Source organism: Oncorhynchus gorbuscha, linkage group LG16 (genome assembly GCF_021184085.1).
Source record: "Oncorhynchus gorbuscha isolate QuinsamMale2020 ecotype Even-year linkage group LG16, OgorEven_v1.0, whole genome shotgun sequence".
In the NCBI taxonomy this organism is placed as follows: Eukaryota; Metazoa; Chordata; class Actinopteri; order Salmoniformes; family Salmonidae; genus Oncorhynchus; species Oncorhynchus gorbuscha.
The window spans coordinates 1,515,311-1,587,399 of record NC_060188.1 but is presented as its reverse complement, the minus strand read 5'-3'; the positions used below and the strand labels follow the sequence as shown (position 1 = coordinate 1,587,399).

Genomic DNA, 72,089 nt, shown 5'->3' with positions numbered 1-72,089 from the left:
AACTTTTGGAAGTGTAATTTTTACTGTTATTTTTTTATTGTTTATTTCACTTTTGTTTATTATCTATTTCACTGCTTTGGCAATGGAAACATATGTTTCCCGTGCCAATAGAGCCCTTACATTGAACTTGAATTGAGAGAGAGACAAGAGAGAGTGAGTGAGAGAAAGAGAGACAGAGAAAGAGAGACAGACAGACACAGAGAGAGAGGCCATAACGAGAGGCATTGTCTGTTAGACCTTCCAACCTTCACATCTTCCTGTTATTCAATGATTTTTTGACTTCTCATTCTCATTAGTAAAAAACAACCCCATCCCCGCGCTTGATTACTGTTGTTACTGATTGTCCTGTTTGTGGCAATCTTGAAATATTATGTTTAATGATGTTTTTATTGATATTGTTAATGAATCATTTCCAAAGTACTCTTTGGCAATATGTACATTGATATGTCATGCCAATAAAGCAATAGAAAATTGAGAGAGAAAGAGAGAGAAAGCAGTGTGATGACAGAATCTACTTGGCTTGGTTCCAAATGATATTGCACATTTACAGTTTACAATTAATGAGTGTACAGTATGACATCGTTTATCTCAACTAACCATCTCTTCTCTCAATTACAGAAAGTAATGGCACAAACCCATACAATACACTCAGTACACCACATGCGCAATGAAGTGAGTTTAAAAAATAAACTGACACTGCAGGCAATGTTTTCAGTATCAGTTTGCTCATACTAACAGCTTTAACGAAATACACATAGGCTGTTTAGAGAGACATTTACTTGACTGACACTTTCGCATGTGTCCCAGAATTTCCAAATGAGACGCTATCTGTTGTATCTTTTGTTTAAAATCTAGTAAAAATAACACTGACATCATCCCTGATCCCAACCACCCAAAACAATGGAAGAATGAAATGAATAAAGAAGAGATACAACCCAAGAGGCCAGAACAGTCCCTGTACTGACCATATACTGCTACTAGCAGAGAGATACAACCCAAGAGGCCAGAACAGTCCCTGTACTGACTAGATACTGCTACTAGCAGAGAGATACAACCCAAGAGGCCAGAACAGTCCCTGTACTGACCATATACTGCTACTAGCAGAGAGATACAACCCAAGAGGCCAGAACAGTCCCTGTACTGACCAGATACTGCTACTAGCAGAGAGATACAACCAAGAGGCCAGAACAGTCCCTGTACTGACCAGATACTGCTACTAGCAGAGAGATACAACCCAAGAGGCCAGAACAGTCCCTGTACTGACCAGATACTGCTACTAGCAGAGAGATACAACCCAAGAGGCCAGAACAGTCCCTGTACTGACCAGATACTGCTACTAGCAGAGAGATACAACCCAAGAGGCCAGAACAGTCCCTGTACTGACCAGATACTGCTACTAGCAGAGAGATACAACCCAAGAGGCCAGAACAGTCCCTGTACTGACCAGATACTGCTACTAGCAGAGAGATACAACCCAAGAGGCCAGAACAGTCCCTGTACTGACCAGATACTGCTACTAGCAGAGAGATACAACCCAAGAGGCCAGAACAGTCCCTGTACTGACCAGATACTGCTACTAGCAGAGAGATACAACCCAAGAGGCCAGAACAGTCCCTGTACTGACCAGATACTGCTACTAGCAGAGAAATACAACCCAAGAGGCCAGAACAGTCCCTGTACTGACCAGATACTGCTACTAGCAGAGAGATACAACCCAAGAGGCCAGAACAGTCCCTGTACTGACCAGATACTGCTACTAGCAGAGAGATACAACCCAAGAGGCCAGAACAGTCCCTGTACTGACCAGATACTGCTACTAGCAGAGAGATACAACCCAAGAGGCCAGAACAGTCCCTGTACTGACCAGATACTGCTACTAGCAGAGAGATACAACCCAAGAGGCCAGAACAGTCCCTGTACTGACCAGATACTGCTACTAGCAGAGAGATACAACCCAAGAGGCCAGAACAGTCCCTGTACTGACCATATACTACCCAAGAGGCCAGAACAGTCCCTGTACTGACCAGATACTGCCTAGCAGAGAAATACAACCCAAGAAGGCCAGTCCCTGTACTGACCAGATACTGCTACTAGCAGAGAAATACAACCCAAGAGGCCAGAACAGTCCCTGTACTGACCAGATACTGCTACTAGCAGAGAGATACAACCCAAGAGGCCAGAACAGTCCCTGTACTGACCAGATACTGCTACTAGCAGAGAGATACAACCCAAGAGGCCAGAACAGTCCCTGTACTGACCAGATACTGCTACTAGCAGAGAGATACAACCCAAGAGGCCAGAACAGTCCCTGTACTGACCAGATACTGCTACTAGCAGAGAGATACAACCCAAGAGGCCAGAACAGTCCTGTACTGACCAGATACTGCTACTAGCAGAGAGATACAACCCAAGAGGCCAGAACAGTCCCTGTACTGACCAGATACTGCTACTAGCAGAGAAATACAACCCAAGAGGCCAGAACAGTCCCTGTACTGACCAGATACTGCTACTAGCAGAGAGATACAACCCAAGAGGCCAGAACAGTCCCTGTACTGACCAGATACTGCTACTAGCAGAGAGATACAACCCAAGAGGCCAGAACAGTCCATGTACTGACCAGATACTGCTACTAGCAGAGAGATACAACCCAAGAGGCCAGAACAGTCCCTGTACTGACCAGATACTGCTACTAGCAGAGAAATACAACCCAAGAGGCCAGAACAGTCCCTGTACTGACCAGATACTGCTACTAGCAGAGAGATACAACCCAAGAGGCCAGAACAGTCCCTGTACTGACCAGATACTGCAGAGAGATACAACCCAAGAGGCCAGAACAGTCCCACTGACCAGATACTGCTATACAGAGAAATACAACCCAAGAGGCCAGAACAGTCCCTGTACTGACCAGATACTGCTACTAGCAGAGAGATACAACCCAAGAGGCCAGAACAGTCCCTGTACTGACCAGATACTGCTACTAGCAGAGAGATACAACCCAAGAGGCCAGAACAGTCCCTGTACTGACCAGATACTGCTACTAGCAGAGAGATACAACCCAAGAGGCCAGAACAGTCCCTGTACTGACCAGATACTGCTACTAGCAGAGAGATACAACCCAAGAGGCCAGAACAGTCCCTGTACTGACCAGATACTGCTACTAGCAGAGAGATACAACCCAAGAGGCCAGAACAGTCCCTGTACTGACCAGATACTGCTACTAGCAGAGAGATACAACCCAAGAGGCCAGAACAGTCCCTGTACTGACCAGATACTGCTACTAGCAGAGAGATACAACCCAAGAGGCCAGAACAGTCCCTGTACTGACCAGATACTGCTACTAGCAGAGAAATACAACCCAAGAGGCCAGAACAGTCCCTGTACTGACCAGATACTGCTACTAGCAGAGAGATACAACCCAAGAGGCCAGAACAGTCCCTGTACTGACCAGATACTGCTACTAGCAGAGAGATACAACCCAAGAGGCCAGAACAGTCCCTGTACTGACCAGATACTGCTACTAGCAGAGAAATACAACCCAAGAGGCCAGAACAGTCCCTGTACTGACCAGATACTGCTACTAGCCCAAGAGCCAGAGATACAACTACAAGAGGCCAGAACAGTCCCTGTACTGACCAGATACTGCTACTAGCAGAGAGATACAACCCAAGAGGCCAGAACAGTCCCTGTACTGACCAGATACTGCTACTAGCAGAGAGATACAACCCAAGAGGCCAGAACAGTCCCTGTACTGACCAGATACTGCTACTAGCAGAGAGATACAACCCAAGAGGCCAGAACAGTCCCTGTACTGACCAGATACTGCTACTAGCAGAGAGATACAACCCAAGAGGCCAGAACAGTCCCTGTACTGACCAGATACTGCTACTAGCAGAGAGATACAACCCAAGAGGCCAGAACAGTCCCTGTACTGACCAGATACTGCTACTAGCAGAGAGATACAACCCAAGAGGCCAGAACAGTCCCTGTACTGACCAGATACTGCTACTAGCAGAGAAATACAACCCAAGAGGCCAGAACAGTCCCTGTACTGACCAGATACTGCTACTAGCAGAGAGATACAACCCAAGAGGCCAGAACAGTCCCTGTACTGACCAGATACTGCTACTAGCAGAGAGATACAACCCAAGAGGCCAGAACAGTCCCTGTACTGACCAGATACTGCTACTAGCAGAGAGATACAGAGGCCAGAACAAGAGGCCAGAACAGTCCCTGTACTGACCAGATACTGCTACTAGCAGAGAGATACAACCCAAGAGGCCAGAACAGTCCCTGTACTGACCATATACTACCCAAGAGGCCAGAACAGTCCCTGTACTGACCAGATACTGCTACTAGCAGAGAGATACAACCCAAGAGGCCAGAACAGTCCCTGTACTGACCAGATACTGCTACTAGCAGAGAGATACAACCCAAGAGGCCAGAACAGTCCCTGTACTGACCAGATACTGCTACTAGCAGAGAGATACAACCCAAGAGGCCAGAACAGTCCCTGTACTGACCAGATACTGCTACTAGCAGAGAGATACAACCCAAGAGGCCAGAACAGTCCCTGTACTGACCAGATACTGCTACTAGCAGAGAGATACAACCCAAGAGGCCAGAACAGTCCCTGTACTGACCAGATACTGCTACTAGCAGAGAGATACAACCCAAGAGGCCAGAACAGTCCCTGTACTGACCAGATACTGCTACTAGCAGAGAGATACAACCCAAGAGGCCAGAACAGTCCCTGTACTGACCAGATACTGCTACTAGCAGAGAGATACAACCCAAGAGGCCAGAACAGTCCCTGTACTGACCAGATACTGCTACTAGCAGAGAGATACAACCCAAGAGGCCAGAACAGTCCCTGTACTGACCAGATACTGCTACTAGCAGAGAGATACAACCCAAGAGGCCAGAACAGTCCCTGTACTGACCAGATACTGCTACTAGCAGAGAGATACAACCCAAGAGGCCAGAACAGTCCCTGTACTGACCAGATACTGCTACTAGCAGAGAGATACAACCCAAGAGGCCAGAACAGTCCCTGTACTGACCAGATACTGCTACTAGCAGAGAGATACAACCAAGAGGCCAGAACAGTCCCTGTACTGACCAGATACTGCTACTAGCAGAGAGATACAACCCAAGAGGCCAGAACAGTCCCTGTACTGACCAGATACTGCTACTAGCAGAGAGATACAACCCAAGAGGCCAGAACAGTCCCTGTACTGACCAGATACTGCTACTAGCAGAGAGATACAACCCAAGAGGCCAGAACAGTCCCTGTACTGACCAGATACTGCTACTAGCAGAGAGATACAACCCAAGAGGCCAGAACAGTCCCTGTACTGACCAGATACTGCTACTAGCAGAGAGATACAACCCAAGAGGCCAGAACAGTCCCTGTACTGACCAGATACTGCTACTAGCAGAGAGATACAACCCAAGAGGCCAGAACAGTCCCTGTACTGACCAGATACTGCTACTAGCAGAGAGATACAACCAAGAGGCCAGAACAGTCCCTGTACTGACCAGATACTGCTACTAGCAGAGAGATACAACCCAAGAGGCCAGAACAGTCCCTGTACTGACCAGATACTGCTACTAGCAGAGAGATACAACCCAAGAGGCCAGAACAGTCCCTGTACTGACCAGATACTGCTACTAGCAGAGAGATACAACCCAAGAGGCCAGAACAGTCCCTGTACTGACCAGATACTGCTACTAGCAGAGAGATACAACCCAAGAGGCCAGAACAGTCCCTGTACTGACCAGATACTGCTACTAGCAGAGAGATACAACCCAAGAGGCCAGAACAGTCCCTGTACTGACCAGATACTGCTACTAGCAGAGAGATACAACCCAAGAGGCCAGAACAGTCCCTGTACTGACCAGATACTGCTACTAGCAGAGATACAACCAAGAGGCCAGAACAGTCCCTGTACTGACCAGATACTGCTACTAGCAGAGAGATACAACCCAAGAGGCCAGAACAGTCCCTGTACTGACCAGATACTAGCAGAGAGATACAACCAAGAGGCCAGAACAGTCCTACTACTGCAGAGAGATACAACCCAAGAGGCCAGAACAGTCCCTGTACTGACCAGATACTGCTACTAGCAGAGAGATACAACAGAACCAAGAGGCCAGAACAGTCCCTGTACTGACCAGATACTGCTACTAGCAGAGATACAACCCAAGAGGCCAGAACAGTCCCTGTACTGACCAGATACTGCTACTAGCAGAGAGATACAACCCAAGAGGCCAGAACAGTCCCTGTACTGACCAGATACTGTCCCTACTAGCAGATACTGCTATACAACCCAAGAGGCCAGAACAGTCCCTGTACTGACCAGATACTGCTACTAGCAGAGAGATACAACCCAAGAGGCCAGAACAGTCCCTGTACTGACCAGATACTGCTACTAGCAGAGAGATACAACCCAAGAGGCCAGAACAGTCCCTGTACTGACCAGATACTGCTACTAGCAGAGAGATACAACCCAAGAGGCCAGAACAGTCCCTGTACTGACCATATACTACCCAAGAGGCCAGAACAGTCCCTGTACTGACCAGATACTGCTACTAGCAGAGAGATACAACCCAAGAGGCCAGAACAGTCCCTGTACTGACCAGATACTGCTACTAGCAGAGAGATACAACCCAAGAGGCCAGAACAGTCCCTGTACTGACCAGATACTGCTACTAGCAGAGAAATACAACCCAAGAGGCCAGAACAGTCCCTGTACTGACCAGATACTGCTACTAGCAGAGAGATACAACCCAAGAGGCCAGAACAGTCCCTGTACTGACCAGATACTGCTACTAGCAGAGAAATACAACCCAAGAGGCCAGAACAGTCCCTGTACTGACCAGATACTGCTACTAGCAGAGAGATACAACCCAAGAGGCCAGAACAGTCCCTGTACTGACCAGATACTGCTACTAGCAGAGAGATACAACCCAAGAGGCCAGAACAGTCCCTGTACTGACCAGATACTGCTACTAGCAGAAGATACAACCCAAGAGGCCAGAACAGTCCCTGTACTGACCAGATACTGCTACTAGCAGAGAGATACAACCCAAGAGGCCAGAACAGTCCCTGTACTGACCAGATACTGCTACTAGCAGAGAGATACAACCCAAGAGGCCAGAACAGTCCCTGTACTGACCAGATACTGCTACTAGCAGAGAGATACAACCCAAGAGGCCAGAACAGTCCCTGTACTGACCAGATACTGCTACTAGCAGAGAGATACAACCCAAGAGGCCAGAACAGTCCCTGTACTGACCAGATACTGCTACAGTCCCTGTACTACTGCTACTAGCAGAGAGATACAACCCAAGAGGCCAGAACAGTCCCTGTACTGACCAGATACTGCTACTAGCAGAGAGATACAACCCAAGAGGCCAGAACAGTCCCTGTACTGACCAGATACTGCTACTAGCAGAGAGATACAACCCAAGAGGCCAGAACAGTCCCTGTACTGACCAGATACTGCTACTAGCAGAGAGATACAACCCAAGAGGCCAGAACAGTCCCTGTACTGACCAGATACTGCTACTAGCAGAGAGATACAACCCAAGAGGCCAGAACAGTCCCTGTACTGACCAGATACTGCTACTAGCAGAGAGATACAACCCAAGAGGCCAGAACAGTCCCTGTACTGACCAGATACTGCTACTAGCAGAGAGATACAACCCAAGAGGCCAGAACAGTCCCTGTACTGACCAGATACTGCTACTAGCAGAGAGATACAACCCAAGAGGCCAGAACAGTCCCTGTACTGACCAGATACTGCTACTAGCAGAGAGATACAACCCAAGAGGCCAGAACAGTCCCTGTACTGACCAGATACTGCTACTAGCAGAGAGATACAACCCAAGAGGCCAGAACAGTCCCTGTACTGACCAGATACTGCTACTAGCAGAGAGATACAACCCAAGAGGCCAGAACAGTCCCTGTACTGACCAGATACTGCTACTAGCAAGAGGCCAGATACACTGACCAGATACCTAAGAGGCCAGAACAGTCCCTGTACTGACCAGATACTGCTACTAGCAGAGAGATACAACCCAAGAGGCCAGAACAGTCCCTGTACTGACCAGATACTGCTACTAGCAGAGAGATACAACTGCTACCAAGAGGCCAGAACAGTCCCTGTACTGACCAGATACTGCTACTAGCAGAGAGATACAACCCAAGAGGCCAGAACAGTCCCTGTACTGACCAGATACTGCTACTAGCAGAGAGATACAACCCAAGAGGCCAGAACAGTCCCTGTACTGACCAGATACTGCTACTAGCAGAGAGATACAACCCAAGAGGCCAGAACAGTCCCTGTACTGACCAGATACTGCTACTAGCAGAGAGATACAACCTACAAGAGGCCAGAACAGTCCCTGTACTGACCAGATACTGCTACTAGCAGAGAGATACAACCCAAGAGGCCAGAACAGTCCCTGTACTGACCAGATACTGCTACTAGCAGAGAGATACAACCCAAGAGGCCAGAACAGTCCCTGTACTGACCAGATACTGCTACTAGCAGAGAGATACAACCCAAGAGGCCAGAACAGTCCCTGTACTGACCAGATACTGCTACTAGCAGAACAGTCCCTGTACTGACCAGATACTACTAGCAGAGAAATACAACCAAGAGGCCAGAACAGTCCCTGTACTGACCAGATACTGCTACTAGCAGAGAAATACAACCCAGAGGCCAGAACAGTCCCTGTACTGACCAGATACTGCTACTAGCAGAGAGAGATACACCCAAGAGGCCAGAACAGTCCCTGTACTGACCAGATACTGCTACTAGCAGAGAGATACAACCCAAGAGGCCAGAACAGTCCCTGTACTGACCAGATACTGCTACTAGCAGAGAAATACAACCCAAGAGGCCAGAACAGTCCCTGTACTGACCAGATACTGCTACTAGCAGAGAAATACAACCCAAGAGGCCAGAACAGTCCCTGTACTGACCAGATACTGCTACTAGCAGAGAAGATACAACCCAAGAGGCCAGAACAGTCCCTGTACTGACCAGATACTGCTACTAGCAGAGAGATACAACCCAAGAGGCCAGAACAGTCCCTGTACTGACCAGATACTGCTACTAGCAGAGAGATACAACCCAAGAGGCCAGAACAGTCCCTGTACTGACCAGATACTGCTACTAGCAGAGAGCAAGAGGCCAGAACAGTCCCTGTACTGACCATATACTACCCAAGAGGCCAGAACAGTCCCTGTACTGACCAGATACTGCTACTAGCAGAGAAATACAACCCAAGAGGCCAGAACAGTCCCTGTACTGACCAGATACTGCTACTAGCAGAGAGATACAACCCAAGAGGCCAGAACAGTCCCTGTACTGACCAGATACTGCTACTAGCAGAGAGATACAACCCAAGAGGCCAGAACAGTCCCTGTACTGACCAGATACTGCTACTAGCAGAGAGATACAACCCAAGAGGCCAGAACAGTCCCTGTACTGACCAGATACTGCTACTAGCAGAGAGATACAACCCAAGAGGCCAGAACAGTCCCTGTACTGACCAGATACTGCTACTAGCAGAGAAATACAACCCAAGAGGCCAGAACAGTCCCTGTACTGACCAGATACTGCTACTAGCAGAGAAACATCGGAATCAATTCTACCTTGTAGATACCCTATTTCTTTCAAAAGCCAAGCAGGACAAGACATAACTGAACTCTGTGACCTCGGCACCAGAGATGGGCTCATAGGTGAGTCACCATGGGAACGTGTGGGTGTGCTCAGCACTCAGGATTGGGTTATGCTCATTAGGGCATGTAACAAAAAAAATGTTTTACATTATGCAACGGAGCAAAAATAAATTGAGCTTCTTATTGGACAATTCCAGGCAATCTGTCCCTGTTTCAGTCTGTTTTTCTTCCATTTGGTTCCTAATGAACACAACCCTGGAGTATCTATGTCTCCATGCAGAGCAGACTGGCTCCACAGGCTAAACTGGCTCTCTGATCCGCATCATTGATAGCACAGCACTCCTGATGAAATATTAGTGTCTCTTGGCATTGGCCTTATGAAATAGCAGGTGGCATTTGCAGGATTTAAAAGATTACAGTGTTCTACTACCTGATGAGGCCCATGAAAAAGATTTTAAAAAGCCCTTTACAGTTAAGTATGACATACTGTGCCTCGTCCTCTCAGATCACTGACATCTTGGAAGAATGGGAAGCTATATTCCAAATTTGCTCATCAAATCAAATCAAATTGTATTGATCACATATACATGGTGAGCAGATGTTATTGCTGGTGTAGCGAAATGCTTGTGGGACTAGAAGTGAGGCAGTCATCTCAAACAAAACACATTGCAGGTCCTCTTACATTCTCCCAAGAAACACTTACGGAAGAAGGAGGCAGCCAGACTTCCTGAGGAATCTAAATGATCCATAAGGAGAGTGAAATGATTTCATGATGGAAAACAGTAGATTTTATGTTGACTGGATCCTCTTAAGTCTTCTCTAAATCCAGGCAGTTGCTATTCATTGGACATATGAATTACTACGCTGAAAATAAACATCACTATTTGACTTCGAGCCTTGACTTGTATAGCATTTGCATGGATCAAGGTTAATGGCAGGGCACGTCCACTTGAATGAGTCATAGCATTAAGAAATCATAAATAATCTGTAACGTACTTCCTGGTCAGAGGACTCAATAAGCTTATGGAGACTGTATTACAACCTACATTATGATTAGATGCAGGTCTCACTCTGTTGAGGTAGATAAAGCTATAGACTGGCATTGGTCAGATGGGCAGTGTGCCAGGGAGAGAGAGAGAGAGCCTGGGGAACACACTCAGGGAATTAGGCCTAAATCCCAAAATATGATGTTATTCTGTCAGTCAGCCTGTCTGTCTGTCTGCCTGTCACTCACTCACTCAAGGTTCCAGTCTCTTGCTCTCTCTCGATCTCAATCTCTCTCTCTCTCTCTCTCTGATACAAACATTTAAATCTTCACCAGATTTCACTCTATTGTTATGCAATGACCCCAGTTTGACTTCACTAGAGTGTAAACAGACACTGATAACTCTGATAACTGAAAAGAACTGAGCACTACAGTAGCCTCCTGTACTTGCATGACAGCGTCTCGGATTTACATACAGAATAATACGAAATCCTCTGAGACCAGGCTGTGCAGTGAACATGATCGCTAGTCTCCAATCACCCAAATCAAAACACATGTACACAATCAAGACAGATTATTCCTATATTGACCTACCCGCAACTTGATGGTATATGGCCTGTGATTAACTATCCATTGTCTAATGCGATAGTGTAGCGCTGCTTGCGTGATGAAACGCAACGACCTTGTTCATAGCCTACCTGTCTGGAGGATCGCGCGCGCCACCTGACCTGACATACTTGAGACATTGATGCGACCATAGCAGCCTAGACTGTACCTGCAGCTCCGCAATCCACACAGTTCCCGTTCCCCGGTCTCTCCAACAGCTTTATCATAAGCTGTTTATTATTTTCTTGATCTGTAGCCATGTTGAGAATGTATTTTCCAATTAAATTAATTGATCGACTCCAAAACCTCGAAAGTGAAGGCTGACTGACGGCTGTTCTAGCGGAGTTAAATAAGAGCCACTGTAGTTGTCACTCACTGGACACCGGGGGCAGTGATGTGATGGAAACACGATCACATCTAAGACAAAAGAAACAGTGTCCACGTCGCAATAATTATTATGAAAACATATATATCCAACGAAATGTACAGCTGAATATTCCATGTGAATTCCACCCTACTCTTACTCCCAGTTCCTGCTCTCTATACACCAGTGTTCTCTATCTCCCTTTCTCTCTCTCTTTCTCGCTCTCTCGCTCTCTCTCAAAAGTGAGACCTCAAGCGGACATTCAGTTCCTGAAAACATTTTCCAATACAAATAATTTCCCTTCCGTTTTGCTTCATCTTAATCGATAACTTTATTGATTCTCTGTAGCTCAGGCTGGTTGAAATGTCATGTTAGCAAAAACGGGCATTTACCTGTTCTGGAATGTTTAGTCCGCTGAAAAGTATAATGGAATTTGTGCAACCAACTGACTAAAATGTATATTCGGTAGAAAAAGACGAATCAGTAGGTGCCCATTCGCATCACTTGGAGCGTGGAGTGGAGCATCAGTCACATACTGCACGTGTAGTACATTATTTATGGTTCCGTTCCCTCCACCATTCCTTCAGATGAAGAATATTGAACACTAGAGGGCGGTAGAGCTGCATCTTGTGTTCAGTTCTCATCGATGGCGCTGTGGTGGAGAAGGTTGAAAGCTTCAAGTTCCTTGGTGTCCAAATCACCAATAAACTAGAATGGTCTAAACACACCAAGACAGTCGTGAAGAGGGCACGACAACACCTATTCCCCCTCAGGAAACTGAAAAGATTTGGCATGGGACCTCAGACCCTCAAAAGGTTCTACAGCTGCAACATCGAGAGCATCCTGACTGGTTGCATCACTGCCTGGTACGGCAACTGCTCGGCCTCCAACCGCAAGGCACTACAGAGGGTAGTGTGTACGGTCCAGTACATCACTGGGGCAAAGCTTCCTGTCATCCTGGACCTCTATACCAGTTGGTGTCAGAGGAGGGCTCTAAAAATTGTCAAAGACCCCAGCCACCCCAGTCATAGACTGTTCTCTCTGCTACTGCAGGCGGTACCAGAGTGCCAAGTCTAGGTCCAAAAGGCTTCTCAACAGCTTTTACCCCCAAGCCATAAGCCTCCTGAACAGGTAATCAAATGGCTACCTAGACTATTTGCATTGTGTCCCGCCATCCCACTTGTTGTTGATTCTTCACAAAAAAATACAGTTTTATATCTTTATGTTTGAAGCCTGAAATGTGGCAAAAGGTCGCAAAGTTCAAGGGGGCCGAATACTTTCGCAAGGCACTGTATATGTACATATTACCTCAATTAGCCCGACTAACCGGCGCCCCCACACATTGAGTCTGTACCGGTACCACCAGTATATAGCCTCGCTACTGTTATTTTCACTGTCATTTTACTGTTTTTTTTATTTCTTTACTTGTCTATTGTTAACCTAATACCTTTTTTATTTATTTAAAAAAGTACTGTTGGTTGGTGCTTGTAATTAAACATTTCACATTTCACTGTAAGGTCTACTACACCTGTTGTATACTCTGCCAGTAGGCTGAAACTTGGCCGCAAGTGGATCTTCCAGCAAGACAATAACCCCAAGCACACATCAAAATCCACAAAGGAAATAGTTAACTGACCATAAAATCTACATTTTGCAATAGACATCTCAGTCTCCGGACTTGAACCTCATTGAAAACCTGTGGTCTGAATTGAAGAGTGCAGACAAAGTACAGACAAATGATATCAAGGATCTGTTAACGATTCTGAATGGAGGAATGGTCTAAGATCCCTCCCGATTTGTTCCTCAATCTCATAAAACATTCTAGAAAAAGGCTCAACGTTGTTATCCTAGCATGGGGAGGGTGCTGGAGTATTGAAAACAGGGGATCCAATCATTGCTATCATTTTGAGATTTGTTTTCTTACTTGTTTAACAAAATCTCTTTCTCTGAGCAAATTTGTTAATATAAAATGTTTTTGTTTTTTAAAATGTTGAGCATACAATATAGCTCAGTATTTGTATTTGTTTTTATACAGTATTTTTTGCTCATCTTTATCAAAGGCTCCAATAATTTTGGGCACCACACAAAAAATGTACTACAAAAGGCCCAAAACCAAAACATTCAATCCAAAACCAAAGGCCCACATGTACCTCAAACTCCAGCAGCCTCACAGCTCTGAGAACTGGCACACTGATTGATCACCTGCACATGTGCATAATCAAGGATTCCTGGCAGAGCACAGCACCTGACCAGTTGGTGCTGCCACCTGGCGATTGATTGTGGAAGTGGTAGTGTAGTGCCATGCAACTTATAACTAAATTACCTAACCTATTCCATCACAGCATGTGTGTCTAGCTAGCCAATAAACTTAGGATGGCATATAGACTTACAGAATCCACTGCAATTATTATTACATTTTTATTAAAGTACTTGAGTGTTTGTAAACTAATAATATTGCTATTTTCGACAGAAGGAAGGGTCGACACTATCTGGCCAAGTTGCAAAGTCAAAGCGACTAACCACATGTGTGAATAAAAATATGAATTACAAGCAGTTTATGAAAACAATATCAGGGGCAACATTAACCAGCAGCCATCGAGTAAACCTTGCACCAGGGACATTAGGGATGTAATCATTATGCCGATTCTGTTGCAAAACGTTTCGTCTGTTGCAAAACATTTCTCCAAAAGGAAAACACAAACGAGTTCATTGGACAAATCCAGGTAGGCTCCTCTCCGCTTTGTTACATTTGCTCTGTTTTCTTTTGTTCAGTTCTTATTTAAGAATAAACCCAGTTCCATCAGCTCTGTACTGCTCTGTGTTTTAATTTTACACCAGCAGATGGCAGTATCTTCCCCACTTGGTATCTCTCCTAATTCAATATGAGCCCTGTACCAGTAGGTGAGATGAGACTGGCAGTCTAATTCTGGAAGCTTTTTGGACCTAGACTTGGCGGACTGAGCACGCACCCCTGAGAGGCCCCAGTGTTGAGGATCAGAGTGGTGGATGTGTTGTTACCTACCCTTATCATCTGGGGGCGGCCAGTCAGGAAGTCCAGGATCCAGTTGCAGAGGGAGGTGTTTAGTCCCAGGGTCCTTAGCTTAGTGATGAGCTTTGAGGGCACTATGGTGTTGAACGCTGAGTTGTAGTTAATGAATAGCGTTCTCACATAGGTGTTCCTTTTGTCCAGGTGGGAAAGGGCAGTGTGGAGTGCAATAGATAATTGCATCATCTGTGGACCTGCTGGGGCGGTATGCAAAATGGAGGGTGTCCAGGGTTTCTGGGATAATGGTGTTGATGACCAGCCATGACCAGCCTTTCAAAGCACTGTAGTCATTTAGGCAGGTTACCTTAGTGTTCTTGGGCACGGGGACTATGGTGGTCTGCTTGAAACATGTTGGTATGACAGACTCAATCAGGGAAAGGTTGAAAATGTCAGTGAAGACACTTGCCAGTTGGTCAGCGCATGCTCGGAGTACACGTTCTGGTAATCCATCTGGCCCAGCGGCCTTGTGAATGTTGACCTGTTTAAAGGTCTTACTTAGATCGGCTACAGAGAGCTTGATCACACAGTCGTCCGGAACTGCTGATGCTCTTATGCATGTTTCAGTGTTTCTTGCCTCTATGCAAACATTTAGCTCATCTGGTAGGATCGTGTCACTGGGCAGCTTGCGACTGTGCTTCCCTTTGTAGTCTGTAATAGTTTGCAAGCCCTGCCACATCCGAAGAGCGTTGGAGCCGGTGTAGTACGATTCAATCTCAGTCCTGTATTGACGCTTTGCCTGTTTGATGGTTCGTCGGAGGGCATAGCACGATTTCTTAAAAGCTTCCAGAGTCCTGCTCCTTGAAAGCGTCAGCTTTAGACTTTAGCTCAGTGTGGATGTTACCTGTAAACCATGGCTTCTGGTTGGGGTATGTTTGTAACAGTACAACTTTAGACCGTCCCCTCGCCCAGGGTCCCTGAGCGTGAACCAGGGACCCTCTGCACACATCAACAACTGACACCCACAAAGCATCGTTACCCATCACTCCACAAAAGCCGAGGCCCTTGCAGAGCAAGGGGAACTACTACTTCAAGGTCTCAGAGCAAGTGACGTCACCGATTGAAACACTATTTAGCGCGCACCACCGCTAACTATGCTAGCCGTTTCACATCCATTACATGTACGTACAGTCACTATGGGGACGATGTCATCGATGCAGTTATTGATGAAGCCAATGACTGATGTGGTGTACTCCTCAATGCCATCGGAAGAATCCCAGAACATATTCCAGTCTGTGCAATTAAACAGTCCTGTAGCTGACCACTTTTTTATTGACCGAGTCACTGGTGGTTCCTGCTTTAGTTTTTGCTTGTAAGCAGGAATCAGGAGGATATAATTATGGTCAGATTTGCCAAATGGAGGGCAGTGAGAGCTTTGTAGATGTCTCTGTGTGTGGAGTAAAGATGGTCTATAGTTTTTTCCCTCTGGTTTTTAACCCTCTATGGTATGGTGTTTCTGGTTGCACATTTAACATACTGGTAACACTCTATGGTATGGTGTTTCCCTCAGGTTGCACATTTAACATACTGGTAACACTCTATGGTATGGTGTTTCCCTCAGGTTGCACATTTAACATACTGGTAACACTCTATGGTATGGTGTTTCCCTCAGGTTGCACATTTAACATACTGGTAACACTCTATGGTATGGTGTTTCCCTCAGGTTGCACATTTAACATACTGGTAACACTCTATGGTATGGTGTTTCCCTCAGGTTGTTTCCCTCACATTTAACATACTGGTAACACTCTATGGTATGGTGTTTCCCTCAGGCACCAAACCACCTGGTATGGTTTTGGACCTCACACCGCCCCTATAATTAAAAAATATATATATATATTTCTGGGAACAGAAAAATGTATTGAGATCAGATGCTTCATCGATGAGAATATTAGCAGAATGTGGGCCCAGTTTCACCTACTTCCCTCCTGTCCCATGCACGACTCGACTTCCTCTCACTACCATAGTTGTAAGGGCATGTTTGAGCTTTATAGCCCTGTGACGTGTCTGGGTTACTGTAATAACCCAGACAACAATAACCCAGATACTACTTGTCAGTGAGCACTGCACTAAGGTATGAAGGTGTAACATGCACAAAATAGCTACTAGCTTTCCGGATCCACGTCAAAATGTCATTTTGCCTATTGATTTAATATTCAACAGAAAAACATTACTGCAGCTGAGTTAACATGAGTTAACATGTTAAAATCTGTATGGATGTTACTTCTTCCTTCTCTTCTTTTCTGTGCCCCGCCCTAAAACATTTTAACTCCCAGTCATTAATTTGCTTGGTTTCAGTACCCACGGCAATCATGAGCAGCTCCGTAAGTAGAAATCAATCATTCAAATTACAATATGAATCATCTTAATATTACTATTAATACCATGTTAATATTACATTAAGTTGTTAAAGATTCATTTTTCTATTTACAGAGGCAGGTACCACCTACAAAAAGGTTAGTGTCAATTGTGATCACTTATGATAGTGTAAGATAAATATAGACTAATATATACATCTATACATATATGCTATGATTTTTGCATTTGTGAGATAATTGTAGATATTATTAAAATAGTTAGTTCAGCAAATGTGTTTCCTTATCTTGAAAGCAGTCTATGGACAAGGGCAGACTGCAATCTACACTTTTATTTGATTAACTAGCCAGTTACAACTAATGCTAATAAGCATTTTAGGACCAAAAAATAAAAGACCTCCCTTTACCCCTTTCAGTATGTTTTAAATGTCATGTCCAGATCATCTCTTAAATTGATTGTCACTCAATGACTTGGTTTTACATTATTTTGCAATGATTATGGCATGATTTAATGGGATACTAGGCATTTTGGCAATGAGGCCCTTTATCTACTTCCCCAGAGTCAGATGAACTTGGAGATATAGTGTTTATGTCTCTGTGTCCATCTAGTATGAAGGAAGTTAGAGGTTGTTTCGCCAACTGGAAGTCTATGGGTATCGACTAGCATGGTAGTCGATAACCATGAGAGGTTGACTTGAAAGTAGTGCCAACTGTCATTTGTTAGCAGTGGCTAGTTAATTGAAACCAAATTGTGGATTACAGTTAGTTCTTATTCACATATTGCATTCAAGCTAAGAAAACAAACTATCTAAAAATGTAATTACGCTGAACAATCCCTTTAAGGTGTTCAGAAGTAGTTAACATTCAGATTTATTTCAGAGTAAAAAGCACATTTTTAGGTTATTTTATGCTGTAGAATTTAGTATTTCATTTGTGTTAAACTGTTTTACAAATTTTACAACAAACTTTATTGTAATAAAGGTAAATTGTTAATTACCTAGTGTCGTAGTTGATCAGAGTTGTTAAATTGCTTAACTAGTGAAATTGCACAGCTATAACAAACTATGCCAATATGTGTGCTGAAGAGAACAAAGAAGACAGTGTGAAATAAAGAAACACAACTTGCCTTCTCATTATGAGGGGAAATGGGATAACAGCTCAAACGGAGTAGGGCTGCTTGAATTGGGTTTGAACAGCATTTAAAATACAATCATTACTTACTGTATGTGATCTTTATTAAACTTTACAATACCACTTTTAGGGACCTAACAGCTACATATCTGAAACGGAAGAAAAAAAATGAAGAAAGCTTAAAGTCATCAGGAACAGCATTTATTGGACAGGTTATAAAGTTTTGGAATAGCTCCCTGTGGGTGGGAGTTGACAGAATAGAAGATTACGTGGAAAAGGTACACATCGCCTAATTAAATACACTAATCAAACGCCTAAAATACATTCTCACACATTTAGCACATTTTTGGTTTACTATACATTTCATCAGGTTACAAATGAATTGTTTCCAGAAAAAACATTATTAATTGATCTTGTTATGTTATACATTGTTCATTAATTATGTTATTAATTATTAATGTCTGTTAAAAGTTGCTTCACAGCATCTTTTTCTTAGGTCACATTAATGATGTCCGTCTTCTTCCAACTGACTTCTTTGAGTCTCAAGAGGTGATGGACTATTTAGAAAAACGTTTTCCTAAGACATTCGACAATTACATGTCTCCACCCTGTCAGACTCCATTTTCCATTATTCTGACTTTGGTAAGTGTGTAAATGGAATGTACAGTTGAAGTCGGAAGTTTACATACACTTAGGTTGGAGTCATTAAAACTCGTTTTTCAACCACTCCATACATTTGTTGTTAACAAACTATAGTTTTGGCAAGTCGGTTAGGACATCTACTGTGTGCATGACACAAGTAATTGTTCCAAACATTGTTTACAGACAGATTATTTAACTTATAATTCACTGTATCACAAATCCAGTGGGACAGAAGTTTACATGCACTAAGTTGACTGTGCCTTTAAACAGCTTGGAAAATTCCAGAAAATTATGTCATGGCTTTAGAAGTGTACCTGTGGATGTATTTCAAGGCCTACCTTCAAGCTCAGTGCCTCTTTGCTTGACATCATGGGAAAATCAAAAGAAATCAGCCAAGACCTCCGAAAAAAATGTTGAGACCTCCACAAGTCTGGTTCATCCTTGGGAGCAATTTCCAAATGCCTGAAGGTACCACGTTCATTTGTACAAACAATAGTATGCAAGTATAAACACCATGGGACCACGCAGCCATCATACTGCTCAGGAAGGAGATGCGTTCTGACTCCTAGAGATGAAATTTATTTGGTGCGAAAAGTGGAAATCAATCCCAGAACAGCAGCAAAGGACCTTGTGAAGATTCTGGAGGAATCAGGTAGAAAAGTATCTATATCCACAGTAAAACCAGTCCAATATTGACATAACCTGAAAGGCCGCTCACCACTGCTCCAAAACCGGCATAAAAAAAGCCTGACTATGGTTTGCAACTGCACATGGGGACAAAGATCATACTTTTTGGAGAAATGTCCTCTGGTCTGATGAAATAAAAATAGAACTGTTTGGCCATAATGACCATCGTTATGTTTGAAGGAAAAAGGGGGAGGCTTGCAAGAAGAACACCATCCCAACCGTGAAGCACAGGGGTGGCAGCATCATGTTGTGTGGGGGATTTGCTGCAGGAGGGACTGGGATTGGCATCATGAGGAAAGAAAATTATGTGGATATATTGAAGCAACATCTCAAGACATCGGTCAGGAAGTTAAAGCTTGGTCGCAAATGGATCTTCCAAATGGACAATGACCACAATCTTGCTTCCGAAGTTGTGGTCAAATGGCTGAAAGACAACAAAGTCAAGGTATTGGAGTAGCCGTCACAAAGCCCTGACCTTAATCTCATAGAAAATTTGTGGGCAGAACTGAAAAAAGGTGTGCGAGCAAGGAGGCCTACAAACCTGACTCAGTTACATCAGCTCTGTCAGGAGGAATGGGCCAAAATTCACCCAACATATTGTGGGAAAGCTTGTGAAGGCTACCCAAAACGTTTGACCCAAGTTAAACAATTTAAAGGCAATGCTACCAAATACTAATTGAGTGTATGTGAACTTCTGACCCACTGGGAATGTGATGAAAGAAATCAAGCTGAAAGAAATAATCCTCTTTACTATTACTCTGACATTTCACATTCTTAAAATGGTGTCTGATCCTAACTGACCTAAAACAGAGAATTTTTACTAGGATTAAATGTTGGGAATTGTGAACTGAGTTTAAATGTATTTGGCTAAGGTGTGTGTAAACCTCCGACTTCAACTGTATTTAACCTGAAGCTTTTGTCCTTGACCAATTTCCACATAATTGTTTTTAGCAATAAACAATGACAATAAAACACATTATATAAAACATGTATTGTCCATGTAGCTTATAATTTGTAGAATATTGCATGTTTCACTTTGTTTGTCTTCAGGCTGTCAGGATTTGTGGTCATGAGAACGAAGATAAAATACAAGAAAATCTTCTAAGTTTCATGGAAGCATTGAAATTGCCCCCCAAAATAAAAGGCGAGAGTAACTACACCAACTACTACACTCTGGAGGCTACTGTCATAGCTGTGTGCTACAACGAAACCCCTGGAGCCCTCAGACCAGTGAAGTACTATGGAGCATCCCTGTCCTGCAGAGGGGAGAGAGCAAGGAGAATTATGATCAATCAGTCATGTCTAAACGTGTGGCATAACTATGTGTCTTATGCAGTGTTGTCATTCAGACATGAACAGGGAAACGGTATCAGCTTCCCTGGCACCGTAAAATGTAGAGCATTCTACAGGAATCACAAGAACAATTGTTATGAAGCCCGAAGGCCGTGCAAGAACTGTGGGGATCTTTTCTCTCTCTCAAACCCTGAGACGGACAGAAATGACTTTCCCTACGGAAAATGTGCCGAAACGGAGTGCCTGAGTAAACTAATTTTAAAAGATAAGGATGTCAGGAGAAAAATGATTTTGGGAATCTACTACACAAGGGAAAACCTGAGAGGTCTTAGAAAAATGGCAGAAATAGCTTTGGGACAGAGTCTTATGGCATAAGTCTACTTAGCACCTCTGAACAGTGTGCATTTGGCCGTCATTTTCAAACCAACTGCAAACTGTGACTGTGTAAACTTCTATTATGTGATCAGGATGTCTGCAGCAATATGAGTTTTGTACACTACACAAGAGAAAATGTCTTAGAAAAATGACAGAAAATGCTTTTGAACATTTAGGTTTTGTTTCACACAGGATTTATACATGGTGTTTTTGCTGTGTTTGACTTGGAAGTTTCCTCTGAAACTACAAGAACAATGGTGTTCTTTAATCACTCAACTGTGATTAAGGCAACTGTGCCATAGTCATAATGCACAAGTAAATGGTTTCTGTCACTGAGAGTTGTGAATTACAGCTCGGATAAACAATACAATTATTACCACTAATAAATAACAGACATAAAAAGAAGCCACCTTGAGAATACAGTTGTTTTACTTTTTGGTTTGGTCTTTGTGTTTGGTTGTTTAATTTTAATTTTTTTTATTTTGGGGGATGTTTAATTGTAATAAGCTATCAACTTTGTCCCTTGTTAAATAGTCTGCCATGTGCTTTGTGTCACAGTGGAAAATGAATGAAATGAAAATGAACACATTTCTGATGTGACAGGAAACTGCAGAAAGGATGTGACACTGAACTTGTTTGAATGTATTCAGTGAAACCCCAGCTAAAAGAGTGGACTACAACAACAGACAGCACCATGAATATCTAACCTTGTTTGAATGTATTCAGTGAAACCCCAGCTAAAAGAGTGGACTACAACAACAGACAGCACCATGAATATCTAACCTTGTTTGAATGTATTCAGTGAAACCCCATCTGAAAGAGTGGACTACAACAACAGACAGCACCATGAATATCTAACCTTGTTTGAATGTATTCAGTGAAACCCCAGCTAAAAGAGTGGACTACAACAACAGACAGCACCATGAATATCTAACCTTGTTTGAATGTATTCAGTGAAACCCCAGCTGAAAGAGTGGACTACAACAACAGACAGCACCATGAATATCTAACCTTGTTTGAATGTATTCAGTGAAACCCCAGCTGAAAGAGTGGACTACAACAACAGACAGCACCATGAATATCTAACCTTGTTTGAATGTATTCAGTGAAACCCCAGCTAAAAGAGTGGACTACAACAACAGACAGCACCATGAATATCTAACCTTGTTTGAATGTATTCAGTGAAACCCCAGCTGAAAGAGTGGACTACAACAACAGACAGCACCATGAATATCTAACCTTGTTTGAATGTATTCAGTGAAACCCCAGCTGAAAGAGTGGACTACAACAACAGACAGCACCATGAATATCTAACCTTGTTTGAATGTATTCAGTGAAACCCCAGCTGAAAGAGTGGACTACAACAACAGACAGCACCATGAATATCTAACCTTGTTTGAATGTATTCAGTGAAACCCCAGCTGAAAGAGTGGACTACAACAACAGACAGCACAATGAATATCTAACCTGGTTTGAATGTATTCAGTGAAACCCCAGCTAAAAGAGTGGACTACAACAACAGACAGCACCATGAATATCTAACCTTGTTTGAATGTATTCAGTGAAACCCCAGCTAAAAGAGTGGACTACAACAACAGACAGCACCATGAATATCTAACCTTGTTTGAATGTATTCAGTGAAACCCCAGCTAAAAGAGTGGACTACAACAACAGACAGCACCATGAATATCTAACCTTGTTTGAATGTATTCAGTGAAACCCCAGCTGAAAGAGTGGACTACAACAACAGACAGCACCATGAATATGTAACATTGTGTTTCTTTATGACACAAACTTATCTTGTAAATATTTTGAATCCATCAATAAATGAGAATTGTTAAAAGTTGGTTGGATGTTTTAGTTTCTTTCCAGTTTTCTGCTATAACTTGGACCAGATCTCTCTGGCAAAATACATTTGATCTCAAAGTGAAATAAAACCGGTTTTGGGGCGAACTCAAACTCCCACCACCAGTAACAACTACTTGGGTGATGCATTACAGCCATGCTGTAACAGAGAGGACTCACTACTCACTCATTTATTTATTGTAAGTTTAAGTGGTCATCTTTACAAGTGAAGAATGGAGGGCCAAGATAAAATGTCAGTGTGAGTTGATCCCTAACAGCAAAAAATAATAATTGTAGAGTACTCCTACTGTTTCCACAACAAAACAGGAAATGTGGAACGTTTTGATCTGATGTTAGTTAACCTTAAACCGGTTTGGAAAGGCCAACCTAACACAATCAAGAACACCTCTTCTGTCACTGGTCCAGTTTGTACGTTTCCAGATTTTGAACAGGATAAATGCATGTTAATATTTCAAATGTTGTTCAAAGCAAAATAATAAAACAATAACTAAATCCCATGATGTCTTTGTATCAGTGATGACACCATGCACATCAGGGAATAATATTATACCCTTCACCTTTTGGAAGAGAGAGAATGCTGTTTAGTCAGTAACACATTAGTAATAGTTACAACATAATGCATCAGTCGGGAGGAACTCAGGGCATCAGCGGAGCACCAGGTGTTTTGTCATCTGACTACCTTTCCCAGAGAAGTACACACATGCATGACTCAACCTGTTGAGAGGAAAATTACCAAGATGTGTCAGACAGAAACTCAAGGGCAGTTTTGTATTACACATTTTCAGCATATTGGACGATGACTGTATTCATGTTTACCTAATAGTTATTGAGCACTGTGGAACAAATAAATAGACAATATTAACATCAAGTAGAGTTGTTTTTGGTTATAAGAGGACATTTCAGATATATTATATTGACTCAAACAAGAGAAGATTGAACCAGTTAGACTCGTCTTAAATGTTATGTTATTGTGTCCATTAGGCCACCAGTTAATGTATTTCAAACATAGTTAGTCTAGTCAGATAAATGTTTTGTGTTATATCTGGATTGTCTGAGATGCCTCAACCATAAAGGGGAAGGTTTAGGCTAAGGCTTTGTAGTCGGCACTCTACAGCACAGTGATAACAACCGGCAACACCCTCATGTTCTCTGCAGTCTGCTGGAGAAACGAAACCTCAGAGCAACAAGCCTCACGTCCTACAGTTAAACACTAGCAGTAAAACAGTGGTAAAATAATAAAAAGCACAGAGATGAGTGATAAAAGGCTGTGTTTGTGTTTGTAATGTAAATGTACTCCCACCTAAAGGTCCATATGAGGGAATTCATCTTTATTGACTCATCATATGAATTTACCAATATCCTGTAATGTACTGTAATCTCTTTCTAAGACCAAACAGGAAGTAGGAAAATAGCCATTGTGGATTTTCAAAAACAAGCTTTTCCATCCATTTATTCTAGGGAAAACCAGGACATAGAGATGCAATTAATTGAAACAAATGCAGTACTATAACATGCTTGATTATTGTTATACTGTACAATGCCAAACACATTTGATACCATTCCTTTTACTCCATTCCATCCATTACACTCCATTCCATCCATTACACTCCATTCCATCCATTACACTCCATTCCATCCATTACACTCCATTCCATCCATTATACTCCATTCCATCCATTACACTCCATTCCATCCATTATACTCCATTCCATCCATTACACTCCATTCCATCCATTACACTCCATTCCATCCATTACACTCCATTCCATCCATTACACTCCATTCCATCCATTACACTCCATTCCATCCATTATACTCCATTCCATCCATTACACTCCATTCCATCCATTACACTCCATTCCATCCATTATACTCCATTCCATCCATTACACTCCATTCCATCCATTACACTCCATTCCATCCATTACACTCCATTCCATCCATTACACTCCATTCCATCCATTACACTCCATTCCATCCATTATACTCCATTCCATCCATTACACTCCATTCCATCCATTACACTCCATTCCAGACATTACACTCCATTCCATCCATTATACTCCATTCCAGACATTATACTCCATTCCAGACATTACACTCCATTCCATCCATTACACTCCATTCCAGACATTACACTCCATTCCATCCATTATACTCCATTCCAGACATTACACTCCATTCCATCCATTACACTCCATTCCAGACATTACACTCCATTCCATCCATTACACTCCATTCCAGACATTACACTCCATTCCAGACATTACACTCCATTCCATCCATTACACTCCATTCCATCCATTACACTCCATTCCATCCATTACACTCCATTCCAGACATTACACTCCATTCCATCCATTACACTCCAGTCCATCCATTACACTCCATTCCAGACATTATTATAAGCCGTCCTCCCCTCAGCAGCCTCCACTGCTTTAGATGTGTTAATGTCAGAGTAGATAGATGTGTTTGCAACTTAGCCTGTTATCTTCCTCCCAGAATATAGGGCTGTAAAATAGATGAAGATCCCCAACATTGGTTAAATGATCTGTTTATCATGACTAGTTCAGTTATCACACATTACTATCAGTAGTAGTTAGCTCTACAGTACCATGAGGACATCTAGTAGGTATTGTGGTGTGGCTCATTTCAAAAGGTGCCCTGAACACAGCAATACAACAGAACAATGCCACAGTACAAAAGGATCACTCTAACAAAGATAAAACAACCTAAATAAAACACTACAAGTTTCAACTTTCAACATTACAACCACAAAAAATCTCTTAATTTAAATCAAAATAACTGCAACTTACTGTATATTCAACACACCTAATAATAGACTGTTAAACTGCCCTGACAACACCAGGGAATCAAGGTGCAATGAGTTCTGCAGGCTATTCCAAGAAAGGGGGGCATCAAAACTGATAGAGGATCTACCTAGATTGGTATGAACTAGTAGAACTTGGAGAGTTAACCATCCCTGTGAAACGGGTTTGGTGTCTCATATTTAAACATCTTACCCGGGAAGTGAGGTAGGTTCAAAGCCTTTTCAGCAGAGATTTGTAAACAAGAAGGGAGTAATGAAGAGATCTAGGGGACTTTAGTGAGGACCAGCCGACCTTCTGATACAGGATGCAGTGACAAGTATTAAACCTGTCACCTGTGATAAAGTGAAGTGCTCTATGGTAGACTGCATCCAGAGGTTTTAGAGTGGTGTCTGCTGCACTACTTTTTATTTAACTAGGCAAGTCAGTTATTTATTTACAATGACGGCCTACCCCGGCCAAACCTGGATGACGCTGGGCCAATTGAGCACCGCCCTATAGAACTCCCAACCACGGCCGGATGTGATACAGCCTTAATTTGAACCAGGGACTGTAGTGACACCTCTAGCACTGAGAGCAGTGCCTTAGACTGCTATGCCACACAGGAGCCCCTTCATTTTTGCCTTAAGTACCCATCTGTTTTATGTAACCATACCAAACGTAACATGTACTAATTTGGGTGTCCCGAACTTACTGTTACTATGATACCAGGCTGGAAGAAAAGGTGTCACTGAACTTGTGTAACACAGGACACATACAGACAGCATGATGAATTATCACATCAGAATTCCTGAAAGTTGGTTACTTTTAGTTTCCTCCTGCTGCTATATCTTGGACTAGATCTCTCTTGCAAAATACATTTTTATCTCAATGGGAGTAAAATAAAGATTTTTAAAAAGCAGATTTTGGGGCTTCCCAGCAGTACGGGGGGGCTAAAGGGGGCTTAGCCCTCCTCAGTTCAAAATGTACTGCCCTCAGTTTTAGTTTTATGTCCCTATAAAAAAAAGCAAAAAGTGAAAAATGATTGAGTGCCAGGTTGGCGCAAAAACAATCTGTATCTCTGATGAGCTGTGTCTGTAGAATGGACAAGGAGCCCGCGGAGATATGTGTACGGGGGCTATGGAAAGCCACTGGGCGGTTAGGTGTGACTCCTTCGGGTTTCCGTAAAAATCCTAGAAAAACGCATGAGTTCCTACAACACAGAAGTCAGTCTACAGGGCCATAGCGGCAGGAAGCATTTTTGGGGTGGGGGTGCTGCATTTTTATTTGCATTAGGATTTTTTTAGCAGCATAATGTTTTTTTTGCACTACAGATTACATATAAGTCCGCTAATGCAGCACTATTAAACAAACTATGGTCGATCTCCGCACCCCCAAATAAATCTAATTAGCATAATGAAACAATTCCTAATAGAAATCTGTCTGTTTAAGTTAGAGATACCTGTTTTTGCATTGGATGTGTCTCAATCCACCGCATCCGCCTATGTCACACATCCAAATCTACAGTGAAAGGTGACAGAGCTAAAGCGGTGCTTGTCAGACCATGAGACATCCCAAAAATCGGTCTTCTCACAAAATCATCTGTAGCGTCCGAACGGTTTGGCATACACACTATTATGGAAAGATGAGACTCTCCCGACCACAATGGTATTCTCCATTTTGCTCTACGATCCCCTCAAGAGTCTTAGGACTCATCTGAATTGGTTAGAGCCGACCTGTCTCTAGCGTCTGAACAGTGTGGGCTAAACCACACTAATCTGACCCCTCTGGGGAACACGTCGCTTGTCTTGCTCTAGGACGCCCACACGCCTCACAAGACTCGTCTGATGGTGCCCCTGTATCAGTTGACAAAATGAACGGAGGTACAGTATATACAGTGCTTTCAGAAAGTATTCAGACCCCTTGACTACTTTTCCCACAATTTGTTACGTTAAACACTTATTCTAAAATTGATTACATTATTATTTTCCCAATACAATACCCCATAATGACAAAGCAAAAACAGGTTTTTGGAAATGTTTGCAAATGTATTAAAAGTTAAAAACAGAAATACCTTCTATGCATAAGTATTCAGAACCTTTGCTATGAGACTCAAAATTGAGCTAAGGTGCATCCTGTTTCCGTTGATCATCCTTGAGATGGTTCTACAACTTAATTGGAGTCCACCTGTGGTAAATTAAATTGATTGGAGATGATTTGGAAAGGCACACACCTGTCTACACTGCATTGGGAAAGTATTCAGACCCCTTGACTTTTTCCACATTTTTCTACATTACAGCTTTATTCTAAAATGGAATAATAATTTTTAAAATCCTCAACAAACTACACACAATGACGCTCTGGATAAGAGCGTCTGCTAAATGACTTAAATGTAAATGTAAAGCGAAAAAAGGTTTTTAGAAATGCTTGGGAAAGGGTAACAAAAAATATCTGCAGCATTGAAGGTCCCTCAAGAACACAGTAGCCTCCATAATTCTTAAATGGAAGAAGTTTGGAACCACCAAGACTCTTCCTAAAGATAGCCGCCTGGCCAAAGTGAGCATCGGGGTGAAGGGCCTTGGTCAGGGAGGTGAACAAGAAACCGATGGTCACTCTGACAGAGCTCCAGTGTTTCTCTGTGGAGATGGGAGGACCTTCCAGGAGGACAACGATCTCTGCAGCACTCCATCAATTAGGCCTTTATGGTAGAGTGGCCAGACGGAAGCCACTCCTCGGTGAAAGACACATGACAGCCCGCTTGAGTTTGCCAAAAGGCACCCAAAGGACTCTCAGGACATGAGAGACAGGATTCTCTGGTCCGATGAAACCAAGATTTAACTCTTTGGACTGAATGCCAAGTGTCACGTCTGGAAGAAACCTGACACCATCCCTTCGGTGAAGCATGCTGGTGGCTGCATCATGCTTTGGGGACGTTTTTCAGCGGCAGGGATTGGGAGACTAGTCAGGTTTGAGGGAAAGATGAACAGAGCAAAGTATAGAGAGATCCTTGATGAAAACATGCTCCAAAATACTCAGGACCTCAGGCTGGGGCGAAGATTCCTCTTCCAACAGGACAACGACCATAAGCACACAGCCAATACAATGCAGGAGTGGCGTCAGGGCAAGTCTCTGAATGTCCTTAAGAGTCAGAGCCCAGACTTGAGACAGATCTAACATCTCTGGAGAAACCTGAAAATAGCTGTGCAGTGACGCTCCCTATCCAACATGATAGAGCTTGAGAGGATCTGTACGGAAGAATGGGAGAACCTCCCCAAATACAAGTGTGCCAAGCTTGTAGCGTCATACCCAAGAAGATTCAAGGCTGTATTTGCTGCCTCAGGTGCTTCAACAAAGTACTGAGTAAAGGGTCAGAAATACTTACGTAAATGTGATATTTTAGTTTGTATAAAAAAAGAAATTGCATAAATCTCAATAAACCTGTTTTTACTTTGTCACTGTGGGGTATTGTGTGTAGATTCATGAGTAAAAAAAACATTTCATACATTTTAGAATAAGGCTGTAATGTAACAAAATGTGTAAAAGGTCAAGGGGTCTGAATACTTTCCAAATGCACTCTTTATTGGCAAAAATTTGGGGTACATAAAAATCTAAATGTTTCCTTAGCTTCCTTATATCTCTCAGATATAGGACAGACACTTCAGAACAAACTTCCTATAGATTCATTGGGGCGACTATCTGTTCTTCCATGTTGTGAATTTGTTATTCAATGTATGGGCAGTAAATCCAAATAAAAATATTCATCAAATACATTAGTATATATTTTTTCATGTGTCCCACTTGTTGTTGATTCTTCACAAAAAAATACAGTTTTATATCTTTATGTTTGAAGCCTGAAATGTGGCAAAAGGACGCAAAGTTCAAGGGGGCCGAATACTTTCGCAAGGCACTGTATATATATATATATATATATATATATATATATATATATATATATATATATATATATATATATATATATGTGGGGAGAACAAGTATTTGATACACTGCCGATCCATCCTCCCCTCAATACGGTGCAGACGTCCTGTTCCCTTTGCAGAAAAGCATTCCCAACTAATGCTTCACAGTTGGGATGGTGTTCTTGGGGTTGTACTCATCCTTCTTCTTCCTTCTCATCCTCCTTCTTCTTCCTCCAAACACAGCGAGTGGAGTTTAGACCAAAAAGCTCTATTTTTGTCTCATCAGACCACATGACCGTCCCCCATTCCTCCTCTGGATCATTCAGATGGTCATTGGCAAACTTCAGACGGGCCTGGACATGCGCTGGCTTGAGCAGGGGGACCTTGCGTGCGCTGCAGGATAGTTAATCCATGACGGCGTAGTGTGTTACTAATGGTTTTCTTTGAGACTGTGGTCCCAGCTCTCGTCAGGTCATTGACCAGGTCCTGCCGTGTAGTTTTGGGCTGATCCCTCACCTTTCTCATGATCATTGATGCCCCACGGGGTGAGATCTTGCATGGAGCCCCAGACCGAGGGTGATTGACCGTCATCTTGAACTTCTTCCATTTTCTAATAATTGCGCCAACAGTTGTTGCCTTCTCACCAAGCTGCTTGCCTATTGTCCTGTAGCCCATCCCAGCCTTGTGCAGGTCTACAATTTTATCCCAGATGTCCTTACATAGCTATCTGGTCTTGGCTATTGTGGAGAGGTTGGAGTCTGGACAGGACACCTGATTGAGTGTGTGGACAGGTGTCTTCTATACAGGTAACGAGTTCAAACAGGTGCAGTTAATACAGGTAATGAGTAGAGAACAGGAGGGCTTCTTAAAACCTGTTAAGTCTACCCCCTACTTTTTCGAACATTCTGTTAAAAATTGTGCAACATTTCAGCGTCCTGCTACTCATGCCAGGAATATAGTATATGCATATGATTAGTATGTGTGGATAGAAAACACTCTGGTGTTTCTAAAACTGGTTAAATCACGGCTATGACTATAACAGAGCCTGCGTTTTATCGAAAAGCGCAAGAAAAACTGATCACTGAAAACTGGAAAAAGTATCAATGCGCCACTTGCATGTATTGTTTATGGGAAACCAAATTACATGGGGCTGAGATTGCAAGTCCTACAGCTTCCACACGATGCCGCCAGTCTTGTCAATTGCCTGGCCTTTGTTTCTTGGTCAAACAAGTGAGAGAGAGCCCATTCCTTCCGGTCTCCGACAGGATGTTTTGGATGAGAAATTTCCGAACATGATTTCAAGACGTGGAGCTATTGAATACACATCGCCCCGTGATCAATTTGATAGATTATTAACGTTTACTAATACCTAAAGTTGGATTACAAAAGTATTTCAAAGTGTTTTTTGAAAGTTTATCGTCGACTTTTTTAATTTTTAAAAAATGACGTTGCGTTTTAAAACGGTCTTTTTTCCTGTATCACACACTTTATTTTTATTTGATTTATTTCACCTTTATTTAACCAGGTAGGCTAGTTGAGAACAAGTTCTCATTTGCAACTGCGACCTGGCCAAGATAAAGCACAGCAGTGTGAACAGACAACACAGAGTTACACATGGAGTAAACAATTAACGAGTCAATAACACAGGGGAGTCTTGCACTTTTCATAGATCGATATTTAGGGTATATATGGACCGATTTAATCGAAAAAAAGACCCAATAGTGATGTTTATGGGACCTCTAGGAGTGCCAACAAAGAAGATCGTCAAAGGTAATGGTAATGAATGTTTTATATTTTATTTCTGTGTTTTGTGTAGCGCCGGCTATGCTAATTATTTTGTTTACGTCCCCTTCAGGTATTTCAGGGTGTTGCATGCTATCAGATAATAGCTTCTCATGCTTTCACCGAAAAGCATTTTAAGAATCTGGCTGGATTCACAACGAGTGTAGCTTTAATTCAGTACCCTGCATGTGTGTTTTAATGAACGTTTGAGTTTTAACGAGTGCTATTAGCATTTAGCGTAGCGCATTTGCATTTCCAAATGGCTAGATGGGACGCATGCGTGTCGGGTCGACTTAAGAGGTTAAAGAAAAACGAACAGGTCTGTGAGAGCCGGAATTCTTACTGGTGAGTAGGTGATCAAATACTTATGTCATGCAATACAATGCAAATTAATTACTTAAAAATCATACAATGTGATTTTCTGGATTTTTGTTTTAGATTCCGCCTCTCACAGTTGAAGTGTACTTATGATAAAAATGACAGACCTCTACATGCTTTGTAAGTAGGAAAACCTGCAAAACCTGTATTCTGTATACTTCTGGCCCTTCTTTGGACACTGTGTTAACCACCCTCCAGGCAAGCTTCAATGCTATACAACTCTCCTTCCGTGGCCTCCAATTGCTCTTAAATACAAGTAAAACTAAATGCATGCTCTTCAACCGATCGCTACCCGCACCTGCCCGCCTGTCCAACATCACTACTCTGGACGGCTCTGATTTAGAATACGTGGACAACTACAAATACTTAGGTGTCTGGTTAGACTGTAAACTCTCCTTCCAGACCCATATCAAATATCTCCAATCCAAAGTTAAATCTAGAATTGGCTTCCTATTTCGCAACAAAGCATCCTTCACTCATGCTGCCAAACATACCCTTGTAAAACTGACCATCCTACCAATCCTCGACTTTGGCGATGACATTTACAAAATAGCCTCCAATACCCTACTCAACAAATTGGATGCAGTCTATCACAGTGCAATCCGTTTTGTCACCAAAGCCCCATATACTACCCACCATTGCGACCTGTACGCTCTCGTTGGCTGGCCCTCGCTTCATACTCGTCGCCAAACCCACTGGCTCCATGTCATCTACAAGACCCTGCTAGGTAAAGTCTCCCCTTATCTCAGCTCGCTGGTCACCATAGCATCTCCCACTTGTAGCACACGCTCCAGCAGGTATATCTCTCTAGTCACCCCCAAAACCAATTCTTTCTTTGGCCGCCTCTCCTTCCAGTTTTCTGCTGCCAATGACTGGAATGAACTACAAAAAGCACTGAAACTGGAAACACTTATCTCCCTCACTAGCTTTAATCACCAACTGTCAGAGCATCTTACAGATTACTGCACCTGTACATAGCCCACCTATATTTTAGCCCAAACAACTACCTCTTTCCCTACTGTATTTAATTAATGTATTTATTTTGCTCCTTTGCACCCCATTATTTTTATTTCTACGTTGCACATTCTTCCATTGCAAATCTACCATTCCAGTGTTTTACTCGCTATATTGTATTTACTTTGCCACCATGGCCTTTTTTTGCCTTTACCTCCCTTATCTCACCTCATTTGCTCACATCGTATATAGACTTGTTTATACTGTATTATTGACTGTATGTTTGTTTTACTCCATGTGTAACTCTGTGTTGTTGTATCTGTCGAACTGCTTTGCTTTATCTTGGCCAGGTCGCAATTGTAAATGAGAACTTGTTCTCAACTTGCCTACCTGGTTAAATAAAGTGAAATAAATAAAAGTATCAAATACTTGTTCTCCCCACTGTGTGTGTGTATATATATATATATATATATATATAAATGAAAAAGATTTCTAGAGACTTTAATTTGTGTTAAACTGTTTTTCAAAATATTGTATTAAAGTTTAGTTGTTAACTTAACTTGCTTAATTTTTTAACTTAGCTTAAATTTTCCCGGCATGCAGGGAAATGGGTAGGGCTGCTTGAAAATATATCATTATTTACTGTACATGAACTTTATTCCACTTTATAATACCACTTTTCAGAAGACCACAGCTACTTATCTGAAATGAGAATATGAGAATATATGGAAGCTTAAAGCCATCGGGAACAGCATTCATTAGACAGGTGAGGCTATGGAGTAGAGGTTGACACGGGAACAGCATTCATTAGACAGGTGAGGCTATGGAGTAGAGGTTGACACGGGAACAGCATTCATTAGACAGGTTGTGAGGCTATGGAGTAGAGGTTGACACGGGATCAGGACTCCGGCGGATCTTGTGGGTACCGTGGGATTCTGTCAGGAATGGAGTGAGTTTCTAGAGTCAAGTTTTGGACGGGACAGGAACAACAGTCCACAGGAAAAAAGTTGAAATAAAATAAAATAAGAATTTGTTCTTAACTGACTTGCCTAGTAAAATACAGGTTAAAAAATACCTAATAGTTATTGAGCAATGTGGAACAAAAAAGAGACATTATTAACATCAGGTTGATATGGTTATAAGAGGATATATTATATTAACACAAACAAGTGAGAAGATTGAAACAGTTAAGCTACAACATTGATGTTGTAAATGTTATATTGTTGCATCCAATATGCCATCAGTTAATGTAATATAGTTAGTCTTGACAGGATAATTGTTGGTGTTATACCTTGATTTTCTGAGATGCCTCAACCATAAGGTCGTTACAAATCCTTGGTGTTTAATGTCTTCTGTGGTCAGCACTCTGCAGCACAACAATAATGATTGGCAACACCATCATGTTCTGTCCAGTCTGTTGCAGAAACGAAACCTCAGAGCAGCTTCACATCCTGTTGCTAAACCCTGTAATAGCAGCCTTGTCAGTAACAGAAACTGTCAGCACAATAAACAACATGACAAAATTAAACATAACAAAAAGTATGTTTGAATGACACTGAGGGGCAGTGGTTACAGATAATACAGGCATGCCTGAGGCTGATGCTATGCAGGTGTTTGTACACATGCAGTATACACACTCTCATTCAAATGCACACATACACGGACACACACACATGTAAATATTGCCATACAAAACTCAAACATATTCAGTTTGCCTTGCTGTTATGATGTTTGTTGTCCTTTGATGTTTTCTGTTTTCCTTCGTCTTTGTCTTTTTTCTCTTTTGTCCATATTGTTGGTTGTTGGTGCATTGAGGAAATGTCTTGAGGGTGGGGAATGGAATTATTATTATTATTTTTTAAATTCTCGGTGGTGGGATTGTCGGGGGGGCGGGGTATTGGATGGTTACGGGGTAGTTCTTGGAGAATTGTGGGGGTGGGGGTCTTGGAAGGCTGGTGGGAGATCTGTCGACGTGTCATAGGCTACCTGTGCACCACCAAGTCAGAACAGTCGGCTAAGTTCTGAGGGTGAAAGGTTTCGCTGATGGCCAGGTGTAGCGGTGGTAAGGATTCACTCCATGGTGCTGAAAAAGAAATCTCTGCTGTTGGGACAGCTTTATGTAGGCCCTAACAGTTTGGGACAGCTTAATCTAGGCCCTAACAATTTGGGACAGCTTAATGTAGGCCCTAACAGTTTGGGACAGCTTAATGTAGGCCCTAACAGTTTGGGACAGCTTATTGTAGGCCCTAACAGTTTGGGGATAAACGTTTGTCACCTTGTAGTGACATGCATCTAAAAAAAAAGTTGAGTTTGCCCAACTAAGATTTATCTGCTAAAATCGCCATTGAACACAGCGATAATGATTGGCAACACCCTCATGTTCTCTAGTCTCTTGCAGAAACTAAACCTCAGAGCAACAAGCCTCACGTCCAATAGTTAAACACTAGCAGCAAAAACAGTGGTAAAATAATAAAAAACGCAGCAACGAGTGATAAAAGGCTGTGTTTGTGATGTAAGTCTGGCCTAGAGGTCCATGTTTATCATATCAATGTATCAATAGCCTGCAATGTACTGTGCCATGTGCACCATACATTTAGATGTGTTCATGTCAGAATAAATAGAGGTTTTCAAAATAACCTGTTTTATGTTGTTGCAGAGCATGAGAGGAGGGCTTTTCCCCCAATAACAATAACGGACAGTTCTGAACGATCAGTTGAAGAACGATGTGATTATATAGCCCAGAGGGCGATTTAGTATGACATGCTGCATACGTTTTGAGATTCCAATGGTCACACCCATATCGAACAGGTCACATCCGGTCACACCCACTGAACAAGAGCAAACATACCAGTAAGACTGTTGAATGGTACAAACCGTTCTGCGCTCGACTGAATACCCAGCTGGCATAAAATAAACCACTTGTATATTTATTTACATTTTATTTAACTAGGCAAGTCAGTTAAGAACAAATTATTTTCAATGACGGCCTAGGAACTGCCTTGTTCAGGGGGAGAACGACAGATTTCTACCATGTCAGCTCAGGGATTCGATCTTGAAACATTTGTTACTCGTCCAACGCTCTAACCACTAGGCTACCTGCCACCCGTATGTGAAGATAGTGCCCTCTGCTGGAGAAGTTTAAACTTTACTACACTAACGATGGGAAAATCTCAATGAGATATTCTCCCTTCCTCATGTCCTCTACTCTCCTCCTTTTGAAAAAGGTCAAAGGCAATTGAGGATCGGAGGCGAGGAACTGTAGAAACAAGTGCGCTTGTATGAAATGACACTGCTCCTACACTAGTGTCATCCAAAAATGTGTAAAGTGTTCAAAAGAAACACGGCTACTTGTGCTAGACTTTTTATTCATAAAAGGACAAGTAGAGTACTGTTTTTAAATGTGTGCATGTTTTTCTTATATGGCGAAATATAGAAATGTGTCTCTAGCTAGTCAATAAACTTAGGCTGGCATATAGATTTAAAGAAGCCACAGAAATTGACAAACAGTTTGAGGTTGAAGTTTCTTCCTTTTTATTTTCAAAGCATGTACAAAATCAGTACACGGTGGTAAAAAGACAGGCTACACATCTTGAGCAAATCATTAGTACTAAAACAAAGCCTGAGCTCTGATTGGATAACAAAGGACATGACGATCAACAAGTAATCTGAACGACTGTTTGGGAACCTTAAAATGAAAACTGGAAAAGCGTAATGAGACAAACAAAACAACGACTGTTCACTTCAGAAAAATTATTTTTAGGTACAAGCTCAATTGTATTTCCTTGATTCCTTTCATCCTCTCTTCTCGCCACCTCAAAGCACATTGGATGAGAAGGAACATTCCGATTTTGTCCTCCAATGCATTTTAAGGTAGAGACAGGATGCAAGAAATCATGGAAAATACATTCACCCTGGGTTGTTGGGGTGGGCGGGCAGGGGGGGTAGCGTTGTTCCTCTACCGTGAGGAGTTGGAACTGGAGCGGGAACGATGACGTCTGCGCCCCGGGGACCTGGAGCGTCGGCGCACCGGGGACCGTCTCCTTGGTGACCGAGACCTGCAGGTAAACAAAGCATCACTTGTGTGTCAGTAAAGTACCTATATATTGCGTCATTTGAAGAAACTATCAACAGGTCAACATATTACACGACAAGGAGCTAGAGAGGCACTAGGAGTAGAGAATTAAACACTACAGTAATGTTCTCAGGACAGTAGGTCAGATTGGGGGATTCAAATTACTGTTGAAATTGGTGATTGAACCAAGTATTTGTTACCAGTATTGTACTATAAATCCAGGACGTCCAGGTCACCATAACATGGGCTAGGGCCATCAGACCCAACAGGGCCATCAGACCCAACAGGGCCATCAGACCCAACAGGGCCACCAGGGCTCGGGCCATCAGGGCTCGGGCCATCAGGGCTCGGGCCATCAGGGCTCGGGCCATCAGACCAGGGCCAACACTGACCTTCTCCTCATGCGAGGTGGGGTGCGGCGCCACATGGGGGGAGGTGGGGGCATTCTGCGTGGGGGTGACTGTCTACGAGGGGAGGGCGTATCCTTGGAGCCAACACGGCAGAGGTGGTGATCTCCTGACCATCAATCTGACCTGGGAACAACAGAAAGACGCACAAACCTCAAAGTCATACTAGAAACACCTCTGTTAAAATGTATATAAACTCCAGGACATTGAGATTTCAGACTGACACAAAGCAGTACAAGGGGTTAGCCAGCAGTACAAGGGGTTAGCCAGCAGTACAAGGGGTTAGCCAGCAGTACAAGGGTTAGCCAGCAGTACAAGGGGTTAGCCAGCAGTACAAGGGGTTAGCCAGCAGTACAGGGGTTAGCCAGCAGTACAAGGGGTTAGCCAGCCGTACAAGGGGTTAGCCACTACAAGGGTTAGCCAGCCGTACAAGGGGTTAGCCAGCAGTACAAGGGGTTAGCCAGCAGTACAAGGGTTAGCCAGCAGTACAAGGGTTAGCCAGCAGTACAAGGGTTAGCCAGCAGTACAAGGGGTTAGCCAGCAGTACAAGGGGTTAGCCAGCAGTACAAGGGGTTAGCCAGCCGTACAAGGGGTTAGCCAGCCGTACAAGGGTTAGCCAGCCGTACAAGGGGTTAGCCAGCCGTACAAGGGGTTAGCCAGCCGTACAAGGGGTTAGCCAGCGTACAAGGGGTTAGCCAGCCGTACAAGGGTTAGCCAGCCGTACAAGGGGTTAGCCAGCCGTACAAGGGTTAGCCAGCAGTACAAGGGGTTAGCCAGCAGTACAAGGGGTTAGCCAGCAGTACAAGGGGTTAGCCAGCAGTACAAGGGGTTAGCCAGCAGTACAAGGGGTTAGCCAGCAGTACAAGGGGTTAGCCAGCAGTACAAGGGGTTAGCCAGCAGTACAAGGGGTTAGGCAGCAGTACAAGGGTTAGGCAGCAGTACAAGGGGTTAGGCAGCAGTACAAGGGGTTAGGCAGCAGTACAAGGGTTAGGCAGCAGTACAAGGGGTTAGGCAGCAGTACAAGGGGTTAGCCAGCAGTACAAGGGGTTAGCCAGCAGTACAAGGGGTTAGCCAGCAGTACAAGGGGTTAGCCAGCAGTACAAGGGGTTAGCCAGCAGTACAAGGGGTTAGCCAGCAGTACAAGGGTTAGCCAGCAGTACAAGGGGTTAGCCAGCAGTACAAGGGGTTAGCCAGCAGTACAAGGGGTTAGCCAGCAGTACAAGGGTTAGCCAGCAGTACAAGAGGTTAGGCTCTGCACTGAGATGATACATTGGGGACGTAGTGTTCGCATGAAACAACGCCATCATTGTAGGTTTTTAGCTGCTCCACCGGAAGATGACATCACAGACGAAGCACAAACCACTTTCAGCGTTTACCCTTCGTGAGTCATGCATCGACTGGGAGAAAATTAAACAGCCCCTCACAGCTAATCTCCAGGCACGTGCTGTTTGTGCAACAGCCAGGTTTAATTGGCTACAATGGGAATGTATTACTTGTAGCTCAAAAAAGTATGTACCGGGTCTGTTATTGTTACAGTCTACAAGATTGTGTTCAGTAGGCACAAAACGACCAGAAACCAAGAGGAACCATCTGAACATGTCCAATAAGAATTGCTCATTTTCATTTGCAAAACATTATACTACGCTGTGGCCTAATGAACATGCCCAAGATGCCCTCGTACCACCATCCATGTGTTTCAGGGCCTTCTGGGCCTCCTCTGGAGTCTCGAACTCCACATAGGCGTAGCCCGGGACAGGTTTGGGTGGAGCCTCTCCACTGGCATGTCAATCATCTTGATCTTGCCGTAGGTGGCAAAGATCTCCTGGATGTGGTCCTGTTCAACAGAAGATAAAAATGGACTTCCAACATGTATCTCTGATGGCATGGTCTCGACATACAACCCATTCAAAGAGAATAAGTACACTTTTACTTTAAGGCTCAATATGTAGAAATCACTCCGCTATACATAGTTGCTAAAATACTAAAATGATCAACTAATTTCAGTTTGTGACAAAACAAGCAATGTAGGCTATAGTGTAGAGAATCAGGGTACCATCTAAACCGCTGTGAAATAGATTTTACATATCCCAAAATATCAATATAGAAAGTTTTAGAACACCTACTCATTCATTCTTATTTATTTTTACTATTTGTAATTGTAGAATAATAGTGAAGACATCAAAACTATGAAATAACATATGGAATCATGTAGTAACCAAAAAAAAACAACCAAAAAATAAAAGTAAAAAAATAAATATATAGATATATATTTGAGATTCTTCAAATAGCCACCCTTGATGACAGCTTTGCACACCCATGGCATTCTCTCAACCAGCTTCATGAAGTAGTCAACTGGAATGCACTTCAAATAACAGGTGTGCCTTGTTAAAAGTTAATTTGCAGAATTTCTTTCCTTCTTAATGTGTTTGAGCCAATCAGCTGTGTTGTGACAAGGTAGATATATATTGACAAGAAGATATATATTTGGTAAAAGACCAAGTCCATATTATGTCAAGAACAGCTCATAAAAGCAAAGAGAAACAACAGTCCATCATTATGTTAAGACATGAGGGTCAGTCAATACGGAACATTTCAAGAACTTTGAACGTTTCTTCAAGCGCAGTCGTAAACCATCATGCACTGTGATGAAACTGGCTCTCATTAGAACCGCCACAGGAAAGGAAGACCCAGAGTTACCTCTGCTGCAGAGGATAAGTTCATTAGAGTTAACTGCACTTCAGGTTGCAGCCCAAATAACTGCTTCAGAGTTCAAGTAACAGACATCTCGACATCAACTGTTCAGAGGAGACTGTGTGAATCAGGCCTTCATGGTCGAAATTGCTGCAAAGAAACCACTACTAAAGGACACCAATAAGAAGATACTTGCTTGGGCCAAGAAACACAAGCAATGGACATTAAACCGATGGAAATTTGTCTTTTGGTCTGGAGTCCAAATTTGAGAATTTTTGGTTCCAACCGCCGTGTCTTTGTGAGATGCGGTGTGGGTGAACGGATGATCTCTGCATGTGTATTTCCCACCGTGAAGCATGGAGGAGGTGGTGTGATGGTGCTTTGCTGGTTACACTGTCAGTGATTTATTTATAATTCAAGGCACACTTAACCAGCATGGCTACCACAGCATTCTGCAGCGATATGCCATGCCATCTGGTTTGGACTAAGTGATACTATCATTAATTTTTCAACAGGATAATGACCCAACACACCTCCAGGCTGTGTAAGGGCTATTTTACCAAGGAGAGTGGAGTGCTGCATCAGATGACCTGGCCTCCACAATCACACGACCTCAAAAAAGTTGAAATGGTTTAGGATGAGCCCGACCGCAGAGTGAAGGAAAAGCAGCCAACAAGTGCTCAGCATATGTGGGAACTCCTTCAAGACTGTTGGAAAAGCATTCCAGGTGAAGCTGGTTGAGAGAACGCCAAGCGTATGCAAAGCTGTCATCAAGGTAGGGTGGCTATTTGAAGAATCTAAAATATATTTTGCTTTGTTTAACACTTTTTTTGTTACTACATGATTCCATGTGTTATTTCATCGTTTTGATGTCTTCACTATTATTCTACAATGTAGAAAACTGTAAAAATAAAGAACACATGCATTAGTAGGTGTTCTAAACTTTTGACCGGTAATGTGTGTGTGCATACATCTTTATTTATCCACTGTACAACAATAATATGTATTTTTACAGCCACAGTACCTAACCCTAATGTTCCTGGCTTATTTTGTAAAAGAACATGTTGTAAGCCTAACATACAATTGGTGCTTCAGAATTCACTCTAGGCCAGTTACTCTGTTAACTCCAGAACTGCCTTCTCCCGGATATCTTCAAAGAGTTCATAATTCAATACAATAATATTGACAATTCCAAGCACCCTGCAAAATTGTGAGATCATGAGAGGATACACAACTGCTACTAACCGCTAACACTGTTAGCCTGTTATTTTTTTTTTTTTAACTAGGCAAGTCAGTTAAGAACAAATTCTTATTTTCAATGACGGCCTAGGAACAGTGGGTTAACTGCCCGTTCAGGGGCAGAACGACAGGTCAGCTCGGGGACTTGAACTTGCAACCTTTCAGTTACTAGTCCAACGCTCTAACCACTAGGCTACCCTGCCGCCCCCCGCCCCATGTCAACAGCCGTGTCGTGTAGTCCCTCACCTTGGTCACATTTCTGGTCAGTCTTCCTAAGTGAACTTTGGTGGGCTTGGGGCTCGGGCTCCTTCTCCTTCGCTCCTTGTCATCTCCTTCTTCTGTGTTTTGGACCTGTAGCACAATGGACAGTCATTACAAAACCATGAGAGTTTCGAAGTGAAGAGATACTATTTAAAGCGGGACAAACTTGTAGTTTTCCCACAACTGAACCATTTTGATCATGATAAAATGGCATTCTCAACCAGACCTAGGGTTCAAATAGTATTTGACATATTTCAACTATGTTCAGTGTGTGCCACTGGTTCCATTGTCCTAGACGAAGATAAAACATTTGGACGATTTCAAATACTATGTGAACCCAGGGAATTTCCCAATGAACATACACTGTTTAGGACCACAATCACAATGTATCAGCTGGTACTCACGCGGAGCGGAGCGGCGGCGGTTGTCGCGGCGGCGGCTGGGGTCAGGTGACCCAGAGGAACTAGATGAGCTGGAGGAGCTGGACCGGGGAAGACCCAGAGCGGCTGGTGCCAGAGGAACTAGAACCGCTGGAGGAACCAGAGCTGGAGCCAGAGCTGCTGCTGGAGCTGGGTAGTAAGATATACATACACAAACAGGCCAGCAACAAGGGTTGTGTTCATTAGGAACACAATCGAAGGAAACTGAGTAAAACAGGGAAGTACCATCTGAAATTCATGTCCAATTAAACTCTTGGCCCACTTTGGAACATAGGGCATTCCAGCAAAGCTTAGCGTGAAAAGACCTAGCTAGTGTGTCATAAAGCACTGTTTGAGGTAGTTAAAGACTGTACAGAGTCTGAAAGAGCAATTGGGGGCATCTCACCTGCTGCTGCTCCCAGTGGATGCACTGCGTCGTTTGTGGCCCTTCTCCCTGCCTCTCTCCTTGTCCCCCCCTTCCTTTGTGGCAGTCTTCTCTTTTCCCCTGTCCTTTGACTTTTCCTCCTCCTTACGCTTTGTGGGTGACGGTGCCCTAAGTAAGTGAAAAACATATGGAAGTTAAGAACAGCATTATTATTAAGTTCCTCATCTTCAAACTAACTGTTTATATGTTGCGTTTATGCTACCGCCATTGCCTTCCTCCATTCATAGAACAAGCGAGGCCAGAAACGATAGCTAATTAGCAACGTTGTGCCCTGCTCTGTTTATGTAGCTCAAGCATTAAAATGTATCTAATGTAATGCCAAAATGGTCAACATTGAGAAGATCATAACATGGAATAGAAATAGTTGTATAAACCCATAATACGTACATTTCGTTCGAGTCAGATGCAGGCTCAACCACTCGTTCCGCTGTGCTAAATCTGACGCGTAATGATGACGTGGTCGCCTAAATGACGTTTTACACTGTTTCTCTTTGGTCAACATTCATACGAAAATCTTTAGCTAGCTATCAACCCTCGACCACTGGTTCTACCAGTAAGGTTAGTTAATAGTTACTTGTTAAAAATGTATGTTTTCCCCTAGCGATTTAGCTTGCACACTAAAGGAAACGATATGGGTCATTTTCAAATGAGCTGAAAACGTGCAGAATCGTATTGAGGTGAGTTGGCACCGCGATCAAATATTCTTAGCTAGAACTAGCTCACGTTAGTTATCTATTTAGATCAAATAATTTCATTTTTTCAACGTTGAGGTAGGGCCGTTAGGCTATGTGTTCACATTGTGGGACAGGTTTGATGCTATCTAGCTAAAATATTTACTTGCTAGACAATGGACAGTACACTGTCCCAACGTTGATGCTAGACTGTTGGTTCCGGTGGAGTAATGAAGATAGACTACGCTACGGCATCCAAGCTTAGTTCAGGTGGAAGTCTGTGGCAGAGGTTAGGATACACTGCCAGCCATGTTCTATTGGCTTATTTATTATGGTTATTTAGCTTACTAAATCTAGCTAATCATTTATGTATTTTGCCAAAAATAATCAGTCAATTTTGTCTGGAGTCCTGTCCTTCACAAGTTAAATTGCTTTTAATGTCAGTCTAGCTATCAATGTGAGGTTTCATGTGAATACGATTATGTGATAGAATTGGTGCCATCTGTGTGATTTCTGATCAATTTAACTACACTAGCTTAATGTATTTATGTTTGAAAGTATAATTCCAAATGCCCTATTTACTACAGTTAGTAGTGAATTCTCTGTCTCTCAACAGATAGACTACTTCTAAGTCCCGATTGGAGAAGGGCTCTTCCAGTGGAGCAGCCTGGAGTGAGTGACCACCATGGGCCGTCTGGACGATGCTGCCAAGCGCAAGGTGGTGGAGCTGCGGCAGGCGGGTCTGAGCTTCCGCAAGATCAAGGCGGTGCTGGAGCTGGAGAACATCCGGGTGTCTGCCCAAGCCATTTACCTGTACCTCAAGGAGTTCCAGAGGAAGAAGGTTCAGAGGGGTGGTGAAAGTGCTGCAGCCACAGACCCACAGACCACACCTGGGGTTGGAGCAGGGAGGGGAGATGGTGGAAGCCGGGAGGGCTGGAACGACCAGCAAATACGGAATCTACTGAGGGAGGCGTCACGCCACGCAGGCTATGTTGCAGCGTCAGAGTTCGCCAAGCAGTGTCCTGGCTCCAATCCTCCTGAGGTCAGGGGTCAGGGGCCGTCTGGGACAGGAAGCGAAGGCGCCAGCAGAGGACAGAGCAACAGGACAGAGAAACCGGAGGAAGGGAACAAGAAGGAGGATGAGGATAAGGACATCCAGATTGTCAGTGTCACATCATTGGCTCAGAACTCTCAACAGAGGGGTCTTCCACCCACAGGAGCAGCGGCTGTGACTGTGACAGGCGCCTACATGCGTAAGAGAGCCACGCCCCGCCAGCTACTAACCCCATACTGGCAGCACGCAAAAGGCTTCTGGATAAGGCTTTGTCTCATAGAGCAAAGGTAGGCACGTCTCATAGTCGTGTGATTCACTAAGACCAAAAAAGGGTGCAGAGACATCAAGTTTGAGTAGATATATACAGAAAGGGTTGGTAACAGGCGACTGGTGGGCCAAATTGAGGCCGCAAGCAATTGTATTTGGCCTACAGTTTTTATATTAAAAAAATATAAATTTCAGAAAAATATAAGAAAATTTGCTCCCAAATATTCAGACCAATAAATAGAGATGTGATAGTGTCTCAATGTAATGGAGGTATTTCATTCTGATATTGTCAAATACAATATCGGTTTGGGATTACTTCAGGTCATTTTGCAGTGTACAAATGGATATTATTAGGCCTATGTTCCTGTACAGAGTACAGCATATTGAGTTCATCAACGAGCCTCGGCATTTATGCGCTCTGCACAATTAGCCTGGGGATAGCTTCGGAAGCCCTAATACTCCAAAGTGTGATCAATGAGTTAGCCAGCTAGCTTTGATAAACCAGAACTGACATTCTGGTTCATTAAGAAATCTAAAGGTAGATGTTTTTGTTTGTCAATTAGACCATGCCCATTTCAAGCTTATCTGTCTAAAAAATACGTTATTTCAAGTTGCTGACTAAGTCATTAATCCTGCTTTGTAGTATACCGCTCAGGCTTCTCACGCTCTGTTTGAAAGCCTGGGAAGATCTCATAAGCGAAGACGATAAAGGGCTGTAGTATGGTGGAGTCTACATGCTTGTGTAAATCTTTCAGAACAGTTTCATTTACATAAACATCCAGAACCTGTTTTCTAACATTCCACTCCTTGTACACTTCTTATTTTGCATGTCAATGATTGGCAAGGAGGTAGAGTGTAACAGAAACAGACTGGTAACCAGGCTCTAATTTTATAATCCTTTTCAAATGTTTCAGTAAAAGAAATGGCATTTTTGTTGTACATGTTCAGGTCTGGGGCGGCAGCGTAGCCTAGTGGTTAGAGTGTTGGACTAGTAACCGGAAGGTTGCGAATTCAAACCCCCGAGTTGACAAGGTACAAATCTGTCGTTCTGCACCTTAACCCACTGTTCCCAGGCCGTCATTGAAAATAAGAATGTGTTCTTAACTGACTTGCCTGGTTAAATAAAGGTTAAAAAAAAAAAATTAAAAAATTAAAAGGTAGTACCCACACGGTACACTCAGTTTCAAAATGTTTCCACTTTCTGAACAACCCTGGGTTGAAACAAATGATCACATGAGAGGTGTTATTACTGTGGTCATGTAATGTCTAGGCTTTGATTGGATCTTTATTTTTCCCCAGATAAGAGACTCTTCTTATCAGTCCTACCAGCAAGTAGCAGCTCTGCTGAGAAGAGAACAGTCTAATGCTTCTGGTTCTGATGTTCAGAGACCTGTGGCAGCAGATCAACCACAGTCCTATGACCCAGTCACTCAGAGGCTTACTCAAGTGGTGAGTACAAGGCGAAGGAAACTCACCATAATATACACAATTATTATAAATAGTGCCGATTCAATGTCACAAACCGGCTCGAAGTTCCTAACAAAAAAGGGGAGACAGCGTGGAGATAAGGAATAACAAAATATATTTATTAATTGAACTAAATACAATTAACAATGGTGTGTGTAGTCGGTAGTGTGGTGGTTGCGTGCATAAATGTGATGAGGTGTGTTGAAAGGTGCCAAAGCAAACAAAACCGCCACAACCAAAGTCTAACTGTCTGCATGGAGAGAGTCTCAATGAATGGGGAAGAGGCGTATTTATCCCGGGACACACCTGAGCCCAGGTGTGTCCCATTTTCGCTGACCACTCCCGGGCTCCCACCGACATCCTATTAAGGAAAACAAGAGCAAAAATTTGGCAGACAGAGTGGGAGGGTGGTCGTCACCCCCATAAAACCGGGGACCAACAAGGACGGTTAGAATCAGGCCAACTCCTAGCATCAGCAACACGTTCAAACAATGAAAAGAACTAAGTTTCCAACAATATCAAATGTGTCGGGGCACGACCAAAGAGGAACAACCCCTAGGTAAATCTAGGTCAACTTCCCAGAGCAAACTCTCTCCTGAGATCTTTCCTTCCCTAACCAACTCAAGCCGCTCTTGTTGCAGCTTTATTTTTGCACGCTCCAAATCCTGTTTAAATTGCAACTCCTTTTCATACTTTAGCTGTAACAGAAGCAGTTCTTTCTGCTGTTCAAAAAGAATACTAGGGCTAACAGATGGTGCCGCCATCGTAATGAAATGGGGAGATGGCGAGTCCTCGGCAGAAGCTGCCCCAGTGGTAACTTCAAGAATACCACTCCAGAGTGGCTCTTCAATATCAACCTAAGAATTTGACATTTATCACCAATTTCAACCTTGTAGTGTTAAGCAATCTTCAACAGCTGTTCCTTAGGACATAACTCTAACAGTTCCTCTGATGGAAAGCGAATGAACGTGAGATGCCATAGTCACAAGTAAATACAAAAAAATAATCTCGCTCTTCCTCTGCTGAGAACACCAGACCACAAGAGAAATGAATCACACTGGGCACCACAGAAGAGAGATATATGGAGCTTCCCAAAACCTACAATAACTCAACCCTAGTCTTAGTGAAACCAGAAACTGAATAGCTGACTATATATAAAACTAAATTTAGTATTAACGTTCAAATAAAATATATATTGTTTTTTCATTTTTTTCAAAGGTTTTATCATAGTTTGTTGCATTGCCAAAGTTGTTGTAAAGAAGTGACATTTGATATAAATATGTTAATGTGTTTAAAAGCTATATAATTTTAGGTAAAGGGGTAAGTTGTAACAATGAGTTACAACAACTAACCCCAGTCATGGGAGCCTTGTGAAAAAACATGATTATTGTCATCAACTATACCAATCAAAGGCCTGATCTTACTGATAAAATATGTGTCGATACATAGAGAATGTTCCAAAGGTCAATAATGAAAATAGAGGGGCAGCAAAATATATTTTAAAACATGGCCTCAAAACAAATCTGTCAATGAAACCAAAGATTGATGGATAAATTTGTTTTTAAATTAAACTTCATAGTTATGTAAAGACTAACCAATCATTGGCACATGGAACATCTTTCTAAGTAGGTTTTAATTTTATATATTTAGCCTGTTACAACTGACCCATGTTACAATGGACTTGTACTCTGCAGAGGAATTTGGATGGCCAGCAAGGAGGCAGTGTTCCCAGACAGATGTTCCAGCAGAGAGTCGGTGGCCAAGCTGTCCGCTCCCACACCCTGCTCCTCCCCGTGTGGGCATCCGGCTCCCCAACCCCCCACCACCACCCACCTCCCAGGGTAGTAGCCCTGTCATCCGCCTCAAAGCCCTGGGAGCCAGGGGCATGAACCAGGGCCTTCTCAGGAGAGACAGGAACCCCAGCCCTCAGCAGGCAGCTCACCAGGAGGCTGGAGGGAGAGCGGGGGAGGGGGGTGGTGGAGGTAGGGGTCTCAGGGAGCAGGTCCAGACCCTGGGCTCTGAGATCCACAGCCTGAGCCTGGCGGTGCGCATGCTGGTGGAGCAGCAGTACCGGCTGGAGAGGGAGCAGGTCCAGCAGACCCAGGTCCAGAAGCAGATTCTCAGCACCCTGCAGACCCTAGCCTCCAGACTGGAGGCACCCTGTACCAGCCTTCACCAGCAGCGACAGCATCCCAAAACTCCCCCACCCCCGGTCTTACCTGCCTCAGGCTCTGCCTCCTACTGCCAGGACACATTCCCCTTCAGCCAAGGAGGGTATGCTCAGTGCAGCCAGGCCCAGCCCAGCTACAACGGGATGGACAGCTCCAGTCTGGAGACCATAGAGACCTTCAAACTGTCCAGACAGAGCCCCCATGGCATCAACGGCTTCCAGACGGGCAGCAGCAGTAGTACCACCGATAGCCTCCTGCTCACACACACCCCTACACACGCTGGCGCACACACAGCCTTACTCGTCAGCCTACACACAGCAGCCACACACTCAAACACACATGCCCTCATGCACACAGTCTTACGCCACCACATACACACAGTCCTATAGAGGAACAGACAGTACAGACGGTCCCAGCACCAGCACAGAGGGAGCTCTCAGGACTGCATGGTCCCCACCCAGGCCTCTGTTGACCTGGACTCAGACATCACAGTCTCCCCACAAGAAACCCAGCTCAACATCATTAAAGTGGAGGCACTCTAACATGCTGACCAGACCGTGCGTGCGCCATCGTGGGCATGTTGATTTTGTCCACCCACACCAGACGCAATCAGGGCACGCAGGTTGAAATATGAAAACAAACTCTGAACCAACTATATTCACTATATTCAGACTTATAGGGACAGTTTTCTAGACACAGATTAAGCCTAGTCCGAGACTTAAAAGCATGTCTCAATGTATAATGGAAATTCTGGAAAAGGTGCTTTAGTCAGAACTATGCTTAAATTGGTGTCTAGGAAACCAACCCATATAGAGTTCAGTTCCATAGTTTAAATCCAAAGTAGCTTCTGCTCTGTTCACATTTGTACATTTAATTATCCACTACCTCTCCTTTAGCCAAATGTTTCAGTACATGTTATGTCTTGGGTTTTTAGGGATTTCTTATGTTTTTGAAGTATGTGTCATTATTTTAGAACCGTGAATATCCCCATAGAAATGAATACCACTTCATTGTCCATTCTGAAAGGAACATTTGTCCTCGAGTCTATCTACCATTTTTACATGAAACACTTATTATCAAATCACAAAGAGCAATACAGAAGAAGCATGTCTTATCGTTTTAATAATGCCTTTGGATTATGTTGCCATCAGTCTTTACAGAGCATCAAACTCTTCACCAATGAAAGCAAGGTCTCTGCTGCCTTCTGCTAGATCAGCCTTAAAGTGCAGAATGTCCTGTCTGTACATAACTAAATGTACTTGAATAGTGCTACATAATATCCAACAAATTAGGAAGTTATTAATATTTATGGCAGTGTTACAGTGGAACTGATAGCCTTTTAACTACTTTGCAAATATGAAACAAACGGACAATCACATCAGTCAAAAATATCAAATTCCCAGTCATGCTTCATAACCAACTTTACAAGACCTTTTAAAAATAGGTTATATTTTACTAAAAAATACATGACCTAAGGCATTGTTTGCAGAATATATGAATGCAGTTCAATGCGTAATTAATATAATTCACCAATACATTTTTTGGTAGTCCAAAATATATTGCTATCAGGTTGTAAATGACAGCTGGTCTGGTACATCGTTTGCTACCGCCACCCATTCGGGATGCACCGTTTCAGTTTCAATGACTCAATATTTTTTAACAAAAACTAACTAAGGCTGGGAATGTCAATACAAGGGCAATGATCCCAATTCAGTCATAACGTGGCTAATAGCCTATCGTACATGTGGCAAACACAAGGCCCCCTAGAACACACAAGCGAGTAAATGAGTCGAGCTGTCATTTACCCTGTAAATTATGGCCCGCTGTGCTCACATTGGTGTGTCCGGTTTACAGTGCGCAGCGTGGGGGAAGTGACAGACATGCCACAGTCAGGCTAGGCTTCTCAAATGTTGCAGTCTGGCTTCGGGTTTTAAAACACGACAATGATTAACTAAAAAACTAAACCTTCAACAAACACAACACGGAAGAGTTACATGTATGCCTATTGCAACATTTGAGCAGTAACCTGGCTACTCAACTACAATATACAGTATTTTGAGTGCTGCAGTCAACTGCACCGGTGATCCATGCAGTGCAAAAAAAAGGAATAACATGTTTTAAGTTGAAATGTTACAACAATCCAAAGCTAAGTTGTCATTTGGAGTTAATACTTTTTGATATTGGTTGCAGCATATTGTGCACATCTCTGCAATCATAGTACCACGGCTAGAATAATATGATTTATCTCTGGTTTTAATATGCTAAATTGCGACAGCATCCTATGTACATAAGTGGACATTATAAAAGGCCATATTTCAGTTGGGTTGCAGATGCAGAAGAAAACAAAAAACAAATCGGCAATGTCTGGTCCGTGATTTCATTGGAGGAGTGGGCGAGTGACCGGCTTTTCCTCCTCATGTTGTTTTTCTTTGGCGACAGCTAGAGATGCTGCAGCTGTTATTTGGTTAGCTAGCTATGCTGAACTTCAACGACTGTTATCCACAGTTAGCATATCTCTTAGTTGTCAAATGTATTTGGCATCGATCAAAAGGGTGGACAGGCCAGTTCCATTCCGTAGTCAAAACGTGGGTAGGGACATGCTTGGATTGACAGGTAAGCTGCAGAAGGACAAGCAGGCTACTATTCCCCAACTTTTATCTGGGCAATTTTGACGGCCAACTAGCTGAAAAAAGTTTGAGAAGCGTTTATCTAATGTTCCCTCATTAGATTAGGAGCTCATCTTACTATGGCTAGTATTAGTTGTTGATGTGCATAGGTAATTGAGGGAGAGCGAAAATACAGTTTCATGGCTGTTTGATCAAAATTATTGTTTAGTTCCCTAATGTAAGAGGACTCCTGTGCTATTTACATTTTTGCGAAATCATTCAGTGGCTTTTGGCGAATGTGTTCAAATGATCTAAAGTCGTGCTGTTGCTACACGCTGTAGGAGATAAAAAGTGAGTAAAAACACCTAAATATGTTTAGAACTACAAATGAACTTTCCTCTGTCTATTCTTTTTTTTTAACGTCACAATTCCAACCTCTCATCCTTTATCCGGGCTTGGGACCGGCCAAATGACCAAAAAAGACACTCTGGCAGAGTTACTTATTTATTTTTAAAATCTTAATTTAATTTGGTTTGGTTTGGTTTTGAACCTTATGGTCCCTTTAGGAGCCTACAACAAGTCACAGTAACATTTTTAACCATCAGTTTTTAAACATTTTTGTATACAATCTGGACCAAAAAGAGACAATAGAATAAAATGTCAATGGCAATTTGAAACGCTGGTAACTCGTCTGGCCCTATATTTCAGGTTAATTGTTTTTTAAATGTAAGCCAGGGCGGGATCAACCAGCTGGGGCATTCAGCACGCGCGATTCATTTGCAGTCTGGACGCAGAGGGTTGAGCATCTCCTGCTCTGACTGCAGCGCGAGGACTGGACTGCCTGTGAGTGCTTTGGGACAGCACCCGCTGCTCGTTGAGAAGAGTAGAACGAATCATGCTTTCGCGTCAGTCTCCAATAACACCATAAAAGTCACTAGATTCGTCGCTAGAGGTTCTGAATACTCGCTAAATATAGTGACAAAGTCGCTAAGTTGGAAACACGGGCCTTGTGGCAACTGGCTTGATTGCATATAGGCCTACTGTAGCTCTGGTTGGCTATGGAGCACCATTCTGTAGTATCGATCCTGGACAGGACAGACGTTTTTATTCAGTTTTATTTAATGCCGTGTCTATTCCTTGTCCAAACATACGGCCGCTTTCTGACTATTGCTATATTATTTTTTTCTAAATGCCTTACTATGCGTCATTCCCAAACATTGTATACATTTATGCTAATGTGAAAATGACCATATCTAAGTACTCGCTTGTCAGAATATTTAAAAAGGTGTTACAAATATTTCATGTTGCTAAATGCTTTTAACAGTTTTGATAATCTTCTAGTTGAATGTTCTACATGGTGATTGCTTTCCACTGAGCGCAGTGTGCAATTGAACATCTATTGACGTTAGTTTCAATGTAATTTATCAATGGACAAGGGAAGATTAAATTAGCCACCAGCCAGCCAGCTAGAGAAACCGTTAGTAAACTATTTTACTTCCAAGCAAGACTTATTGGCTGCGTTTACACAGGCCGCCCAAATCTGGTCTTTCAAAAAGAGCTGATCTGATTGCTCAAAAGACCAAATAGTGGAAAAATATCGGAATAGGGCTGCCTGTGTAAATGCAGTCTTTGTTTCAAGTGTCCTTTCATAACTGGTACCGCTCACGCGGAGAGAAAGTAGGCAGCCATACTTCCACTCCCTGCTGGTTCTAGCTAGTTAGTGTTAACCATATTTGCTTTACCTAAAACTAAGAATGCGGCTTGCTAGTCATATATACATATACACTGCTCAAAAAAATAAAGGGAACACTAAAATAACACATCCTAGATCTGAATGAATTAAATATTCTTATTAAATACTTTTTCTTTACATAGTTGAATGTGCTGACAACAAAATCACACAAAAAATTATCAATGGAAATCAAATTGATCAACCCACGGAGGTCTAGATTTGGAGTCACACTCAAAATTAAAGTGGAAAACCACACTACAGGCTGATCCAACTTTGATGTAATGTCCTTAAAACAAGTCAAAATGAGGCTCAGTAGTGTGTGTGGCCTCCACGTGCCTGTATGACCACCCTACAATGCCTGGGCTTGCTCTGATGAGGTGGCGGATGGTCTCTGAGGATCTCCTCCCCTACCTGGACTAAAGGACCGCCAACTCCTGGACAGTCTGTGGTGCAACGTGGCGTTGGTGGATGGAGCAAGGTATGATGTCCCAGATGTGCTCAATTGGATTCAGGTCTGGAGAACTTCGCGGGCCAGTCCATAGCATCAATGCCTTCCTCTTGCAGGAACTGTTGACACACTCCAGCCACATGAGGTCTAGCATTGTCTTGCATTAGGAGGAACCCAGGGCCCAACCGCACCAGCATATGTGGTCTCACAAGGGGGTCTGAGATCTCATCTCGTACCTAATGGGCAGTCAGGCTACTTCTGGAGAAAGGCCATGAGGGTCAGCGCCTGGTCATGCTGGAGATGTTGCAGGCAGCTGGTGAACGTTTCCCTCCACTGCGCCTCCAGACTCTCTGCTGGCCGCCTGTCTCCATGTGCTCAGTGTGAACCTGTCATCTGTGAAGAGTACAGGGTTTGAGATGAATTTGTCAATCTTGTGTTCTGCAAATGCCAACGCTTTCTTCCTTGCACGGCAAGTTACTGTAAGCACAACCCCCACTCCTCTCTGGACGTCATCTCATACTGTTCCCTATGGAACTGAGCTGACTGCTTGAGGCAGACACATGCACATTTGTACCTGCTGAGGTCACAGGGCTCTGGCAGGCCCTCCTGCTCTTCTGCTGCTGGAGGTAGTAGCCCTGGGTTGCTGGGTTGTTGCTCCTCCTACGGCCTCCTCCGTTGGTTAGAGTTGCTATGTCAATTCTAATCTGGTATCAGGATAAATATGACAATGTGAGTCACCGATTTGTATACTATGTATTTTTTATTAGCTAAGCAATGCGTGGTAAATGCAATTTTTCGTATATACGGCTCTCTGTCCCACCTCATGCAGGCAAAACAGAGAACTGACAAGATGTATGTAAACAGTATTCTTTATACTGTGATAGGCCAACAGACGGTTGGAAATGTCTTATCACAGTAGAGACTGGGCGTGGTTTAAACTTGCTCAGCCTATTGCACACTCAGGCGGGTCCCACTTTCTTAGCGCTCTGTTGATAGATGTAACTGTTGCTGCGAAGAACATCCATGCAGTCATACCGTTATCTCACCTGGCTCCTGTTATCTAACAAAAGACCGCTTGTTCCCCGCAACACACCGCTCCTGAAATGTGCCCCCTCCCAACTCATTGAACAGTTCCTGTCTTCATGCTACTTTTCCATCATGAGAAAGGCCCATGGCCTTGAAATCCATATCAATATTTCAAGTCAGCTATGTTGCATAACACATGCATCCACAAGCCAACAGCAGATAATATTCAATCACATATATGGTAAATGGGCTATAGTGCATAACACAGAAACCTCATAACGTCTCCTGATGTACTGGCCTGTCTCCTGGTGACGCCTTCATGCTCTGCACACTCACGCCGACAGACACAGTAAACCTTCTTGCCACAGCTCGCATTGATGTGCCATCCTGGATGAGCTGCACTACCTGAGCCACTTGGGTGGGTTGTAGACTCAGTCTCATGCTACCACTAGAGTGAAAGCACCGCCAGCATTCAAAAAGTGACCAAAACATCAGCCAGGAAGCATAGGAACTGAAGTGGTCTGTGGTCACCACCTGCAGAACCACTCCTTTATTGGGGTGTCTACTAATTGCCTATGATTTCCACCTGTTATCTATTCCATTTTGCACAACAACATGGAAATTTATTGTCAATCAGTGTTGCTTCCAAGTAGACAGTTTGATTTCACAGAAGTGTGATTGACTTGGAGTTACATTGTGTTGTTTAAGTGTTCCCTTTATTTTTGAGCAGTGTATTTCAAGGCCTACCTTCAAACTCCAGTGCCTCTTTGCTTGACATCATGGAAAATTCTAATAAATCAGCCAAGACCTCAGAAAAAAATTGCAGACCTCCACCAAGTCTGGTTCTCCACAAGTCAGCAATTTCCAAATGCCTGAAGTACCACATTCATCTGTACAAACAATAGTACGCAAGTATAAACACCATGTGACCACGCAGCCATCATACCGCTCAGGAAGAAGATGTTCTGTCTCTGAGATGAACGTGCTTTGGTGTGAAAAGTGCAAATCAATCTCAGAACAACAGTAAGGACCTTGTGAGATGCTAGAGGAAACAGGTACAAGTATCTCAATCCACAGTAAAAACGAGTCTATATCGACATAACCTGAAAGCCGCCCAGCAAGGAAGCCACTGCTCCAAAACCGCCATAAAAAAAGCCAGACTCTGGTTTGCAACTGCATATTGCTTTTGAAGAATGTCCTCTGGTCTGATGAAACAAAAATATGAACTGTTTGCCCATAATGACCATTGTTATGTTTGGAGGAAAAGGGTGAGACTTGCAGTTTCTAGTTAACACCATCCTGAACTCATAGCAGTGGTGGCAGCATCATGCTGTGACAGTGCTTTGCTGTGGAGGGACTGCACTTCACAATAGATGGCGCATGAGGAAGTAGGATGATATTAATAAATATTCAGGACATCAGTCAGAAAGTAAAGCTTTCTGGCTCATGGCCTTCCAAATGGGATGTCGACCCTGCAAGCATACTTCAAAGTTGTAAGGAAAATTGCTTAAGGACAAGAAACAAGATGAGGCCATCAGCTAAAGTTCTGACCAACTTAAGGCACTTTCTTTGGGCAGAAGTGAAAAGCTAAGAAAAGAAGATGGGTTGAATAACCCTGACTCAGCCTCACCAGTTGTCAGATGAACAATAAAATCACCCAATTAATTGTGAAGCTTGTGAAAGGCTTTCATCCACAGAAAGAGGGAGGAGAGGCCCCGTGTGCACAACTGGGGTAAGGGACAAAAATGACTATGTTAGTTTGAGAAACAGATGCCTTCAAAGTCTCAACTGGAGTATTTTCCACAAATAGCAATCTACAAACAATCAGCCCAACGCTCAACAGTCGTTAAGAAGATAACGATGCCCTTCAGCCAGAGTTCTCTTCCATGTCTGTTCTTTACCCACTCATCTTTTTTTTAGACACAGTCTGAGATATGGTTTTTTTTGCAACTCATTAGAATGCTATGACCTTGTGGTCACCATTGTTGGACGCGAGAATCGGTGTTAGTGGTACCATTAATGAAGTTTAGTTAGTTATACTTTTATATATTTTTCAAATCTAGACAATAGTCGTACTTGTTCCTTTGCTCATATGCACCGCCTACCTCTTCTATTCTGTTGTATTTGTTACTGTCTGTGAAGGGAGAAGTACCAAAAGAGTATGAAAGATATTCACTTCTGCATGGAATAGTCATTTTCTCAGACAAGAATAGACTGATGCTTCAGAAGAAAGGTCTTTGCCTTGTCCATTTGAGCCTGTAATCCAACCTAATAACGCTGATGCTCCAGACAACCATCTAAGAGCTACAGTTTACTAAGCTTTAATCAGTACAGTTTCAGCTGTGCTGGGACAATCAAAGTAGTTTTCAATGTGATCAATTTGAGTTTTAAAATGATGAACTTTAAATTAGCTAACACATGTTTGATCACAGGGAGCGACATGCTGATAATGGCTCACGAGATTGTTCCATTTAAAATCAGACGTTTCCAGCTGTAACAGCCATTTACAACATTAACAATGTTACACTGTATTTGATTAATTTGATATTTTACGACAAAATGCTTTTTCCTTCCAAACAAGGATTTCTATGACCTCAAACGCTTGGAAACTGCAGTAAAGTATTTATTTATTGAGGGACCTTTCAGTTTAAACTCAGGTCAGGAAATACAGGAGATTGGTGGTTTTATCAGAGAGAACATGTTGTGAAACCCTTCAGCAAAGATTTTATATGTCTTAATTAAACCATGACAGTGTTTTTGCAGTGTCATATCTCTAATACATCCTATAGGACAATTATCACTGAGATCATATGCAAATACTCCAATACACAAATATTTATGGGGTTATTAGTAAGAATGAACTCCAATCAATGAAGAGTTAACAGGGCCATGTAGGTTTGAGATCAATTGAGTAGATAAAAATCTATGCATATAAACTTAAAATTGGATCTGCATCCAGGGATAGCTAATCCAGATTCAAATCCTAAAAATGGCCAGTAGTCTGAGGACAGAACAGGTGTTAAACTTATTCAAAATATAGCACCAATAGCATCGTTATGGCAGCAGGGTGTAGTACATACCAGCAACAAATACATTTGTATTTGGTTTATCGACAACCAGGTCGTCAAATTTGTTGGGAATAAAAATATGTATTTATAAGTCACTTTCTGAGCACTTTTACAATTGGCAAATATGTATGGTATAAGGTTTCGTTCAAATCAAAAGGGGTGTTATCAAAAAAAAGCACATTTTGAATTCTAGTGATTTATCCTGTTTTAATAGGCACTGTTAGAACAGGATAACACCTATTTTAATAGGCACTGTTAGAACAGGATAACACCCTGTTTTATTAGGCACTGTTAGAACAGGATAACACCCTGTTTATTAGGGTTTCATAGAACAGGGATAACACCCTGTTTTATTAGCACTGCTAGAACAGGATAACACCCTGTTTTTATTAGGCACTGTTAGAACAGGATAACACCCTGTTTTATTAGGCACTGTTAGAACAGGATAACACCCTGTTTAATAGGCACTGTTTGAACAGGATAACACCCCTGTTTTATTAGGCACTGTTAGAACAGGACAACACCCTGTTTATTAGGCACTGTTAGAACAGGATAAGACCCTGTTTTATTAGGCACTGTTTGAACAGGATAACACCCTGTTTTAATAGGGCACTGTTAGAACAGGACTTACCCTAATTTATTAGGCACTGTTAGAACAGGGATAAGACCCCTGTTTTAATAGGCACTGTTTGAACAGGATAACACCCTATTTTAATAGGCACTGTTAGAACAGGATAACACCCTGTTTTAATAGTGGCACTGTTTGAACAGGACAACACCCTGTTTTAATAGGCACTGTTTGAACAGGATAACACCTGTTTTAATAGGCACTGTTAGAACAGGATAACACCCTGTTTTAATAGGCACTGTTAGAACAGGATAACACCCTGTTTTAATAGGCACTGTTAGAACAGGATACAACACCTGTTTTATTAGGCACTGTTTGAACAGGATAAGACCTGTTTTAATAGGCACTGTTTAGAACAGGATAAGACCCTGTTTACAACCTTACATGGAATTTACGATGCAATGATTGAAACGAAGGAGAAGCTTTATGAACTTTGTTGCTTTATTATTAACAGGAATATCTTATTAACAGACAGGTGGATGCAACTACCCTCAGAACGTGTTGGACTGCGTCACCGACTAGCAATTTAGCAATACTGCAGACCGATGATGAAAATAGACTTCACTCTATAAAAATATGTTCCACAACCATAGTCTTCAGTGTTATTAAATGTAAGATATTGGAAGTAGCCTATGAACCCGATCATAAACTAAATATAATAATGTTTGTGTCGCAAAGCTCATTTCTGTGATAATTTTTTATAATTGTACATTTAATGTGTAAGTGATTTTGCGGCATTTTAGCTTTTTTGATTGAGTTTTTGCACAATATTTTCATGTTCAAATCTCAGTCCCGGCTCCCAGCACACAGCTAGTGAGAGTGAAGAGTGGAGGGTGAACAGTAATGGTGAGATCCAGATCATCCTCTGTTACTCCAGGAGGAGAGAAACAAAAAAGCGCTGGAGGTGGAGGTGAAGAAGAGGAAGAGCTCAATCCTGGCAGACCCTCCCCCAGACACACTCGACCTCATGAGAGACCAAAGATACAGAAAATAGCATGAAGTCTGTCCAAAAGGCAACATGAATTGATCTACTTAACACAATGAAACAATTTGTTATATAATGAAGTTAATCTACCTGCAGAAAAGGCCATGAAGGCGTCCTCTTGACAAATCCTCCTGCTCATCCAGTGAGGGGTTAAAGGTGTTTCCATTCGCTTATCGCTCTGTGGACCGATTGGTTTATAGAATCACAGATCCCCCGCAGTAAGGGTGAAGCGATAGGACCCCTGGCTTTCGTGAGTAAAAGATGAAATTTTATTAACCCTTGTCTACTCGGCACGCAGGTGTTCCATCTGGTATTTGAATGAATCAAGTTAATAAATAATGCTATTAGCATTAGTTAAAACTCAAAACGTTCATTAAATACGCAGGGTAAGGACTGAAACACTGTTGTGAATCCAGGCAGTAAATGTCAGATTTTTAAAATGTTGCTTTAAAGCACAGAAGTTATTATCTGATAGCATGTAATAATTTCAAAAGACTCAAGACAACGAACAAATACACTAGCATACATACACAACCACACAAATAAAATATAAAAACATCTTATTACCTTGACCATCTTCTTTGTATTGGCACTAGATGTCCCAGTAATCACTATTGGTCTTTTTTCACAACTGTCCATAGCCCAGACACGTATCTATGAAGACTGTGTGATAAACGGAGGTAATAGCGTTTATGTAAATTTAACGCCATTTTCAATTTAAAAGTTGACGATAACCACAAAACACTTCAAATACTTTAATGTACTTAGGTATTAGTAAACGTTAATAAGCGATCGTCTAATCACGACGGCGGTGCCATAGGGGTCCGTCTTGAAATACGTCCGTAGAGTTAACCAAAATAGACTGGTCGGAGACTCCAAGCAGCCTGTTCTTTGTTCGCTTGGACCAAGAAACAAAGAATTAAACACAATATATATATTAAGACTGTTGACATTTGTGTGGAAGTGTAATGCACCCAGGCCCCAATTTAATGTCGTTCTCCGCCCATAACAATGTAATGCTATGGATGATATATTTTTTCCAATTTCAGTGATCAGATTTTCCCACTTTTGATGAACGACGCTTGGTTATAGTCAATGTGATTTAACCAGTTTTATAAACTGTCTGAGTGTTTTCTATCCAATATAATAATTGATATAGTATATACTATATCTCATTTCAAGGAGGTGTTGAAATGTTGTTACGTGTAATGAATGTCTAAAAGTCGCAGAGGCACAGTTTAATGGGAATGATTGCAATTTCAGGCAGAAATATACACTTTATGGCATGCCCATACCCATATTTCACAATAATGTAAGTTAGAGATCTGATGCTATCTTTTGCATCCCCAAATGTGGAATCCAATGATATCATGGACAGAAATGGTTTGAGAACAGAAAGGTTCTGAGAACATCCTGACATTCTAAAGATATACAACTCCTTTTTTTCTATATTTACTACTGCCCAAATATGTTGCTACAGAGTCTCAACTAACTACTAAACTCATTTATTGTTTTTTGAATCGTAACTTCCTTTCAGAAAAAATAAGACACTGAAGGTCACAACAAACACAGAGCTTGGATATCCAGGCATTCGACCTTTTTAATGAAATATCCCCTGGAAGGTGACATCTCTGCTGGTGGTGTGATAATGATGTAAGGCAAATGCCGGCCAGTCTCTCAGATCTCAGGGATCACAGATCAGTGTAGGCAGGTTCTTCCTGTCCTCACCAAGGCTGACGCATTTCCTAAGACTCCTCGCTGATCTTCTCTCCTCCTGACCTGTCTTGATAATAGAGAAAGGAGGGAGGGTTGAGTATTAGCTAAGAAATGTACTGAGTATACAACATTAACAACCTGCCTCCTTCTCTGCTCCATTAGACCTGTGTGAAAGCAGGATTCTTACTGCCTTGTTAAACGCACTCAAATCAGTGAATGAAGGGGAGAGACAGGTTAACAATGGAGCTGCCTTTGAATACAATGGAGATCTATTAAACCACAGAACAAATTATTTACAATGACGGTCACCAAAGGCCTGGCGAACAGGGGACCAGGATTGAAATATTAAATATAAGATAGGATTGTTATTAACACCTCATTTACGAGAGAACAAGAACACTAAGCAAGAGAGACCTCCAAGACAACACAAAGGAAGAAGAGCACATAACATAGTACAAACATTATTGGGCAAGGACAACAAACAAAGGGCAAGGCAGAGACAACAATATCACGTATAGCCACTGTCAGTAAGACTGTCCAGACAGCCCAGAATGAAGAGAGCAGATAAACTGTCCAGTTTGAGTGTTGATGCAGCCCGTTCCCAGCCCAGGCCTGCTCCAGCCGCAGCCCGTTCCAGCGCAGCCTCGTTCCAGCCGCAGCCCGTTCCAGTCGCAGCCCGGCTCCAGCCGCAGCCCGTTCCAGTCGCAGCTCGCCCAGTCGCAGCCCGTTCCAGTCGCAGGGCCCTGCTCCAGCGCAGCCCTCGCTTCAGTCGCAGCCTGCTCTTAGCCGCAGCCCTGCTCCAGCCGTGAGCCTGCTCCAGTCGCAGCCTGCCCAGTCGCAGCTGTTCCAGTCGCACACAACTGAAAAGATGATCGACCCAGAATGGCGTGCTGGGACCTTTTACTAGAAGGTGACTAGTAGAATGGAGTAGGTGTGGAGGATGACGGCTGCAGAAGTATTCCAGATAGGGGAGAGAGGCTTAAGAGGGATGCAAGAGTAAATAAGCGTCAATCAGTGGTCTTAAGTGACATAGATTAGGGTGATAAAACATTCAGAGGGTGAATGGGCAAAGACAGAAAGATTTCATGCCTCAACGGGTATGGTGAAGGTGCTGCTGTGATTGATAAGCCAAGAACTGCAACGCAAGGTTTCATCTAACAGTTTGTGTATGTATCAAGAATAGTCCACTGCCCCAAAGGATATCCAGCCAATTTTGACAATCGTCAAAGCATTGATTCAACATACAGCATTCTGAATGCTTTCAAACCTTCTAGAGTCCATGCACCAATTTGAGACTATTCAGGAAGACGTTCGAAGTTAACGCTAACTTTCACAACTAAGCCATCCTTGTCTAGTTTCATAATATACTCTTTTAATCTGCCTGCTTCTTATAATCTCTAGGCACCTGAGTGCTTTACTGTTTAATGTCTATGTGTCACAGGTGTACCTTAACCTCTTCAACCTGGGGGCTTTATGTCATTATTGACAAAATGTCTGCCTTAAGCTCCTGATATTTTGTCACAAAGATGTTTGACCATGCATATACTGGTCGCTTAGAAAGAAAACACTCTGACGTTTCCAAAACTGCAAAGATATTATCTGTGGCGCCTGAATCAGAGTGCAACAGAAACCAAGACAAAACCTCTGAACAGAAATGAGCAGGATTTGATTTGTTTTTCATTGTCTCTATATGGCGGTGAAAGCTCCATCTAATTAGCCTGCCCTTTCTTTATCGTTTCTCCAAGTTGTTCATGTTAACAGATCGACAGTAGATATATCATTGAAGATTGGCTACAGAGACTACGATTTACCAGGTCCGCCCAGTGTCCTTTGTTGAAATTGCTTATAATCAGCACAAGATTCATCCATGTGATTGAGGACAGAGAGAGACTTCCAGGAATGATATATCATGAAGAGATATGAAAAACACCTTTATAGATTGATTCAAACAACGCTTACTATAAACAGTCGATATTATGGAGCAATAAAGAAAGTTTGGATGAATGAATTTTCGTTTTTTTGTAGCTAAAACATGACGGAGAAATCGGACCGTGAAATGATTTATTGAATGTTTTTTACGAGCTAGAAATGTTGCCTGTTACGCAATGATAAATGCTAATGCTAATGCTGAATGCTAGTTTGCTATGGTTGAGAAGTATTATGAAAATCTGAGATGACAGTGTTATAACAAAGGCTGGCTGAGAGTTGTTATTGTTGATTTCATTTCATTTACATTGCTGAATAGTTAATCATGTGTTGCGCATGGATGAGGCGTAGTCAGATCCCGATCCGTTGGCCTGACGAAGAAGTTAATTGGGAGGACGGGTCGGTAATGGTCGGCTGGAATGGAATCAACACATGGTTTGTTATTTTTGATACTACTCACTCCATGCAGCCTTCCTGTGGTGTGCCGCTCATGTGTTTGAAGTAGTCACCCCATCTTGCATATGGTGGGGCATTTACATTAGCAGCATCCTGTTTTAGGGTTACAACTCGCCGCGGTGGTGCTCGGTCCCAGCACCAACAGGTTACCAACACTAAATACCAGGTTGGTCGCCATGTAGAAGATCATACGTTGATTCCTACCAGAAACAAACCTCAGATGACATGAGTTATGTACAGTCAGTCTTTTCCTCGAACTTTAGCCAGTGAAACTGACATGCATATTATTGAGATAATATCTCCTCTGATTACAATGAAGATAAGGTCATGCTGTTCTGAATGCTTTGCTTGGTCTCTTATCTGACAATAATTAAGATAAGATAAAACTAGCTTGTTTATATGAAGCCCACCTGCATTGCTTGGCTGTTTTAGGTTGCTTTCGCTATTGTTAATTCCTTGACATCAAATGATGTAAGTACATTTGCAATACATTTGATTGAAAAAGCAGAGCATCTATTTATCACGGACAGTCCTCTTCAAATCTTTACAATCATTGAATCAATATGTTCTGACCATGAGAGCCATATCCAAAGTAACACCAAGTACGTGATGATTCACACACCAATGATCAGACCAGCTGAGGTCCAGAAACTAGAATGATTTTTATCAATACAACAGCTCATTTGAGATGTTCAGGACCAGCGACATTGGCCACCATTCTTCAAACTGACTGCAACTTCTTGTTTAGTGTTGCAGATTTATCAGCTGTATCGCCGACGGTTTAATCATTCCAGAGCTGAGGTTGTAAAAGCAACAACATGAGATTATCCAACACGCTGTCACGACACAAAGGCTGTAATTTAAATCTTTCATTATACATTTTTTAACTAATCATCAGTCATCTACGTTATGATGTCTTAGTACTCTTCTATAAGCATTCTAAAGTCTTCATTTGTTTGAGAACAGCATTGCATTTGGTCAACACCATTTTTCCAAGTTTACTAAGAGCCGGCTGACAAAGGGCCTGTTAGAACCAGGCCTGAGGACAACACTCATTCAGGCTCAGATAAAGCATGACAGCTTGTCAATGCCAGAGCGCACATGATCGACACACTTTTTCACCTTTTTCACCTTTCAGCCAGCTGATGCGTTTTACTATTAGCTAATTCTTTGCCCCATCTCTATCAACTACAGTTATTCAATTTCTATCAATCCATGTATTTAGTTTAAAAGGTATACATCAACAACCAGAAGAAGGCCCACAAATGCAATCGGCAAGGAAGCTGCCTGGATGTTCTCATTAACTACATCAGACCAACAAATATTTTTTAACATCATCCACATAAAGAGGTCATTGGCGCAATGTTTTTCTTTTTTTCTTCTGAAACCGTATTACGATTAAGGCTTGTAAGTAATGCATTTCACCCAAGGTCTACACCGGTTGTATTCAGCATGTGACAAATACAATTAATTTGAATTAAAATCGTTTGTGGTAATCTCATACACTCATTTTAGCTCCACTTTAGACATATTAACCATGATCACAGACTCGCCAAACCCTAACAATGCTGGCTCAATTGTATCAGTCGCTCATGGGACTAATCATGCTGCTGTAAAACAGTCTGAAATCGGGAACCGTATTCAGAAAAGATGCTTCAGCACTGGAGATGCAGTGCCCAGACCTCTGCGCCACTCAGAGCCCAAATCGCCATCACACACATTCGGATACTTGACAGCAGAACTTGGTGGCCTATAGGAGCTACACTAAAATAGGCTTAGAGGAGGTAGTGGAATCTAAATAACACCTAAGATCCTCTCAAGCATTTCAGGATGCTTTGCTCTGAATATGTACAGCAACAACCTTCATATGCATTTCCTGTGTTCTTCAGATGTTATATCATTGTATTGCTAATGATGTACCAAATTAATTATCTATGTGATTATAGAATTATTAATATATGAATATATCTGATGTTATAAGTTATTAATTGTATGAACCTTATTTCTGGTTACATATATTAAAACGCCCGGCGGCAGGTGGGACGGTAGTTATAATTACAAATGTGGTCCTTTGTTCGATAATGTCCTTGTATCAATAAAAACTCAGTTTAGCTAAATGCTTTCAGTCAATAATCCATTTCCTCCACTAAAACGCATACAAAATGAATCCAAACATTACTAATAAATCCTTCAAACAAGTCAAAACAACGCTTATAATTAAACTCAGGTACCCAGATAATGCAATAAACAATTACATTTAAGACGGAGAATCTATTGTCTTTATCGTGACAGCAACACAAAGAACGCTTTCCACACGCTGAAACACTATAATGTGAATGAACCACCGAAAAAAATATAAATTTCGATTTCATTTTTCCAAAAAACCCAGCAGAAACTCTAAGATCAGCATCTAGTAAATGAACTGAATCTGGGAGGACTTATACAAAAGTGATATTTCACGAGTGTCACTTGGGGCTGAATTAGATGGTTTACCGGGTGTCGCCTATTGAGCACGCCCAAGACAGACATAATTTGACAGTTTTAGAAACTTTAGAGTGTTTTCTATCCAAATGTAAATAATAATTATATATTAATATAATGCATATTTTTTTACATTCTTTGTAGTAGCTATCAGAGATAGAAATAATATGGAAACACAAGCAAACAAACAGATAATCAAGACATTTTAAATCAGTCGAAGAACTGTTTAGTTGAGTCTGAGCTTGAAGAACAGATTTACTGATACAGAACTAGTTAGATCCTCCTCAGCTGGCATTCAGTCAAACTGTTGAATCAACATTGTTTAATGTCATTTTAATTCAGACGAGGAATTGCATCGAATATATGTTGAATTGGATGTCTGTGCCCAGTATAGTGCTGGGAGAAGTGACTTGTGTTTTTCAGTAAAGTGAACCACAAGGTGGTGTAATAAACAACCTGGCTGCTTGTTCCTGGATACTGATATCCTAATGTCTTGAATCAGACACATACCACTAGTGTATGCAAAATTACTGCATGATTGGTTCTAATTATAGCAGATTGGCTTATCACACCAGCAAGGCACTCTGGTTTTGTGGAATATGGCTAATATACAGATGACTGTATACAGGCAATTTACCGTGACGATGGCAGTTTTGAAGGTAGTAAATAACCAGATACCACACCCTCGACTATTGACACTCACTTGTAGTCATACCGAACAATATTAATGCAACACTTTATGAATGAGTGAGATGCAGATTCTGTATGGAAGTCTTCACCTCCAGGGTCTGTTGACGGTGAACCAGTCCACAAAGCCTCTACACATATGAGGGTTCAGAGTCTCCTTCAGCCCTCAACAGCTTCCCCCCCCTCTGTCACTCCATCTTCATATCAGTAACATTCTTTTCAGATGTGTCAGGTTGTTTATCCACGGACTCAAACAGGGAAACATGCTGTATTAATTCACACAGAGATTCAGAATACATAAAATCAAGATATATTCATTATAACACACACCACAACTATGATTAGATCATTAAATACAAACGATGTACATAAATCTGTACTATTAGTTGTATCACCACAGATATTCATATATTTGATATCGTATAAAGTGAGTAAAGGCATATTGTACGTCAGCCATTATTTGTCGTATTTTAGCAAAGAACACATTACTTTTCCTGCACAACACAAACCTCAACAGATCTCTACAGTCAATTTAGCATATTAAATTATCGTTTTGTTGATGGTCCCATAATATAGGCCTCCTCAATCAACTGTTTGAATACAATATTATAATAACAGAATATTTCATTACCTGGCCCAACGGACAATCTGCTAACAGTTGTCTAATCCAGATATTATAGAAGTGAATAGATATGAACATACAGGTAATATATTTATGTGTAAAAACTAACACAATATGGAATCAAGAAATGGTACCGATATGATATGACTTTGTATATCGTTTCATCACTATGATTATTTAACCATAATATAATTAAAATGATAATTATAAAATATTTATAAAGACGTTTATCCAGAGCGATTCACAAAGTTAGTGCATTCATTTTAAGATAGCTTGTGATGAATCACATGTCATAGAAGACAAAAGAAGATCTTTTCCAGCAGTTTTGGAGGAAAAGTCAGCCAAGTTTAGAGCTAGAAACCTGTTGTTCAGTGAACTTTTCTGGTAGGTGTTTATGTCAGTTTGCAGATACTTTTTGGGAGGAGATATGCGTTTGTATGTTTTTGAAGATGGGCGGACTCTAAGGTCCTAGCTTCAGGGGAAACTGATCCACTCATTGGTGCTGTGATCAAAGAGCTGACTGGGCCAGATGATTTTGTATTGATATGTTGTTTGATATCATGAATACTGTATACACTTATGATGAATAAACATTTTAATTTGCAAGAATTCATAACAGGTGCTCCTGCTCTGCTTTAGCTGATTAAAAATCGAGCACTGCACATTATTAACTCAGAAAACAGTTGTAAAACAAAATGGTCTGAATAAGGAGACTACCTGTAATGACAGAACCTGCAAGTGCATCCATCTTCTTGGACCCTGTCTACCATGCTGTGAATAGGGTCAGCAGGCTCAAACCCTGCTGCCACAGACAATGGCCGAGATTATGCTGGAGACGGCATGCGTGCAGGCTGTGCTGTGTCAAATGCCTTACCTGTAATAGACAAAACATCTAATTAATTACAAATAAGTTTTCCAGAACCTACACAATTCACTTTCATGTTTCACTGCCATTACATTGAATGTGCTTCTGTCTGATTAACCAGGCAATTAGTTTAGCATCCCGTATAACAACATCATCATACTTTAGCTGCTACTATGTAGAGATACTGATTCTCTTACCTTCTGTTTGCCTAAATACTAACTAGATCTCAACATTTTCTCACTCCCTTTCTACCCATCCCAAAGTCTCTCATGTTTGTTGTGCAAAGCGCCTATCTCTTTCCATGAGTTCCATTAGTAAACAGAACTCTCTGGGGTAGAGAATGGTTTGTTTCCATGACAAAAATATTAATAAATTATATTTACTAAGATATACATTTAATAATAAAAAAAATGATCATGTACACACACACACACACACACACACAACACAATATAATACTCACACACACACACACACACACACATACATACACATATAATATATATATATATATACACACACATAATCTGCCAAAAGTATCTCTGCACTTTTCTGTCATGATCATTCATAGGTCTCATTTGTGATATTTATATTATTTGCAGAGGATGACAGCCCTGACTCTGCATTCACCATTCTAGCTTCACTCCCATTCACCATTTAGCCTGACCTTCTGCATTTCTCCACTCATTCTAGCCTGACCTTCTGCATTCATTCTAGCCTGACCTCTGCATTCACTCATTCTAGCCTGGACCTCTGAGCCCACCTGTTAACACTTAGCCTGATCTCTAGAAATACCATTTAGCCTGACCTCTGCAGTCACCATTCTGAAATTTGACTCTGCAGTCACTATCTAGTTCTGATCTCTGCAGTCAATGCTGCCACATCTAATATCTCTGCAGTCACCATCTGATCGACTCTGCAGTCACCATTCTACTGACCTCCGCACCACCTCATTCTAGGCCCGACCTCCAGACAACTTATTCTAGCCTGACTCCCTCTCTGCATCTACTTAGCCTGATCCCTGCATTCACCATTCTAGCTCTGGGACTTCCATTTTACCATTCTAGTTCAAATGTCATGAAATTAGTGGCATTATTAAAAATGGCATTTACAAATATTGATCACTTTTTATCCAATCCAGATGATGTTTCATCTGAAAGATAGTGTATTTGGTGTAACATTGTTTGTAAACCCAACACTACTTTGGTGGAGGCAATTTACTGGACTAGACATTTTATTATTCCAAAGCACTCACTGGTTTTTAAAGTGGTGCAGGCTTGACAAAGTAAAAACAGAATGAAGCAATGGCACCAGACTACCACCAGGTTAGAATAAGACTTTCAACAGATTAAAGGCATTTCAAATTCCAACTCATTCAAAGTGTCTGAAATTAATTGCATCTCAATAAAGTTTATTTGTACAATTAGTAGTGGAAATTTACTTTTAAAGTCAAAGTAATTTGTTAACCTATACCATTAATGTTGTTGACTCCATCCATATTCATTTGTATTAACATAATACATTGGAGAACAAACGAGAGGATTACTGGTTTTGTTTGTTCACAGACTGCCAGATTAAGTGAAAACAAGATATAAGTACAACAGTAAGAACTATCCTTACACAGAGAATAGCCAGCAGAACAGTAAAATATCACACCATGTCCTTGGTTGAAATCACAGAACACAGAGTGACGTCCTGTCCCCAAAGTCCTCTTGCTCTGCTGACCAGCCTGCTTGACCGTGCCTTGTATCCTAAATAGAAATTGGAACCAGCTTTTTGGTCCATGAACTGTGGAATATGAACCATATTTCTTGGAGAGCTGAACAGATAAAGTATACATAGCATTAATTCATAGACCTAAGCAGTCTTAATATTATATGACTAAGCATTACAACTGACATCACATACAACTTGTTTAACATGTTTCAGTCAAGAAATAGACAGGGTTTAATAAAGCGATGTCAGACTCATCAGTCACTGTCAATGCACTCATCATTTACAACAATTAGTATTTCTAGACAAGTTTTTGTTGAATAAGACGGAGTTTACATGCCAAGCTCCCACTCCCAATGTCACCGCCCATTAACCACTGGTCCTACAACCCATCATTATGCAATAATACCTCCTGGTAACCCATCATTATATGTACACCTGGCAACCCATCATTATAAACAACTGGCAACCCATCATTATACAATTGGTAACCCATCATTATGCACATCTAAGTAACCCATCTGTATTGCAATACCTGGCAACCATCATTATGCACACATGGCAACCCATCATTATAATGCCACTCTGGCAACCCATCATTATGCACACATGGTAAACCATCATTATGTACACTTTACAACCATCATTATAAATTGGCAAATCATCTTATATTAATCTTTGGCAATCATCAATGTACACTAAGTAACCCATCATTATTTATCTTTCAATTTGCTAAACTCATCAATATGCACAATTCGGCACCATCATTAATGTACACCTGGTAACCATTTATTATACAATCTGGCAACCTATCATTATATACACCTGGCAAACTATCATTATGCACACCCATAAACTATCATTATGCACACTCAAGAACCATCATTATGCACACCTGGTAAACCGTCATTATGATCAATTTTGGCAACCATCATTATACACCTGGCAACCATCTTTATGCACACTCATAACCAACAATAACACTTGGCAACCATCATTATGCACACCTGGTAACCATCATTACACACATGGCAACCATCATTGCGCACACATGGTTAAATCAATACTACAGTGTACACCTGCAACCATCTTTATGTAACACCTGGTTAACTATCATTGCGCACACCTGGCAACCATCATTATGCACACCAGCAAATCCATCATTATGCACACGCAAACCATCAATACGCATTGTTCAGAAACCCATTTTGCGCACACAACCATCATTATGCACACCTGGCAACCCATATCTGCACGCACACACGGCATCATCATTAATACCTGGCAACCCATCTTTATGTACACATCGTAACCATCATTATGCACACCGGCACCTATCTACCGCACACATTTGCAACCATCATTACGCATTAATTTGAAGTAATTCATCATCAGTCACACTGACTTCATTATCTTGATTACCTAAATGCTTAAAAAAGCACTATTTAATCATCGATAGTATTGTTTGTCTGGTCATGTCATTAACTGCACCTGTCATTAACTGCTCCATAAGTGGCAGGATACAACTACTTGTTGCTTTTATTTGATGTAGTTGTTTCTTGGCCGCGTACACAATACTAAACACAAAATGTCAAATACTTCAGTACACTGTGGTTTGAACCCAGGTCAAGATAACAAGATCCCTAGTATTTAGGTGCATCTCTCGACGAGCCAAGATCGCGGATGTCGACATAGAAATTTCACATTCCTCTCTGATTCAGGGAGGCCAGAAAACGCGGAAGACAACATTTCAGCGAACGTATTCGCTGGCACAAACGACCAGACAATCCCTTACTTTCAACATTCTAAAGGAACCATCTCTTTTCCCGTGGTGCAATTACTAATACCGTCACAAAGTATCATGAACCAGCAGCTCTTCCGGTTCCCAACAAAAATATCTGGGGACTGAGTTACTGGGCAGGACATACCTATTGAAATACATACAGTATCAGAACATTAAACAACATTAACCAGGTAAATATGTAATAATGTAAGCAGAGTTCATTCCATCAGTTTGTTTACTGAACTTTTTCTAAACCTGGTAAAGAAAGAAAACAGATCAAATCAACAGATCAACAACCTCAACATGTTTTGTTCTGGAAAGCAAAGGATGACTTCATCTTACCCGCAGAGAGTGCAGTAGGGCTTTGAGGTCCAGCTGGCATGTTACCAAGCAGGGGCAGCTGCACCTGGTCCTGAGGCTCTTCCCTGTTCCAGAGCTGGAACCAGAGGAGCGGAGGTGTAGAGGACTAGTAGAAGCAGCACAGCACCCAGCAGTGTCACTGTGCTTGATGTCTGTAGAAGACCTTCTATAAGAGCATATTATCCAGACTGAGCTCATACACCTTATACTGGCTAAAATACAACACAATAATGCTCCTTAATGAACAAGTGTGTGCCTCGCACAACTTCATACAAACAGAACTCCACGAATGCTATTTGCACAACCTCCCACCTCACCTATTGGCAGATGAGAAGAGGACTACAACCTCAGAGGAGGAGCTAAACAATGCAACTCCAGCAGCTCTGTTCATATCATATACTGTAGAAACTCACATGACTTCACCTGCAGGCCGTTGACAAACTCTCCATATGATGCAGGGTCCTCCTGGTCTTTCCAAAAAGGTAATACATCGAATGCCAGCAGATGCTACACAGTACAAATTCACAGCACACCATCCAAGTAGGAGCAGTTGCCAGATTTGATCAAATGTTGATACTCTATTGTTCAGAATATACTTCTCCAATTCTTTCCAAGTGTATGCAGTGTTTGCCACCACCGAGACATATCTGGTAGAGGACACTCTCCTCCTTCAAAACAACAAGACAGTTTTTGCCTAAATGAGACTGTAGAGATGAGTTGTTTTTGGGGTTGGTTAACTTCAAGGACTCAGATACTCCCAGACAATGTAAGAGATCTGGCCCATGGAAGCCCCAAAACTCAGAGAGGATCCTAAAATTCCACACCAATAATCCATGCAAGCCAGAGAAAGCAGCAGGAGTAGTGTACTGGTGCAGCTCAGACATTATCACATGTGTAGGGGATGTATTGTAAAATATCCATGCAGTTGTGTTATGAATAGGCAATCTGTGTACTCTTGAATTAAAGGAGACGATGTCTGGAGTT

The 72,089-nt window shown here is 42.2% G+C and overlaps 5 protein-coding genes across 9 annotated transcripts in view; 2 read left to right on the top strand and 3 right to left on the bottom strand.

Annotated features, from left to right (window-relative positions):
• Positions 1–12,179, bottom strand: part of LOC124000007 (arf-GAP with dual PH domain-containing protein 1-like) — a 38,871-nt gene extending 26,692 nt beyond the window's left edge. For 2 of the 4 annotated variants that reach the window (XM_046306081.1, XM_046306080.1), the window contains exon 1: positions 12,042–12,162. Coding sequence is in view for 1 of the 4 variants with exons in the window: in XM_046306076.1 (XP_046162032.1) it covers positions 11,455–11,545 (91 nt within the window). In the remaining 3 variants the exon portion in view is untranslated. Of the gene's footprint in view, positions 1–11,454; positions 11,703–12,041 lie in introns of all 4 variants that reach the window. The other 2 variants (XM_046306076.1, XM_046306077.1) reach the window with 2 other exon arrangements.
• A 4,706-nt stretch (positions 12,180–16,885) lies between these two features.
• LOC123998648 lies at positions 16,886–22,981 on the top strand. 2 transcript variants are annotated; one of them, XR_006832310.1, is made up of 5 exons: positions 16,886–17,016; positions 17,126–17,148; positions 18,269–18,416; positions 18,635–18,780; positions 20,518–22,981. XR_006832310.1 is itself a non-coding variant. In XM_046303709.1 (5 exons), the coding sequence occupies exons 1-5, from the start codon at positions 16,906–16,908 to the stop codon at positions 21,133–21,135; spliced, it is 1,071 nt and encodes a 356-aa protein (XP_046159665.1). In that variant the 5' UTR covers positions 16,888–16,905; the 3' UTR covers positions 21,136–22,981. The 2 variants fall into 2 exon arrangements, 1 of the variants encoding a protein (XP_046159665.1); XM_046303709.1 differs by having other exon boundaries at positions 16,888–17,016; positions 18,610–18,780.
• A 13,372-nt stretch (positions 22,982–36,353) lies between these two features.
• On the bottom strand, positions 36,354–41,796 carry LOC123998888 (RNA-binding protein with serine-rich domain 1-like). The gene is given in 7 exon segments (XM_046304110.1): positions 36,354–36,894; positions 37,304–37,397; positions 37,400–37,444; positions 39,000–39,068; positions 39,071–39,152; positions 41,495–41,599; positions 41,788–41,796. Coding segments are annotated over 7 exon segments (504 nt in total). The 3' UTR covers positions 36,354–36,794.
• A 176-nt stretch (positions 41,797–41,972) lies between these two features.
• Positions 41,973–42,922, bottom strand: LOC123998887 (RNA-binding protein with serine-rich domain 1-B-like). Its single transcript, XM_046304109.1, has 3 exons — positions 42,761–42,922; positions 42,335–42,481; positions 41,973–42,078 (listed from the first exon to the last, which is right to left on the bottom strand). Coding segments are annotated over exons 1-3 (255 nt in total). The 5' UTR covers positions 42,763–42,922.
• On the top strand, positions 42,822–44,389 carry LOC123998886. Its single transcript, XM_046304108.1, has 2 exons — positions 42,822–43,050; positions 43,665–44,389. The coding sequence occupies exon 2, from the start codon at positions 43,730–43,732 to the stop codon at positions 44,387–44,389; it is 660 nt and encodes a 219-aa protein (XP_046160064.1). The 5' UTR covers positions 42,822–43,050; positions 43,665–43,729.
• The last annotated feature ends 27,700 nt before the right edge of the window (positions 44,390–72,089 follow it).

Coding starts and splice junctions, on each gene's coding strand:
- LOC123998648 (XM_046303709.1), top strand. CDS start 16,906: ATGGATGTTACTTCTTCCTTCTCTTCTTTTCTGTGCCCCGCCCTAAAA. Junction 17,017..17,125: donor CGGCAATCATGAGCAGCTCC/GTAAGTAGAAAT, acceptor TTCTATTTACAG/AGGCAGGTACCACCTACAAA. Junction 17,149..18,268: donor CAGGTACCACCTACAAAAAG/GTTAGTGTCAAT, acceptor TACCACTTTTAG/GGACCTAACAGCTACATATC.
- LOC123998886 (XM_046304108.1), top strand. CDS start 43,730: ATGGGCCGTCTGGACGATGCTGCCAAGCGCAAGGTGGTGGAGCTGCGG.
- LOC123998887 (XM_046304109.1), bottom strand. Junction 42,079..42,334: donor TCCACTGGGAGCAGCAGCAG/GTGAGATGCCCC, acceptor CTTACTACCCAG/CTCCAGCAGCAGCTCTGGCT.